Raw genomic sequence first — 72,089 nt, 5'->3', positions numbered from 1 at the left:
TAGTCATTTATACAACTATAAGGTCATTAAGTAACTATGGAGGGTAGTTTTTGAAAATTCAATCGCTATAAATAAGAGCCTCTAGCTCTCATATTTCTTGCACCATTCTCTTGATTCAAGAGTCTTTCCCTTCTTATCCCCCGAGCATTTCGGTCTCTCGTGATTCGACTTCTCTTTCTGTAGTTTTTAGTATAGTAAGGAGAGCGTTGAAGCGCTGCAAAAATCTTTCTTGGAAAGATTCCGCAATGAAGTTCTGCCCCTGCAGAGCCCGACTCCTAGCTTAGTAAGTTATGCTATCCTACTTTAAAAATAGATTATAATATCGTTATTATGAACCTATAAATAAAATTTATCAGTGATTCAAATTCGTTATACTGATTGAACTACTTACGGGAGAGGTGTCTAGAATGGATACGTTGGGTTTGGTTGTTTTCATTTCAGAAAAGCTATTTGTCGAAATGGTCCTGCCTCCCAACTGTCCTGCCTGGTTGATCCTTACTTGATAGATCATGAAGTAGAATCTGAGTTAATGATGAATCTAGACTAATAATTAGTCGCAATAAATATTAGACTAAAATCTAGTGGTAATAATACTAGATTTCGTCGAAGGATATCATATTGTTAAGAAGCGAAGCGCTGCTTGAATTTCGAGTCGTCACTTTTACAAGTGAGTGCATAGTTACTTTCATCTTACAAATAGATATGATGTATTTTATATAAATTACGTGTTATGTGTGCATATTATCTGTATACTTGCTATCTATGCTGGATGAACGATTTTATACATGTTTAAAAATGATTTAAACTGTATATACATTTTATATCTTCAAAATATGTTGGGTAAAACATGGGTAGATGAAAGATGAGGGATGAATGTTGATATAGAGGAACATTGGCAGTATGGACATAGTGCCCTATAGGTGAACATTGGCAACAATGGACCTAGTACCCTTTAGATGAGCATTGGCAACTGCGCCATAATCTGTAGATGTTTTTGATCTACTCTAAACTTCCTAGCGGTTGTGCTCTAAGGATAGTATCGGCAGCTGCGCCTAATAGAGAACATCATAAGACTGGAAGCTACGCCCAAAGGACAATATCGGCAGTTGTGCCTAATAGAGAATGTCACAATTCTAGCAAATGTGCCCAAATGATAATATCGGCAGCTGTGCTTAATAGATAACATTGACAGCTGTGTCATTGGCAACGATGGACTTCGTGCCTATTCCTTAGGAATAAATGGGTGAATGATAGAAGATTCTTAGGGCAGATCCTTAAGAAATAAAGAAGATAACGGGGATGGGTAGATCCTTATGAAATAAAGAAGATAACAGGGATGGGTAATTGGGTTTATTGTTTGATGTTTAAACATAATAATTATATTATTGTGGGTTGAAAAACCTGTGTACTCACCAGGTTTCCCAACCTGGCCCACTCAAGCTTATTTGTATCACAAGTGTTGATATGACAATACTTTACACTGAGAGATTTAAAAGAGATGTAGATCACTAGTGTAAATGAATGTAAGTTCTGTTTATGCTTATGTTTCTGTATTGATGATGACATCCCAAAGTTTTAAAAGGACTAAAATACATTTCTTCGGAAATGCTTTGATAACACATCTATCATGTTTTTCTGGGAACAAATTCCGCAACACTTTTCTTTAAAATGTACTCTGATGTTTAAACAAGCATAAACAAAATCGGTCTTTTCTGACCGTGAAAATGGGGATGTCACATTTATGTTCTCAATCTTGTGAAGCTACAATTAAGTTTCTTCGTGAACAAAATGATTTGCTAAAAAGGGAAAATGAGGACCGTAAATATGAAGGATATAGACTTAGGAAGGCCCAAAAACCTTTAAAAGCACAACTAGAGGCCAAAACCATGGATTTTTTAAAACTTCAAGAAGAATACAGTAATAAATGTGTGAATTATGATTATGTTAAAGAACAGCTTGCTAACTTGACTACCGAACTTGATGTATTGAAAGCTAAATATAAAGATGCTGAATTCAACTTTAAGAAATTTGATCTGTCAAGTGAGGTAGTTGCATCCATGATAGAAAAATAATTAACATTTAATGATAATAAAACCAAGGGTCTAGGGTATCAAAGTGTACAACCTCTCTTCAATGATAACTATAACCCACCCCTTCAGACCAATGAGGAAGAAATTCGTACTCAGTTTGGCCCACTCCCTGAACAAGCTTCAGTTAATACTGAACAATCTAGGTCAACTGAGAATATTAAGGTGAATGTTTTTAATGATTCTACTTCTTGTGTAGGTAAAGTAGCGGAAGATGAGAACAAGGAAGACACTATTGACTGTCAAACCAATGACTCCTTGAACTTTGAATCTGTTGCTTCTAATCAACTTGTTGTTGGTAAATACAGACCACCATTTCAAGCTAAACAGAGTGCCTGTTGCAAGTGTGTTTGTGGGAACAATCAGAAACGAGGCAAGGGCACGCCACCAGGGGCAAGCCGAAAAAATTCCTACGTGAAGAAAAAGACATGTTTTCACTGTGGAGCACCAGGACACATTGCAAGAAATTGTCCAAAACGCGCATACGTTCCTTACTATGCACAAGGGTGGCAGAATACATCAAGAGGGAGATTTTTCAAAAGATACCCTTCGAGGCCACGTTCAAACAATGGCGACTGGATTGCGAAAAAGGCCAAGAATCCAACTCCTAAGGTCAAGAAGGAAATGTCGGCCAAGAAACAAAATTCAAAAGATGCTCCAGTGAAACCAATACTGGTTAGGTCAAAGACATCTCGACGACCAACTTCAAGTTCAAAAGCAAGTATTGAGCCACCCACCCGATTGAACAAGAAATGAGTTAAACCCAACAACAGATGGGTACCAAAGGTTCAATCTCCCAAATCTTCTAATGATTCTAATATTTTTTTTCATCTTCTGTTTGTGATAAGCAGGATATGTCATGGGAGAGAGTACCTTGCACTGATGACAAAGATCAAGCCAGTTTCGAAATGGACTGAGTTCCAAAGACCAACCGATCCCGCTCTGTGTCGGAGCAGCTATGGAGGCATATCATCAGACTTCGATTTGTTGATAGTGGTTGTTCCTGGCACATGATAGGAGACATATCTCAACCATACTACACTCAGAACCTTATTTGAGAGTATGTGTCCTTTGTGGGAAAGGAAGAAGGGAAATGATCACACATGGGGTTTGTGCTTAACCATGTGAAGAATTTTCGGATCTGTTTTAAGATTGAAATATGGATGCAAATTCAATTGATGACTTACGATTTGAGTTTTCTTCTCGATACTCTAGAGTTTTTCTTAAAATGATTCGTTTTGAAGATAATCTTTTATTTTCTTATAGTCTTTAATTAGTAGGTATTATTTGGAAGTGATATGAAGTCTAGTGCTAAAGGGCAATATGAAATTTGTGTAATGCACTAAAGCCAAATTATCTAGACTCTGTGTTTAATGTGCTAGTAGGCACAAAGGATTCAAAAGGACTAGACATTGATTGACAAATGAAAAGACTAGACAATATGAACTTAGATAGTCTCATTTAGACTGACCATACGACGCTTGGATAGATTGAGTAGTGAGATAAACATAAGAATCTGCAGGATACACTAAAGCCATATGCATCTAGAATTGTGGCTTAACATTTCCTCGATGTATGGACTCATGTCCTTAATTCCGGTACAGATAGGACAACTAGCGGGTTCTCATAAAGTAGGTAGGTAGGAAATTATTTTCTTGCTTTCTATCTGTCAGTCATATGTTGCTTCCTTTGCGTGATTGGAACATATCCGACCTGGAATGCAACATATGAAACTCTATCTCTTTTCATATCCTTATCTATGAAATTCTTTCTATCTGTTAGTCATATGATGTCCCCTCTGCGTGATCGGAAGATCCGACCTGAGACACAACATATGCACCTTATTATCTCTCTAACCCTCTATCTATGTTAGTCATATGTTGTTCCCTCTACGTGATTGGAAAACATCCAACCTGGGATAAAACATATGCACTTCTATATCTGGATTTTTTCTTAATGAGTGAATACTCACCTAAAGAAAGGAGTTATTTGGAAGTTCTTGATTGTTGGGGTATATCAGGAAGTGGGAACACGTTCTAGTGCATCTAAAATTGAACCATTTAATAGGTTTTCTGTAGATCTTACTGCTTAATTTAAGTGGACAACAATATCCTTGGTCTTCGTCAACTAAATCGTCCATTTATGAATATATATCACAATGACTTGTCACTTATAATCTGTCAAATTTGTCAAATATCCTTTGTGTTTAAGTGGACCATAATACCGGTGATTGACCATATCAAGACACGCAGGCGTGTGTTGATAACAATATTGAATTGCCTAACAACTTTGGTCCCAAATCAGTCTTAAAGTTAGTTATCATTTTTGTTTTTGTTAAATTTTTTCATAGTTTTCCTTTATGCACAAATTTAGGGGGAGAATTAAAAATTTTAAAAATCAAACAAAAATCAGAAAATTAAAAATCCAAAAATAGTGTTATTTCTGTTTAAAAAAATCAAAAATCCAAAAATATTTTTTGATTCTGTTTTCATTTTTCCAGAAAATATGAAAAATCCAAAAAAAATATTGTGTGCTAAGTTTTTCTTTCAGTTTTGTTTTTGTCTCAAATTTTCTTTGTCTTGAAAAGTGAACTCAAATGTAGATGAGATTCATGGAGACTGTATCGAGATTTTCTGACCAAAGCTTCATCCGTGATTGTCGAAGAATTCTCATCCGAAGGAACAAGAAATGAAGATTATTCTTTCAACATTCAATCTTTCAACCCCAAAAGCAAGGTGAAGTTGTACTTGAAGATTATGTGATAGATTGCATTAAAGCCACCTCAATCAATTTGTTGCTATCTTACCTGCTGAAGTGATCCATAAGATTCATTCTTTCTGATATTCTCTCTGAATATTCTCAAGCTGAAAGCACCAATTTTTAAGAATATCTACAACAAGCCTCCATACCCAACATGCGTTCAATGTCAAATTTTGAAGAGAAGCCCAACTGCTCAAGATGAAGTCACTCACATAGAAGATTCATATGTTCATCTTGAAGTCGTGAAGTAATTGAAGATTAAAGCTGAAGCCAAGCACAAAGTGTAGACTGGAGAGAAATGCAAGCTACAAACCTAGGGGGAGTTTGTTGGGTTAAAAAGAAAAGAAAGCTATAAACCAAGGGGGATTGTTGGGTCTAAAATATGGTTTATACTTTACTTTTCTAAGCAATTGTAGTTTTCGGCCTAGGACCGAAAACAACCTTGGGTTTACGGTTGGGTGGCGTTTACGGTCCATGTGGCGTTTATGGTTGTAAACGTGTTTACAGCTATTGTTCCCTATAAATAGTGTCAGTAGATATCAGATTAAAAGGAGTTTACGGTCAAGTGTGTGTGTGTAAATCAAGGTGTTCAAGAGAGAGAAACTAGAGAGAAGAAGAGTGTGTGTGTGTGTGTGGATCTTATATGTATGGAACATCATTCATATTAGTGAATACACCATAGATTCATGAAGTTCTTCTTCTTCTTCTACTCCATTCTATCTTGTATCATCCACTTGATTGGGATTCCGCACCATCAAGTGGATCGGATTGATATGTAAAGCGGTTTTGGGGACTTACAAACTGTGATTAAAAAATGAAACAACAGGGATGAAAAAATTGAAATCGAAATACATATATATATATATATATATATATATATATATATATACATACAGCTAAAACCAAATCATTTAGAATATGATTTAAAGCAAAATTAAACAAAATTAATCGGCAATTTTCAAACTCGGATTCATGATACAGTGAATGTGAATCTCCTTTTGAGAATAGAACATAAAAAAATCGGATAAAACTAAATTTGGGAGAAATCAATCATTTGTACAGAGATATAGAGAAAGAGAACAGGGCAAAACCTCAATGGTTGACAACGACGGTGTTGATGCTGACCGAAGAGACGGTGAGGCAGTGGAAGCAAATAGTGATGAGTGAAGAAAAACGATGTATGTGTGTGACGGCAGATAAACGGAAAACCAGAACTCTTCATAAATGCTAGGATCGCGCTTCTGACCACCACCACTGGCAACTGATGCTGCGACACCACCACCACAAACAGTCGAATCTCGCTTCTTTCTATCTCCCTCTTTGATGTCGGTCTATTCCAGTCGGAGACGCTGGAGATGGCGGTGGCGGTCGAAGCGAATCTGGAGATGGTGGTGGTGGCTGCTAAAGATAGGTGAGAGCAGCGAGAGAGGTTGAGTTAAACCGGATAAATCGATTGGGTTATGAGACGGTGATCGGTGGGGTACTTTTAGGGCTTGTGGGGGAAAAGAAACAGAAACGTATAAATGGTGAATAAAAAGTAGCAGACACGTATACAAACACGTGTCCACAAAGATTACACACAATGGCATAAATTGCCCAAAACAAAAATAGCACTAATAAATCCAGAAAATGACAAACCAACATAAACAAAGGATCAAAAATGCCAAAAAAAACACCAAGTTACTATTCCTAATAATGCTCCATGTCACACCCCCGAACCAGACGGCGGAAACGTCCGGGGGTTGTTGTGACTCAATTGAATACCATCACAATGAATATACATGAAACATAACATCATTCATCACCAACATTTGAATATTACAACTGATAGTGTTTACATTCATTACATTGTCTCAAAACATTACATTCCCAAAAGTAATTGTTCGATACTAATTAAACAACAGCAGAACGTCATAGGGTACAATTCATCCTTCACTTTATCTGTTACCTGAGAATACAAGTATTTTGAAAAACGTCAACATATGAAATGTTGGTGAGTTCATAAGTAGTGTTTGAAATCCAATGTTTTGTATTGTTTGGAAAGCACCAGAAAATCCGATATTTTCTGAAAATAGTATAGTCAAAAGGTGTGAAGATCCATAAGTATGCTTGTTTGTTTTCTATAGATGTAAGCGTGCAATTTGTAAAACTTGTTATGTAGTTCATAGGGGTAATAGTTGAAAACCCTAGGAAAACCCGACGTTTTCCTAATATTTTGCTTTAAATTAGTTCACGTGTTGTTATTTCGTTACGACAGGTGTATTCGTTGAGCTCCGGAGGCATTGGGTGTACAGTGGGTTGTGAATTGTTGTAACATACGTTAATGAAAACGTCCAGTTGACAACCATACAAGCGATTAGGCGTCGCTCGCACTTATTCACATAACCCAACCCTCCCGGACCTGTGTAGTCCCACGACCGAAGGGAAAAGGAGAAGGTGCGAAACCCTCGGCATTTCCCTACGTCGTTCAAGACCATTGCGAATGCGAAGGGCCCGAAGCCCAACTCGCAATCGTGAGTTCCCGACTCTACTAGCAGTACCGAAGGACCCTAGGGGACCAGCAGCACGTTTGCCATTGAAAGTCCTTTTACACGAGGTTAAGTCGTATTGGACCCAACTACATGTAAGCAAGTATCCTTTGGGCCTAAAGATCATGTCATCGGGCTAGCTAGGCCAAACAAGCATGATTTGAAACTTTTGGGCCTAAGGAGGGTACGTCGACGTATAGAGTAGTTCCACGAGTGTATAGAGTTCCAAGAGTTCCATGTGTGTATTGAGCGTCGTAGTGTTAGTAGTTTTGGATTTTCATTGGTTCGAGACCGAACCAATTCGTTTCACAACGATTTTTGGTATTGTAGTGTATTGTATTTCGTCGATAGTCGCGGTGCCATCATTTGATAAAATTGTATGTATTGAATTAGCCTTGAAAGTTTTCTGTTTTCAGCCCCTCATTGTTTGTAAAATTTACTTTTTCACCCCTTTAAGTAAATTAATTTCCGGTTTAGTCCTTAAACCATTTTTCTTGGCATTTTAACATCAAAACTTAATGAAATTGATATTTTTCAGCACCTTTTTAATTGAAAACAGTTTTAGACCCTGAAAATACAATTTTTCTCGGTTGTAGCCCTTTATTTCGAAATTTTACACTTTTGGCCCAAATTGGAAAATTTTTGCAACTTTGGTCCTTTTTAACTATGGAAAGCATTTTTGACCTTTGAAAAGTATTTAGAACACTAATAATCCACTGTTTTGCAGAAAAATAAGGTTCAGCCCCTCAAGTTTGGGAAATTTCGCATATTGGGCCATATTGGGCCGAAAATGTCATTTTTAGCCCATTGAACTTGAAAATTATGTTTTTAATCCTCCAAAAGAGTATATATTCAGAAAATACATTATGGAAACTGTTTTGAATCATCTCACCTATCAGAATTCGAAATATTTCATTTTGGGCCCTTTAACTTTATATTTTTAACATTTTATGTCCAAAAATTGAGTTTTTAGCCCAAAGAAGATGTTATTAAGCCATTTAACTATTTTCCTTGAAACACTTTATATGTAGAAATATATTTCATGCTAGTATCATTTAACATAAAGTATATCTCGATTTTTAGGGGTTTATGGCTAGATCCAACATCATAAACACACAAATACACATATATAAGCATAGAAATCATACAAGGCATACAAAACACATATAGATCTACACTTTCACTTGTATTCCCCTCCCACAAAACTTATAAAAAAGAAAAATAGGGAGTATGAAGCTCACCTTGTTTGAAGGTTTCGGTTTTTGATGAAGATGTGAAGAGGTTTTTTGGCCCTAGCAAGCTTCTTGAGGAGCTTTACAACTTAGATGGCTCTAAGATGTATGATTCACAAAATGGAAAGGGTTAAGAGGAGATTTTGAAGAAATCAAGAAGCTAAACCATGGATATAAGTAAAAACTTACCTAGGATGATGATTTTTGGTGGAGAATCCTCTTGAAAGCACACACCAACTCGAGATTTTTGATGGAGGAGGGAAGAGGTATTTGAGAGTGTTTAAGAGAGTTTTTGAATGAAAAATGAAGGTGGTGAGAGGGTTGGACGAGAATATGGAGAGAGAAGGGAGAGAGAGAGATGGTGAGGTGACATGCTTGGAAGTATGGGGGTCCTTGCATGGATGTATGTTAGACATTATGGAGGTGGCACCTCCTAAGTCAACTCTCATTACATTTCCCTTTTTTTGTCTTATTTGATCTTGGGCCGAGATTTTGGGCTAGGAGGAAGGGGGGTGAATTAGCTTGGCTCAATCCTTTCTTTGGTTCGAAATTATGAAGCCCATAAAGAAAATTTTCGGCCCATTGGGCCTTTAGGGTAGTTCTCGGCCCAATAGGTCCATGAGAAAGGTGTGGGTCATTCTAGGCCCATTAAAGCACAAAATACTATATCTTAATGAATGTGAGTTCAAATAAGGCCCAACTTAAGACTCTTAGCTTAAAAGAATTAAGTTAAGGGTTTATTGGTCCATTAGGTCCAATGAGAGAATCATAGTCCATAATGAACTTGAGTCGGGATATCTAGCGTTTCCAACCCTTATTTAGACATATGAGATATATTTGAATGAGAGTGGAGCATGATATTCCTTTAGAGTAAAAGTTATTACACTAGGTGAATGATTGCATGAGAGTAGAATTTCCTAGCAAAAATGCTAGTTGTGACATCATCCCCCCGTTAGAGGGAATTTCGTCCCGAAATTCTTTCGAAGGGTAGGTTCATGAATGAGGGAGTAGGTACTTCCTCTGGTCTTCGCGGTTCCCTTGTGAATTTCGGTCCACGCGTAGCGTTCCACCGAACCTTCACAATGAAAATGTGGCTTTGCTTTGTATGCTCTACTTCCCTATCTCAAACACCTCGACTAGTTCTTTGACGAACATGAGATTCTTGTTTATTTAGATCCCTTATAAAGGTATGGTAAGAGTTTTGACTGATAGGCACTTTTTAGATTCAAGACACAGAACACAGGGTTCACGTTGTTGAGCTCTACAGGCAGTTACAGCCTATATGTCTTTGGACAAGTCCGAGTAAGAATCTCGAACAGTCCAGCGTATCATGGGTTTGGTTTTCTCGTTTCCTAAAGCGAATCATTCCTTTCCAAGGAGATTCCTTTAATAGCACGCGATCCCTGACCTGACATCCTAATGGCTTACGCCGCTTGTCGGAATAGCTCTACTGTCGGTCTCGCGATGCTTGAAGTCAAGCTTTGATTTGGATTATCTTCTCTGTTGTTTCGCAAATGGTTTCTGCTCTCATGAGAGTATTGGCGAGTGATATGCATTTATGACTATAAAGAGTTTCGAAACGAGCAATCTTGACGCTCGTGCGATAACTGTTATTGTAGGGGAATCCAATCACGGGCAATCAGGTATCCCATGACTTGTTGAATTCGAGCACCTAGACTTATAGCATGAATTTGAGTGGTTGAATAGTTCGTTCGCTTTGGCTAGCGGTTGAGAGTAGCAAACAATGCTCATATTTAGCTATGTTCCCATAGCCTTCTGGAATGACTGTCAAAGTCTTGATGTAATCAGGTTATCTCGGTACGAGATGGTAGTTACTGATACTTCATGAAGTCTCATGATCTGTATTGGCAAGAAATGGGCAGATTGGGTTAACCTATCGACGATCACCCGGATAGCGCCCAACTCAACTCTTATAATAATAAGCTTTGTCTTTTGACTTCGAGGGTTTTTATCCATCCCTGCAGTGTTTCATTGCGATATTCTCCAGCTTTGATGCTTTCAAGGCTGGTCGTGGATGTTGACAGTGTTTTGTCCTTGCCTCGAGAGTGGATGAGTATGTTATTGATGAAAATAATGAAAAGGACGACTAGGAATGGTTGGGAAAACTCGGTTTGTAGGGTCCATGAATACCGTGGGGGCATTCGTTAGACTGAAGGGTATCACAATGAATTTGAAATGGTCGTGATGAGTTCGGAAGGCAGTTCTTGAAATGTCGCCTTCTCGGACTCGAAGTTGATGATAACCGATTCTTAGATCTATTTTAAAGAAGTAACGAGCTCCTTGGAGCTAGCCAAATAGATCGTCAGTCCGTGGAAGTGGGTATCGATTTTTAATAGGGAGATTACTCAATTTCCCAAAATCGATGTACCTTCGGAATGATCTGTCTTCTTGAAGAACAAGACCGGAGCTCCCTAGGGTGAGAAGCTTGGTCTAATGAATCCTTTGCGCAACAATTCTACTCAGTTGACTGGATAACTTTATGAATTTTCGGCGGGAGTCAACCTTTGGGGTGAATTGGCAATTGATGTGGTTCCCGATACGAGGTTGATTCGAAATTCGACCTGTCTCTCTGGGATATTCCCGAAAGTTCCTTGGGAAAAACGTTTGGAAAAGAAGAAAAAAAAATCACATGCTACTGGAATACCTTGTATGCCTACCCCTTCTTTGGTCTTTTCCACAACATGAGTGAGGAAAACGTAGTCCTTCTGGTGCAGGCACTTCTGTGCCTTGATGCGCAAGATAAGGAGAAGATTGGCGCTAGGTTTATCACCATGGATTATTAGAGTTTTCATGATTAGGAAGGTGAAGGCAAACGGCCTTCTCACGACACATAGTATCAGCACGGTGGGGGCTTAACCCAACCATGACGATTATCACATTTAAAACTCCTAATATTTACCGGCATGAAACCTATTTGTAATGAATGGTTGTCTAGTGTTAAGGTGTACTCCACATAAGTGCCCTAGGTTAAATCGGTTTTTCCCCATTGGCCATGCCCATTGAAAAGGCTTAGCTTAGCTTTGGGGATGTTGTTTTAGTAAGTGTTTGAATTTGATACTAATCGAAACTTCGCTCGGATTTACTATTGAATAAGAGGTAAGCGAAAGAGTTGTTTAATGGGAACATACCAGTAACAACTGTCGGGTCTTGATCTGTTTTGCCTTAACCCAAGGTCAGGACCATTTCTGATCCTTCTGCTCTTCGATTGTTATCCCTGGGGCAATTGCGCCTGATGTGACCAGTTCCTCCACACCTATAGGAGGTGCGACTGGTCTCATCATTGGTGTTGTTGTTAGGGTTGTTGCGATTGTTGTCGTTTTCATTTGGCTGACGATTCTGGCATGGATAAGTTCTACAGAATTTGGCGATGTGATTCTTTCGGTTGCATTTGTTACAATGCATCTCCCTGCAGGCTCCATTATGATGGAATTTGCACTGGTTGCATTTTGGAAGGTTTCCAGCATATGGTCTCCTGGTTGCTGGTGTAATAGAGGTCATGGTCGCATGAACAGCAGCAGCATGTTGCTCCCTTGAGAACCCTTGAGTGTGTTGTCCCTTCCTCTTACCTCCAGACCTCAGCTTCCTGCTCTTAAGCTTGGGGCTTGGAGTTCCTTGACAGGTTGTCACTTGTTGGTTTCCATGTTTGTTCCTTTGGCTGGAGTTGTCAATGCTATTCCCGCCTCCATTAGGGTTGTTTGCATTGATCTGTGCCATAGCAGCGGTTACTGCTGCCATTACAGCAACTTGAAATGTAGCAGAGTCCATCTGCAGGAGTGGTGTCTCGCGGGCGCGCTTGTTATTCTTGCGGGATGGCATTTTCCTGCTGCACGTCGATAATTCAGATCGTAAGTAATGATCGTCATTGTTGGTTGTACTCTATAAATGTTGTATCTTGTTGTATAATTCTCACTGCTTCCATCTACATCCCTATGATGTATTTGCGGTAGTACATAATTACAGATTTGGCACGATGGTTACGTCTATCCTTAGAGTATATAGGTTGTTCCGGTTTTGAGATCCTTAGGTTTCTAGCGGTTTTGAGAGTTCGCTTGAGCATATAATTGAGTCTACGTAGTAATATCAAATAAATTTGATAAAAGTATCACATAATTGTTCCAGTGGTAAGTACCATCTTAGTACGCGAAAGAGAGTCATGTCGAATAGTAGGGGAAAAAGAAAAGGCTGCTCCTAATTGTGGCAAGAAGTGTCTGGTGGTGGTGCTGATGAAGTGAATGCACCTCGGAGACAAGCTACTTGTTGTTCGGTGGCTTGTAATCGTACTTCCACACTAACAGTCTCGCTCGAGAGTCTCTATTCACCTCCTATGTTTGCCTCTCATCTTTCTCAATAGCAAACCACATTTGTTTGGTTCGGTTAGGGGGGTATCCTGAGCTTGGCTATCCCTACCTCAGGTGCCCTGGACCATGACTGGGAGGGCCCGGTCAGCTGGTCCTCTGTGACCAAGATTTAAGAGAACTCAGTTCCTACTGTAGTGTGGTCGTATTCCATACTGGTGACTCTATCTCCAAATATTGTGTGTCCGAGGGGCATGGGGTCACTGGGGCCCACACAATGTGTCAGTACTCTGGCTTTTTGATGTTATGGGATTCTACATCCGAGTCATCACCATCATTGCCCTCTGGCTCTTCCTTTTCGGGGTCCACTTATTGACTTGGCGGGTTCACCTGCGAGTTCTACTTCGTGTTCCTCCTGTGGTTCTTCCTCTGGGTCTAGCCATCCTACTATTCCTTGACTAGGGAGATAGGGTAACCTGGCTAATGATACTCGTCCATAGCGTATGGCAAGTAGGGCTATGAATACTAGAAGCAAGTAGCATACCAATTACTCCTATAGTTCTACGACTTTTGCATAGATTCAGTTGAGGTTCCCTTCTTGGAGATTAAGGGGTATGATTTTAGGTTCCTAGTTATCACGATTTCTTCACGACATGTGATGGTTGTACCTTGGAGAGAATGTAGTTGATCAGGCTACATCCGCTCCTTGATACAACTAAGAACAGTCCTGAATTAACCGAGATACTAGCATTATCTTGTTTGGTTCGGTGTTAGGTTCTCGTTCCTAATGCAAGCAAGGGTGTTTTATTTACTTGTTTTGTTCAGATGTATGTTAGTCCCTCTTTTGGTTTATAGTTGCATATCAATGTGTGGCTAGACATGCTAGTTCACTATAAACAAAGCTCTGATACCAACCTGTCACACCCCCGAACCAGACGGCGGAAACGTCCGGGGGTTGTTGTGACTCACTTGAATACCATCACAATGAATATACATGAAACATAACATCATTCATCACCAACATTTGAATATTACAACTGATAGTGTTTACATTCATTACATTGTCTCAAAACATTACATTCCGAAAAGTAATTGTTCGATACTAATTAAACAACAGCAGAACGTCATAGGGTACAATTCATCCTTCACTTTATCTGTTACCTGAGAATACAAGTATTTTGAAAAACGTCAACATATGAAATGTTGGTGAGTTCATAAGTAGTGTTTGAAATCCAATGTTTTGTATTGTTTGGAAAGCACCAGAAAATCCGATATTTTCTGAAAATAGTATAGTCAAAAGGTGTGAAGATCCATAAGTATGCTTGTTTGTTTTCTATAGATGTAAGCGTGCAATTTGTAAAACTTGTTATGTAGTTCATAGGGGTAATAGTTGAAAACCCTAGGAAAACCCGACGTTTTCCTAATATTTTGCTTTAAATTAGTTCACGTGTTGTTATTTCGTTACGACAGGTGTATTCGTTGAGCTCCGGAGGCATTGGGTGTACAGTGGGTTGTGAATTGTTGTAACATACGTTAATGAAAACGTCCAGTTGACAACCATACAAGCGATTAGGCGTCGCTCCCACTTATTCACATAACCCAACCCTCCCGGACCTGTGTAGTCCCACGACCGAAGGGAAAAGGAGAAGGTGCGAAACCCTCGGCATTTCCCTACGTCGTTCAAGACCATTGCGAATGCGAAGGGCCCGAAGCCCAACTCGCAATCGTGAGTTCCCGACTCTACTAGCAGTACCGAAGGACCCTAGGGGACCAGCAGCACGTTTGCCATTGAAAGTCCTTTTACACGAGGTTAAGTCGTATTGGACCCAACTACATGTAAGCAAGTATCCTTTGGGCCTAAAGATCATGTCATCGGGCTAGCTAGGCCAAACAAGCATGATTTGAAACTTTTGGGCCTAAGGAGGGTACGTCGACGTATAGAGTAGTTCCACGAGTGTATAGAGTTCCAAGAGTTCCATGTGTGTATTGAGCGTCGTAGTGTTAGTAGTTTTGGATTTTCATTGGTTCGAGACCGAACCAATTCGTTTCACAACGATTTTTGGTATTGTAGTGTATTGTATTTCGTCGATAGTCGCGGTGCCATCATTTGATAAAATTGTATGTATTGAATTAGCCTTGAAAGTTTTCTGTTTTCAGCCCCTCATTGTTTGTAAAATTTACTTTTTCACCCCTTTAAGTAAATTAATTTCCGGTTTAGTCCTTAAACCATTTTTCTTGGCATTTTAACATCAAAACTTAATGAAATTGATATTTTTCAGCACCTTTTTAATTGAAAACAGTTTTAGACCCTGAAAATACAATTTTTCTCGGTTGTAGCCCTTTATTTCGAAATTTTACACTTTTGGCCCAAATTGGAAAATTTTTGCAACTTTGGTCCTTTTTAACTATGGAAAGCATTTTTGACCTTTGAAAAGTATTTAGAACACTAATAATCCACTGTTTTGCAGAAAAATAAGGTTCAGCCCCTCAAGTTTGGGAAATTTCGCATATTGGGCCATATTGGGCCGAAAATGTCATTTTTAGCCCATTGAACTTGAAAATTATGTTTTTAATCCTCCAAAAGAGTATATATTCAGAAAATACATTATGGAAACTGTTTTGAATCATCTCACCTATCAGAATTCGAAATATTTCATTTTGGGCCCTTTAACTTTATATTTTTAACATTTTATGTCCAAAAATTGAGTTTTTAGCCCAAAGAAGATGTTATTAAGCCATTTAACTATTTTCCTTGAAACACTTTATATGTAGAAATATATTTCATGCTAGTATCATTTAACATAAAGTATATCTCGATTTTTAGGGGTTTATGGCTAGATCCAACATCATAAACACACAAATACACATATATAAGCATAGAAATCATACAAGGCATACAAAACACATATAGATCTACACTTTCACTTGTATTCCCCTCCCACAAAACTTATAAAAAAGAAAAATAGGGAGTATGAAGCTCACCTTGTTTGAAGGTTTCGGTTTTTGATGAAGATGTGAAGAGGTTTTTTGGCCCTAGCAAGCTTCTTGAGGAGCTTTACAACTTAGATGGCTCTAAGATGTATGATTCACAAAATGGAAAGGGTTAAGAGGAGATTTTGAAGAAATCAAGAAGCTAAACCATGGATATAAGTAAAAAATTACCTAGGATGATGATTTTTGGTGGAGAATCCTCTTGAAAGCGCACACCAACTCGAGATTTTTGATGGAGGAGGGAAGAGGTATTTGAGAGTGTTTAAGAGAGTTTTTGAATGAAAAATGAAGGTGGTGAGAGGGTTGGACGAGAATATGGAGAGAGAAGGGAGAGAGAGAGATGGTGAGGTGACATGCTTGGAAGTATGGGGGTCCTTGCATGGATGTATGTTGGACATTATGGAGGTGGCACCTCCTAAGTCAACTCTCATTACATTTCCCTTTTTTTGTCTTATTTGATCTTGGGCCGAGATTTTAGGCTAGGAGGAAGGGGGGTGAATTAGCTTGGCTCAATCCTTTCTTTGGTTCGAAATTATGAAGCCCATAAAGAAAATTTTCGGCCCATTGGGCCTTTAGGGTAGTTCTCGGCCCAATAGGTCCATGAGAAAGGTGTGGGTCATTCTAGGCCCATTAAAGCACAAAATACTATATCTTAATGAATGTGAGTTCAAATAAGGCCCAACTTAAGACTCTTAGCTTAAAAGAATTAAGTTAAGGGTTTATTGGTCCATTAGGTCCAATGAGAGAATCATAGTCCATAATGAACTTGAGTCGGGATATCTAGTGTTTCCAACCCTTATTTAGACATATGAGATATATTTGAATGAGAGTGGAGCATGATATTCCTTTAGAGTAAAAGTTATTACACTAGGTGAATGATTGCATGAGAGTAGAATTTCCTAGCAAAAATGCTAGTTGTGACACTCCAACTTTATATATATATATATATATATATATATATATATATATATATATATATATATATATAAGAATTGTATTTTAAATGAACATCATTAATGAAATTAGAAAATAATTGCATAAGTAAAAGTTTAAATTATATATCAATCATAAAAATTGTTAAAAATAATACTAAATATATAATTATATTTAATTCTATTAATAAGGAAGGTGAGTTGATGTCAATGAATATTATTGTTCAAAATAGTTGAGATTTTATATATATATATATATATATATATATATATATATATATATATATATATATATATATTACTGTGAAAATATTATGTCAAAATTAATGTCAATAAGATAATTATTATAAACATATATTTTTCAGTAATCTAACAATACATTTTTAATTTGCGCCACACAACACGCAAGAATTCGTCTAGTCATACATACTTATAAAGCTAGCATTTTTCCTTGTATCTCATGTATTTGAAACCCCCTTTTTTAACTTCCTCAAGCCACATTCATTTGAAACCCCCTTTTTTAACTAATGCAACTCAAAAGTTTTCTTAATTATGATTTAACACTTAAAAGTTTTATAACTTATATTATGTTTAATTAGCATTTAGTTAAAAGTTTACTATAAAAGAACCAATCTTTTGGGAAGACATGCATACAAATTATATACAAATTTCAGAAAGAAAACAAACTTAAAGGTTTTTGTATTGGGTTGAGGTGTTATGACCACTTTTGGAGATATGCTATTATATTAGAGCTTTTAATTTGTAAGTTTGTTATACTAATTTGTTTTTATATTTTCTTTGTTTTTGGATTATTGTAATACAGTCGTTGTATATTGTGGTTTAATCATTAATATATTGATCATATGTTATATAGGGTGATGTCGAAAATATTTAATTAAATATTTTAAACATGTTTTTTTTGTTTTGTAATTGTACCGTTTCAAAAAGATAATTAATTAAAACTGATACATATGTTATACTTTCCATCCCACTCTCTCTCTCTCTCTCTCTTTCTCTCTCTCTCTATATATATATACATATATATATATATATAGGTCAAAACACTTCAACCAAAATTCATTTAAAATCTAATATTTTAAATGCTTTTTAATAATGATTGTAAAAATTCAACATATGTTACTTAATTGATTGATTAATAAAAATATTAATGTTTTGAAACTCCTAACTCTTAAACTTATCTTATTTAATTTGTTAGTTAACTAAAATATTTTTCCTACATAGAGATAACATTTTTATGTTTTGTTACTCATATTTGCTTAGTAATATCTATTTTATATTCCTATTCACCTTAATATTTTAGGTACAAATTAAAGAAAAGGATTATCGGCGCACCAACATAAAGTCAAATATACGCCTTGCAAAATATGTAATTAAAATTAAATATCATATTTACTTATTGACTTATTTTAAAACTCTTGATGACATTTATGTATAATGATATATTTTGTATGACTTGATTCTTAATTTCAATGTTTAATATTTGAAAGTTTATATATGAAACCTTGGATGTTTTGGTGTAATATAAATAGTGTAATACAAAGTTTATTAGTTCAATATTGTTTATTAATAGCTCATTCAAAACAACTTATTTCTTATTTTATCCAAAAAATATTACCGGACATAAGAAAAGTAGATTATATTAATGTTATACAAAAACTTATAATATATATTGGATATTATAAAAGTAAAAAGTAAAGTTTATAAGGTATGAACTATATTAGATAGTATCAAAATATAAGTTGATGGATTTTCATGTTATTTGATCATTCGGGTAATGCCCAAAACATGACTAGAAACGTAAATTTCAACATATTTCTATTTTTTTCCATAATTATTTTAACCACTTAAATGTATTCTTACGCAACGCGGGTGGTTACGCCTATTCATTATATCATACATACTTATAAAGCTAGCATTTTTCCTTGAATCTCATGCATTTGAAACCCCTTTTTTTTAACTTCCTTTCACCACATTCATTTGAAACTCCCATGACTTTTCAATTTCTTTACAATAATATTATAAATAAGTTAAATAATGTTCTATAAACAAGAAATGGTGTTTTATTACAATGTCTTCATCCCACATCGATGGTGAGAGTAAACAAGAGAATGTTTCATCTTCTATAAATAGGAAAGGTTGTGAAATGTTTCAAAGGGACCAAACCATGAGAACTTCCTCGTGCCTACCTTTGTAGGATTTTGAAGGTATTATTTGGTGAGATTGTCTATATTGGCAAGTGTCCAGTTAACTTTTAGAATTCTAAAAATGGTTTTGAATCGAATTTTTTCAGGTTTAAACTGTGCTTCAGTTAGAAAAAAAATTATTTAGTTGGGTATATTGAGTTGAACCTGAGCAGGATCAATTTGGACCGATAAAGGAATCATTTTCCTTTCACAACAAACATTTGAAACTCCCATGATTTTTTAAATTATTTCTAATAATACTATAAATAAGTTACATAATTTTATATAAATATAAAAAAGCATCTACCTAAACCTAAAATTATAACTATTTGAAAAATCACTTTGATTCAAAAGCATGAAATATATACAAGCCGGGTTTCACTAGAAAAAAAAATATGTAGTTTTGGTATATTTAGTTGAATCGGTCCGAGTTTGATCTATTTGGACCATAAAAGAAGCATTTTCCTTTCACTACATACATTTGAAACTCCCATGATTTTTCAAATTGTTTCCAATGATATTTTAAAAAAAGTTACATAATGTTATATAAATATAAAAAAACATCTACCTAAAAATAAAATTATAATTGTTTGAAAATCCTATTTGATCAAAAGCACGAAATATATACGCATATTATATTTTATAATTGAATTCTTTTTATAATGAACTTTTGAATCTTGAAAATACATATAAACAAGATTTCTATATTAAGTACCTAACTGAATTTATAATTTTAGAATTGAACAAAAAGTTATTCAATAAAACTTACTTTTTTGGATAGGAACTTACGAGATTATAGAAAAATGGAACTATTGAACAATAAAGAAAGGGTAAACAAGAGAAAGGGGGTTTTACTAAATAAGTTGAATAATGTTTTATTAATAAGAAATCGTGTTTTATTACAATGTCTTCATCCCACATCGATAGTGAGAGTAAACAAGAGAACGTTTCCTCTTCTATAAATAGGAAATGTTGTGAATTGTTTCAAAGGGACCAAACCATGAGAACTTCCTTATGCCTACCTTTTTAGGATGTTAAGGGTATTTTTTAGTGAGATTGTCTTTATTGGCAATTGTCCATTTAATTTTTAGAATCTCGAAAATGGTTTTGAACAAGATTTTTTTAGGTTCAAATAGAGTTTCATTTGAAAAACCGTTATGTAGTTTGGTATATTGAGTTGAATCAGTCTGAGTTTGATCAATTTGGACCGATAAATGAAGCATTTTCATTTCAGCACATACATTTGAAACTCTCATGATTTTTCAAATTGTTTCTAATAATAATATAAATAAGTTACCTAAACATAAAATTATAATTGTTTGAAAAATAAATTCGATTAAAAAACACAAAATATATACAAATCGGGTTTCAATAGAAAAAACGTTATGTAGTTTGGTATATTAAGCTGAATCGGTCCGAGTTTGATCAATTTGGACCGATAAATGAAGCATTTTCCTTTCACCACATACATGTGAAACTCCCATGATTATTCAAGTTGTTTATAATAATATTATAAGTTACATAATGTTATATAAATATAAAAACATCTACCTAAACATAAAATTATAATTGTTTGAAAAATCATTTTGATTCAAAAGCACGAAATATATACTCGATTATATTTTATAAATGAATTTATTTTATAATGACATTTTGAATCATGAAAATACATATACACAAACTTTCTATATTAAGTACCTAATTGAATTTTTGATTTTAGGATTTAACAAAAAGTTATTCAATAGAAACTTGATTTTTTATAGAAACTTATGAGATTACTGAAAAATGGAACTATTGAACAATAAATTTTCTGGATAACGTTTTATTTTTATTATTTAACAAAATGAAATTATTGGCAAATAAAGAAATGAGTTTAATTAAAATGTCTTCATCCCACATTGATTGTGAGAGTAAACAAGAGAATGTATTATCCTCTATAAATAAATAAGATTGTGAAATATTTTAAAGGGACTAAGCCATGAGATCTTCCTTGCATTTAACTTTGTAGGACGTTGAGTGTATTCTTTAGTGAGATTGTCTTTGTCGACAAGTGACCAATTAAATTTTAGAATTTCGAAAATGATTTTGGATCGTATCTTTTAGATTTGGATCGAGTTTAATAAGGATCTGAGTGTCTTCTGGCTAAGTTAGGCAAACTCCTTCCATTGGAGGCCGAGTTTAAGTGACATGTCGAGTATTTGGTTGTGTTAGCCAAGTTTTACAAACCTATATGTAATACAATTTAAAGTTTTAACCTTATAAAAGACGTCACTATTATCATATGTTCTACATAATTATGGTAATATTTATGATACAAAACATTTTTTTTACTATGATAAAAAGTTGTCTCTATTATCATATGTTGTACACAATGATAAAATTTAAGATAGATAAAAAGATGTCTCTGTTATCGTATTTTCTACATAATGATAATATTTAATATAAACGTTTTAATTTAATATGAAATTATTATTTAATAGATAACAATAACGATTTATTTATTTTTAAAAATTAATTTTTTTTCTATTTCAATCATATAACTTTGTATATGCAAAACAACTTCAAGTTTCAACATTATCTCTTATAATATAGTTCAACATAATAACAATACTAAAAATCATTTTTTATATTTTTTATGAAATTATTATTTAATTGTTAATAACAATGATTTAGTTATTTTTAATATAAAATATTTTTTATATCCCACGCAGCGCGCATGCATTCGCCTAGTATACTTATAAATGAAACATTTTTCCTTTCACCACATTTATTTGAAAATCCCATGACTTTTCAATTTCTTTCTAATAATAATTATAATTTGGTTAATTAGGTTAAATAAATATCAAACCAAAAGTGTAATCATATATAAACTAAATTTCAATATTAGAATAATATATTTAAATCTACTTATAAAATTATTTTTCTAACTTTTAACATATGATACATAGTTTTTTACTTTTAATATATTGTTGGATATAAACCATTATCATTTTAAAGATACAAATTTTGAACAATTTGTATAAAATACTTAAATTATTATTTTAAATATAACATTATAGTGTCAACTTAAATATACATTTTAATTTAACTAAAACAACGCAAAGAATATTTTGTAAATAGTTAAAAGTGATAAATTCTAGTGTCTTTTTAATAAGGATTATAAATTAGTTAGCAACGTTAAATAAATATCAAACCTAAAGTGTAATCATAAATAAACTAAATTTCAATTTTAAAATAATATCTTTACTTTTACTTATAAAGTTATGACTTTAACTTTTAACATATTATACTTAATTTATTGGATTTAATATGTTGTTATATGTAAACCATTAAAAGTTTAAAGCTACAACTTTTGAACAGTTTGGACAAAATACTTAAATTGTTAACTTAAATAAAACAGTACAATGTCAACTTAGATATAATTTTAGTTCCACTAAAAAAACCAAAGAATGTTTGTAAATAGTTAAAAGTGATAAATACAAAAACTAAATTTTAATATCAATTTAATTAAAATATTTACTAAAGATAATTTTATAATCGTTAAAAGCTTTCAAATAAGTAGCTTAAAATAACTTAAAATTAACAATAGCTAAAAATAACTCTATATAAATGACTATATTGTTACCTTTAAATCAAAAAACTAATGTTTGATTTTTCTCAATAATTATAATGATAGAAATTAAAACATTAAGCAAATAAATTTTAAAAAATTAATTAACAATAACAACAACTATAAATAACGTTAAGCCATATATTATATTTAATTTTAATCATGTGTAACTTGCGGGTAGTAGACATTCAAACGATTGAGATAATGAAGTTATAATAAATGTATGTATTATCATATAATTCAAAATAATCAATATATTATATTAATTTAGTATACAAATTATTATATCACATTTAACAACAACATTATTGTTATATTTAAAAAAAACATATATTTGTAAAGACTTCAACTATATAGGTGTTTATGTGCATTACAATGTCAACTTAAATATAAATTTCAATTCCACTTAAAAAAACAAATAATATTTTGTAAATAGTTAAAAGTGATAAATACAAAAACTAAATTGTAATCTCAATTTAACTAAAATATTTTCTAAAAATATTTTTATAATCATTAAAAGATTCAAATAAATAGCTTAAAATAACTTACAATAATAATAATTAAAAATAACTCTATATAAATGATTTTATTGTTACCTTTAAAATCAAAAAATAATCTTTAATGTTTTAAATAATTATAATGATAGAAATTAAAACAGTAAGCAAATAAATTTTAAAAAATTAATTAACAATAACAACAACTATAAATAACATTAAATCATATCTTATATTTAATTTTATTCATTTGTAACTTGCAGATAGAAGTCATTCAAACGATTGAGATTATGAAGTTACTAGGCGAACGCCCGCGCGTTGCGCTGAAACACCTATATAGTTGAAGTCTTTAAAAATATATATATATTTTTAAATATAGCAATAACATTGTTGTTAAATTTGATATAACAATTTGTATGCTAAATTGATATAATATATTGATTATTTTGAGTTATATGATAATATACACATCTATTATAACTGCATAATCTCAATCGTTTAAATGTCTTCTACCTGTGAGTTACACATGAATAAAATTAAATATAATATATGGTTTAATGTTATTTATAGTTGTCGTTATTGTTAATTAATTTTTTAAAATTTATTTGCTTAATGTTTTAATTTCTATCATTATAATTATTTAAAACATCAAACATTGTTTTTTTGATTTTAAAGGTAACAATATAATAATTTATATAGAATTATTTTTAAATATTGTTATTGTAAGTTATTTTAAGCTACTTATTTGAAAATTTTGAACGATTATAAAAATACATCTAGGAAATTTTTTAGTTAAATTGAGATTAAAATTTAGTGTTTTTCATTTATCACTTTTAACTACTTATAAAATATTCTTTCGTTTTTTAATTGGAACTAAAATTTATATTTAAGTTGACATTGTAATGTTATATTTAAATTAACAATTTAAATACTTTTTCCAAACTGTTCAAAACTTGTAGTTTTAAACTGATAATGGTTTATATACAACAACATATTAAATCTACTAAATTAAGTATATAATATGTTAAAAGTTAAAGACATAACTTTATAAGTAGAAGTAAAGATATTATTTTAAAATTAAAATTTAGTATATTTATGATTATATTTTAGGTGTGATATTTGTTTAACCTTATTAACCAACTTATAATCATTATTAGAAAGACACTACAATTAATCACTTTTAACTATTTACAAAATATTTTTGGGGTTGTTTAAGTTACACTAAAATTTATATTTAAGTTGACCCTGTAATGTTATATTCAAATTAATAATTTAAGTATTTTATACAAATTGCTCCAAAATTGTATTTTTAAAATGATAATGGTTTACATCCAACAATGTATTAAAACTAATAAATTAAGTATAATATGTTAAAAGATAAAAAACATAACTTTATAAGTAGAAGTAATATATTATTGTAATATTGAAATTTAGTTTATATATGATTACACTTTAGGTTTGATATTTATTTAACTTTATTAACCAACTTATAATTATTATTAGAAAGAAATTGAAAAGTCATGGGAGTTTCAAATGAATGTGGTGAAAGGAAAAATACATGGGAGTTTCAAATGAATATGGTGAAAGGAAAAATGCTTCATTTATAATATAGTATGATAATAGATGTATATATTATCATATAATTCAAAATAACAAATATATTATATCAATTTAGTATACGAATTATTATATCAAATTTAACAAAACATTATTGTTATACTTAAAAAACACATATATTTGTAAAGACTTAAACTATATAGGTGTTTCCGCGCAACGCGCGGGTATTCGCCTAGTATACTTATAAAGGGAACATTTTTCCTTTCACCATATTCATTTGAAACTCCCACGCATTTTTCCTTTCACCACATTCATTTGAAACTCCCATGACTTTTCAATTTCTTTCTAATAATAATTATAAGTTGGTTAATAAGGTTAAATAAATATCAAACCTAAAGTCTAATCATATATAAACTAAGTTTCAATATTAAAATAATATATTTACCTTTACTTATAAAATTATGTTTTTTAACTTTTAACATATTATACTTAATTTATTAGTTTTAATATATTGTTGGATATAAACCATTATAATTTTAAAGATACAATTTTGGAACAATTTGTATAAAACACTTAAATTATTAATTTAAATATAACATTACATGGTTAACTTAAATATAAATTTTAGTTTAACTTAAGCAACCCAAAAAATATTTTGTAAATAGTTAAAAGTGATATATTGTAGTGTCTTTCTAATAATGATTATAAGTTGGTTAATAAGGTTAAATAAATATCAAACCTAAAGTATAATCATAAATAAACTAAATTTTAATTTTAAAATAATATCTTTACTTTTATTTATAAAGTTACGTTTTTAACTTTTAACATATTATACTTAATTTATTAAATTTAAATTGTTGGTGTATGTAAACCATTATCAGTTTAAAGTTACAACTTTTGAATAGTTTAGACAAAATACTTAAATTGTTAATTTAAATATAACAATATAGTGTCAACTTAAATATAAATTTCAGTTCCACTTAAAAAACCAAAGAATATTTTATGAATAGTTAAAAGTGATAAATTTTAATGCTAAATGCAAAAAGTAAACTGTAATCTCAATTTAACTAAACTATTTCCTAAAGATATTTTTATAATCGTTAAAAGTTTTCAAATAAATAGCCTAAAATAACGTACAATAACAATAGTTAAAAATAACTCTATATAAAAGATTATATTGTTACCTTTAAAATCAAAAAAATAATCTTTGATGTTTTAAATCATTATAATGGTAGAAATTAAAAGATTAAGTAAATAAATTTTAAAAAATTAATTAACAATAACAACATTTATAAATAACATTAAACCATATATTATATTTAATTTTATTTATGTGTAATTTGCGGGTAGAAGTCATTCAAACGATTGAGATTATACAGTTATAATAGATGTATATATTATCATATACTTCAAAATAATCAATATATTATATCAAATTTAACAAGAACGTTATTGTTATATTTAAAAAAACATATATTGGTAAAGACTTCAACAATACAAGTGTTTTTGCGCAATGCGCGGGGATTCACCTAGTATATTTATAAAGGAAACATTTTTCTTTTGATCACATTCATTTGAAACTCCCATAACTTTTCAATATCTTTCTAATAATGATTATAAGTTGGTTAATAAGGTTAAATAAATATAAAACTTAAAGTGTAATCATATATAAACCAAAATTTAATATTAAAAGAATATATTTACTTCTACTTATAAAGTACTATTTTAAATTTTAAAATATTATACTTGATTTATTACTTTTAATATGTTGTTGTATGTAAACCATTATCATTTTAAAGCTACAACTTTTTAACAATTTGTATAAAATACTTAAATTGTTAATTTAAATATAACATTACAGGATTAACTTAAATATAATTTTTTGTTAAACTTAAACAACCCAAAGAATATTTTGTAGGTAGTTAAAAACGATAAATTGTAGTGTCGTTCTAATAATGATTATAAGTTAGTTAATAAGTTTAAATAAATATCAAACCTAAAATATAATCTTAAATAAATTAAATTTCAATATTAAAATAATATATTACTTCTACTTATAAAGTTATGTCTTTAACTTTAACATATTATACTTAATTTATTAGATTTAATATGTTGTTGTATGTAAACCATTGTGAGTTTAAAGCTACAACTTTTGAACAGTTTCTAAAAAATACTTAAATTGTTAATTTAAATATAACATTACAGGGTCAACTTAAATATAAATTTCAGATCCACTTAAAAAAGTCAAAGAACTATTTTTTGAATAGTTAAAAGTGATAAATTGTAGTGCTAAATGCAAAAACTAAATTGTAATCTCAATTTAACTAAAATATTTCCTAAAGATATTTTTATAATCGTTAAATATTTTCAAATAAGTAACTTAAAATAACTTGTACTAACAATAGTTAAAAATAACTCTATATACATGATTATATTGTTACCTTTCAAAACAAAAAACAATGTTTGATTTTAAAATAATTACAATGATAAAAATTAAATCGTTAAGTAAATAAATTTTAAAATAACTCTATATTAATGAATAACTCGTGGGTAAAGGTCATTCAAACGATTGAAATTATGCAATTTTAATAGATGTATATTTATCATATAATTCAAAATAATCAATATATTATATCAACTTAGTATACAAATTATTATATCAAATTTAACAACAACATTATTGTTATATTTAAAAAACATATATTTGTAAAGATTTCAATTATATAGGTGTTTTTGCGCAACGCTTGAACATTCACCTAGTATAAATATAAGCTTACGAACTTGGAGGAATAAGTTAGAATGTAATCATGCAAGTGAATTTACAAGGGATTGCACAAGCATCCACGTCGCATATATCCACAAATATCCGAGAACATTAGACTTCCCACGTGAAGTTCTCAAGCAGTGAGTATTAACGTAAAAGGATCCACGAATTCATGTTAAATTTTGTGGATTTCAACGGGACAAAATTGAACATGAAAAAGGTTATACATATTTGTGTAAGAATTTTACAGACTTGTCAATCTACATATGTTAATAAAGATCTGGCACTTTAAGCATTGAAGTCGATAAATTGGTTATGTCTTCACCAACCTACTTCAATTTTTAACTTGTAAATCAATACAAACCATGGACGTTTGTGTTTTATGTGTATAGATCAAATGTGTGCATGCATATTTAAAAACAACATACTAATGATTTGATTTGATTTTATATTATAGGTTTATTGTCACTGTAGTCCAACGAACTTATCGGTTTTGGTTTAAATGGTATTTCGTGATACCTTTTTGCAGTATAAGGGAATGAATTCATATTTTAAGGTTTTAAAATACCATTATGAAAAATGTGAAGGGGTCACCCGGTGAACCCCTTCATACTCAACATGTAATATCCCGATGTTGAGGTACTTTTCAAATTTAACCCTATGTATGAATAAATATTGCATTTTAGTCCCTGAGTATAAGAAAGAGTGCAAAATGGCCCATTGTGGCATTTTAGGGATTTTGGGCTAAGGGAAGTACGTTGGGCGTATTTTGTGTACGTTGAGCATACTAAGGTGGACCCTAGTACGATGTGTGTACACCACGTACGTAGGGTGTACGTGGAGAAAGCTCAACCCTTAATTTTTAGGGTTTGGTCCATATATAAGCATCATTATAGCCTCATTTATCATTCCCTCATCAGCCCCCATCTGAAAATTCGACCCTCTAGCAAACCCTAAGTGAGAAGAGTGCTTTGAGCTCATTTGTGTGGCTTTTTAGTGTTCTTGAAGAAGGAGAAGTTGGTGCAAGGACCTTGAAGCTTGGAAGAAAGTTAGATTTGGGATTCCCCACTTGCTGGCAACCTCTTGGACGTAAAACTATCATAACTTGATCACTCTATCTTGTAGATCTAGCCATTTATTCCTTTAGGGCACTTTTGGTCCCAAATATGGTGATTCTTGAGCATTGCGTGCTCTTGACCAAATAAATCGCCCTTTCAGACCTTATGAGAGGTTTAAAATCATGTGTTATAAGCTTGATATTTTTAACCCAAACATTCCTAATTGTTTATTTGGCCCAAAAACATTTAGATTGACCATTTTGGCCCCCTTTTTTTTTAAATAGCACTTTTAGTCCCTTTTTATGAAAATTGACATTTTTGGTACTTAAACCATTTTTCTTGACATTTTCCACCCAAACTTTATTTGAATAGTAATTTCAGTCCAAAACTATTGCATTTGTCATTTCCAGCCTTTATCTGTAAAAAGTTTACATTTTTGACCCAATTTCCGTAAGTTTTACAATTTTGATCCCAAAATCAAAAACTTTTCATTTTTAGTCCATTTTGGTAATAAAATCATTTTCAACCCCTAAAATGGTTTATTTACGTTTTAGAATCATGGTTTGTTAAGTTTTACATTTCAGCCCCTCAAAACTTCATTTTTTCGCAACCTTGGGCCCAAAAACTCGTGAGGCCCAATTTAAAGCCCAATAAGCTAAAATTTATGTTTTTGACCCTTTGAAAAGTATTGTTTCCATAAAAATCATCTTTTATACAAATAAACACCATATAAACCCCATAAAACCAATAATTTACAATTTACACCCAATCTTTGTTATTTTTGCAAAAATGACACTTGTAAGGTTCTTTGGCTTTGGTTTTCACTTTTTAAGCTTAAGGACCCTTAGATATATGATTTATGTTGTTAATTATGTTTTTGTTTATGGTTCTTTCACCCTTTTTGCTATAGATATCGAAATATCTAAAATATTTCATATTATCACAACCAAAAACTAAAGAAATCACACATAACATGCAAACACACATAGATCATCACATAATACTTGTATTCTCCCCCAAAAACAAGTAAAAACTGAAAACAAGGGGGTATGAACTCACCTTGCTTAGTTGTTTCGGTTTTGAAGAAGATGTGAAGACGATTTTTGGTCCTAGCAACACCTTGATGTGGATCTCGAGCTTATGGAGCTTCTATGGTGTGATCATAGAATAAAACTATGTAAGGAGGAGTTCTTGGTGATAAATTAAAGAAGGTGTTGGTTTTTGATAATAACTTACCAATAATAGTGATTGTGATGAAAAATCCCCTTGGAAACACTCTAAATCTCGAAATTTTAAGGAAATGAAAGTGTTGCTCTTGAAAACTTGAGAGAGTTTTGGAGGAAGTTTAAAGGCATGTATGTGTTTTCCTCTTACTCTCGGCCAAAGAAGAAAAATAGAAGGGGGGAGGGGAGAGAGAGTTGAAGTGATGGGTGTATGGATGCATGAGAAATGCATGGTTATTTGTTGTGTAATAAAGAGGTGGCAACATAAGTCAACTCTTTTAATCTCCTTTATATATATATATATATATATATATATATATATATATATATATATAGTTGGGCCAAGAGGGAGAAAGGTGAGAAGTGGATTGGGCCTTTAATGCTTGAGTCCGAAAATATGAAGCCCAAATTGTTAGTTTTCGGCTCATTGGGCCCTTAGGTGGGTTTATGGCCCAATCTTGCATAAAAAAATGGATTTGTGGCCCATTAGGATAAATTGGATTTGTTATGTCCCAACAAGGCCCATTAAGGTAAACCAATTAATTTGGGGTCCATTATGGCTCAAAATGTTAAGTTTCATAAAAGAGGTTCCAATTAGGGCCCATTTAAGGATCCTAAGCTAAAAATAGTCAGATTGTAGGCTTATTGGTCCATTAGGCCCAATAAGGAAATCCTAGTCCATAATGGAGTTAAACCGAGATTTTTAGGGTTTCCAATCTTTTGTTGACCATTTGAAGTGTTTGTATAGAGTGTTTGATCGAATTTTGTTGTCACTGAATAATCATCATGCATGCTTTCAAGTTTTAGCCACAAATGTTAGTCTTGTTAATGTTTACAAAAACCTTAGAATTCCTAGTTGTGTCAATATTTGATTTTATTCATGTATAACTCGCGAGTACAAGTCATTTAAACGATTGAGATTATGAAGTTATATAATATATATATTATCATATAATTCAAAATAATCAATATATTATATCAATTTAGTATACAAATTATTATATCAAATTTAACAACAACGTTATGTTATATATATATATATATATATATATATATATATATATATATATATATATATATATATATGTAAAGACTTCAACTATATACGTGTTTCTATGCAACGCGCGGGCATTCGCCTAATATACTCATAAAGGAAACATTTTTTCTTTCATCACATTCATTTGAAACCTCCATGACTTTCCAATTTCTTTCTAATAATGATTGTAAGTTGGTTAATACAATTAAATAAATTTCAAACCTAGAGTGTAATCATACATAAACTAAATTTAAATATTAAAATAATATATTTAATTTTACTTATAAAGTTATGTCTTTAACTTTTAACATATTATACTTAATTTATTAGTTTTAAAATGTTGTATGTAAACCATTATCATTTTACAGCTACAACTTTTGATTAGTTTGGATAAAATACTTAAATTGTTAATTTAAATATAACATTAAAAGGACAACTTAAATATAAATTTTAGTTCAACTTAAACAACCTAAAGAATATTTTGTAAATAGTTAAATATGATAAATTGTAGTGTTTTTCTAATAATGATTATAAGTTAGTTAATAAGGTTAAATAAATATCAAATCTAAAGTGTAATCATAAATAAACTAAATTTCAATTTTAAAATAATAACTTATTTCTACTTATAAAGCTATGTCTTTAACTTTTAACATATTATACTTAATTTATTAGACTTAATATGTTGTTATATGTAAACCATTATCAATTTAAAGTTACAACTTTTGAACAGTTTGGATAAAATACTTAAATTGTTAATTTAAATATAAAATTGCATGGTCAACTTAAATATAAATTTCAGTTCCACTTAAAAAACCTAAAAATATTTTGTGAATAATTAAAAGTGATAAATTGTAGTGCTAAATGAAAAAACTAAATTGTAATCTCAATTTCACTAAAATATTTCCTAAATATATTTTTATAATCATTAAAAGTTCTCAAATAAGTAGCTTAAAATAACTTACAATAACAATAGTTAAAAATAACTCTAGATAAATAATTATATTCTTACCTTTAAAAATAAAAAACGATGTTCGATGTTTAAATAATTACAATGATAGAAATTAAAGTGTTAAGCAAATAAATTTTAAAAAATTAATTAACAATAACAACAACTACAAATAACGTTAAACCATATATATATATATATATATATATATATATATATATATATATATATATATATATTTTATTTTCATTCATGAGTAGCCCGCGGGTAGAGGTCATTCAAACAACTAAGATTATACAGTTTTAATAGATGTATATATTATCATATAATTCAAAATAGTCAGTATATTATATCAACTTAGTATATAAATTATTATATCAAATTTAACAACAACGTTAATATTTAAGAAAAAATATATTTGTGAAGATTTCAACTATATAGGTTTTTCTGTGCAACTCACGGGCATTCACCTAGTATACTTTTAAAAAGAGACATTTTACTTGCACCACATACATTTGAAACCTCCATGACTTTTCAATTTCTTTCTAATAATTTTTATAAATTTGTTAATAATGGTAAATTAAATGCAAAAGCTAAGTTTTAATTATAAGTTAACTAAACTACATATTAAAATATCATATTTTACTTTTAGTTATAAAATTGTGACTTTATATTTTTCACATATTATAGTTAACTTATTAGTTTAGATTTGTTATCATATGTGAGAAATTGTCATTATAAAGTCACAAATTTTGTATAATTAATGATTTTATGAAAAATAGTTAAATTAATAATTTCAATATAGTTTTTAACAATTAATTTAAATCAAAGTTTCAGTTAAACTTGAAAAAAATCTAGAGACCATTTTATAAATAGTTAAAACTATAAATTATAGTGTTAAACCTAAATTAACCAAAAAAACTATCAAAGTATTTTTGATAATTAATATGAATTTTCACATAAATAATTTAAAAATAAATTATAATAAGAATAGTTACAAGTAATATTATATAAAAAATTATAATGATATCTTTAAAAACAAAAACAATGTTTGTTGTTTTAAATAATTACAATAAAAAAAGTAACAATATTCATCAAATAAATTTTAAAAACGTTATATTTCTGGAACCAAATTAAAATAATTAAGTGTTTCCAAATACATTATTTTAAATAACTTACAATAACAATAGTTAAAAGTAAAATTATATACAAAAAATATATTGTTACCTTTAAAAACGAAAAACAATGTTTGATGTTTTAAATAATTATAATTATAGAAATTAAACCTTAAGCAAATAATATTTTTAAAATCAATTAATCATATAAACAACTATAAATATCAATAAACCATATATGATAGTTAATTTTATTCATGAGTAACCCATAGGTAGAAACCATTGAGACAATTGAGATTATAGAATTTTAATATATATATATATATATATATATATATATATATATATATATATATAATCATATAATTGAAAACAAACAATGTTTATACCAAACTAATATATGATTTATTATATAAAAGCTAACAACAACGTCATTGATATATTTAAAAAAACACACATTTATTCAAATATATTGTTGTATTTTGTGCAACACACGAGTAGTCGCCTAGTATCTAAATAAAAGTGAAATTATATACAAAAAATATATACAAATAATATTGTTAAAAGTAAAATTATATACAAAAAATATATTGTTACCTTTAAAAACGAAAAACAATGTTTGATGTTTTCAATAATTATAATTATAGAAATTAAACCTTAAGCAAATAATATTTTTAAAATCAATTAATCATATAAACAACTATAAATATCAATAAACCATATATGATAGTTAATTTTATTCATGAGTAACCCATAGGTAGAAACCATTGAGACAATTGAGATTATAGAATTTTAATATATATATATATATATATATATATATATATATATATATATATATATATATATATATATATATAATCATATAATTGAAAACAAACAATGTTTATACCAAACTAATATATGATTTATTATATAAAAGCTAACAACAACGCCATTGATATATTTAAAAAAACACACATTTATTCAAATATATTGTTGTATTTTGTGCAACACACGAGTAGTCGCCTAGTATCTAAATAAAAGCGAAATTATATTACGTGATTGTCTGGCATGGCTAACATTTCAATAATTATATAAAAAAAAAAGAGAAATTAAATATCCTCATATATTTTGTTTCAACTTATCTTCCTACTCATATTAAATGGTGACAAATATATTAAAATATTATTAATTTTATTAAATATGATACATGTTAACATTTAACATAAGTTATAAACGTAAACAAATATAAAAGGATATTTAATTTCTCATTAAAAAACATAAAATTAAATTTAGTATCTAAAATCAAAATAACACAAAAAGCTTATATTCGAGAAGAAAATAAAGAGGACCAATTAAGGTTAATAAACTATACCTAAGTTTCCAAATCTCCTCGTCTATTCCATATTGAAATTAATATATATAAATATATATATATATATATATATATATATATATATATATATATATATATATATATATATATATATATATATATATATATATATATATATATATAACAAAAGTTGAAGATCTTCAATGAAACTTATTAAAATATCGATAATGAAGTGTCTAATGAAAGATGAAGATGTAATTTTAGAGGTGGATTGATAAAAATACATAATCAAAGTAACGATTTGACTTTGCACACGAACACACTTTGGAATATTTTAAGAGATGTCATGTATTTCTATTCTTTTGTCATTTGTAATATTTAATAAATATTATGGAAATAATAATTGTCATCCGTTATTTCAAATCCAAATCCAAATCCAGACATAATCAATTGTGATTAAAAATATGTTATTTGATTACATAAGAATTAATATGACCATCATTGAGTTTAGTATTTCTGAGTCAGAAGGAGGCAGAAAAGGATGCACATATGTCATTTGGTATGCAATTCGATACACATGAGACCTCCAATAAAGTTGAATCATATGGTAAAAGCATGTGTAGGTTAAATAACATGTTACCGCCACAGCATGATCATACACTATAATGCAATTGTGCTATTTCCCAGGTGTAAACATCTGAAGTTGCAGATCTACAACATAAGTTTTCCTAAAATCTGTTACTTGAAAATTTTCAGACGACATATTTCTCGCTCGCCATCGAACCGACTTGTTCATCCTGCACTGAAGCATCATCTCTACATAGAGGTAAGTACACCAGTTAACCCCCCCTCCCCCACCCCCATTCTCCAAAAAAACATCATGATTTTGGTCATTTTACAGTTAGATAATATTTCGTTATTTATATAGTATTTTTACCTCCCAAGTTACTATGTCGAAGGAAAATATGTTGAGTGTACTCATAGACAACCTCAACGATCGTTTTTATCGGTAAATTGCATTCATGAACCAATAACATTTGGATGGCAACTAGCATATCCATGTTGAGTAAATTTCAACGGATGTTAGGAAAATATGATCTTTCCCATTTCGCATGATTGATATTGGCAAGCCATATACATACTACATGACAATTGACGAAAGTTTTATTATAATCAGAAATTATATAAGATTTGCAAGTCTGCCAGAACAAATGATTAAATATGGTGTTTCAACCAGCTCTACAACGCACAACATTATCCACACTCTTACAACAATACTCATGATAAATATCAAGGAATACATGACCTAGGAAAATTATCACATCGTCCATATTGATTATGAATGATATTTTCTTAACGTCCTAAAGATCTTCCTCCAACCTCACTAGGAACCAAGTACAAGAGTCGACATTATTTTTCACACCTAGACAAAACTCTATACGTAGGGTTTGGTTGTTTTTTTCCATAGCAATCGCTGTGAAAATTATATGTGTGTAGTCCTCTCTTAAAGGGACACGGCATATAAAGACGATAGATATCATACAAGCTATGAATGTATAAAGGTATATTTTTTTGGAAAATTAAAACAATTACTTGTATACATTAGAGAATTTAAATAAACAAATAAAATTTGGAACACAATTATCTTACCACACACCCAAGAGCCACAAAACAAAATTGAAAACTATGTATAACATCTGTTCTGATGTTGATGTAATTACAACGGTTTGTTTTCCAAAGGTTATACAACTAAGCATGTAAGTTGACGAAACTTTTTAAAGGTTATACAACTAAGCATGTAAGTTGACGAAACTTTTTTCATGTTTGCTATATGAGAAACACATTTTAAAAAAGTTATAAAACACAATTAAGATTATTTGATTGTAAGTGAAAGAAAAATAGATGGAATACACATATTATGTAAGGGAGAAAAATCTATTTTTTGGTGTCCATAATATACAATAACATTCTGTAATACGGATATTCAGTCCGAAATGTCAATCCAACATGTACGATTTTGACTACGTTGTCCAAAATTAACTACGCCAGTCCGAAATATACGTCTAAATATTTTGTATTCAAAAGTCTACCTACCACCATCTACTCTAGAATGAATATTACTACTCTAGAATGGCCTAAATCCGAAGTAGGTGGTTATATTTTCAAATTTGAAAAAAATGGTTATCTTTGCTCAATTACTCATGTTGAGTGGTTAGTGTACTCAATTTCACTTATATTATTCTAATAAATGTTTATCTTAGAATATTCTTTAAAATAATTATAATATAATAATTATAATATGTATCAACTTACTATTATTTCAAAATTAATGCTAACAACATAATTTTATTCAATAATATGTATACGCCAAAACATTAACCACATAATTCAACTATGCCTAATGCGAGGACATTCGGTTAGTATTTTTATAAATTGGGTATTAGAATTTGTGGAGGATCCATCGCCAACCTATCTTTGTTTAGTGAAGGGTTCGGCCCGTGGTTGTTTGCCATAAGGAATCCATACATATCGGAACTAAAACTATGACACTTAGGTAACTCTACAAAGATGCCATCTCACCCTCGTGGTTTCTTTCTTTTTCTTGAAGTTAAGGGTAGAGTACCTTCTTCTCATCCCCATTAGTGGTCAAAGTACCCAAAAGTCATGGAAAGCCAGATGCACTATTAATAACCTTTTGTACTTTGAAGCAGAGTTTGGATACACAAAATTGAAGTATGGTAGTTGAGTATGTTTGAGGCTCCCCAACATTTTAAACATCCAATAGATACATATAGTTGTTTTTCTATCAAATACATAGTTGTTTTTCTCTTATTGTTCATTTTTAAAGCTATTTTATGGTGATTCATTTGATAAAAAAAGACTAAAACTCTAAAAGACTTAAACTTTGATCCTGAGGGGTGTGATAATTTAGGGTGAAATGAGAGTAGGGGTCAAGTGATGGAGGCATAATGGCCCTGGTATGGTAAAAAAGAACCAAAGAGGTTCAATAATTGAAAAGTGGTGTAATGAGATGACTCTTTTAAAGCAGACAAATGAACTAGAAAAAAAAGTAAAAAAAAAAAAAAGGATTCTTTCTCACCCTCTCTTAAATTCTTCAAAGATAATACTGATCAAATAATGATACTTGATTCTATCTGAACGAGAAGCAGATTATACTGCAAAAAAATATATCTCTCTTAACTATGGATCTTAACTATTTTAGGGAAAATTACAAAATGGGTTCTGTTTTATGGTTGGATTGATTTACTCCCATCATTACAACAATCAAAAAAATAGAATTTAAGGGTGGGGTGAGGGTGGTCGGGTGGATATTTCATATTTCTTTCTCTTACCCCTTCCCCCACCACCCTTCACAGTACAAAATTTCCTTTTTCTTTTTTCCCATCACCACACACACACACACACTCTCTCTTACCTTTTCCAAAAACACCTAATTATTCCTACTGGAAAATCTGTCTCCATGAATATATAAATATATGACTTTGTCATGCAAGAATTTCATGCAACCCTAATCTTGTTTATTTTTCCCATTTTTGCTAGCTAGTATAAATCTTATTATATAATAAAAACAAACATATAGATATATACCCACATGAAAAAAGAATGATAAAAATCCTTTCTTGATATAATAATATATTCATTAAACGATATATGAGATATGAGATGTAGTACTAGGGTCATGGGCTACACTACTGTGTTGATTTGTCAGTCAAAACTTATATATATCGTTGTTTAACCAGAGTCCAAAAGGATGGAGCAATTACTTTACCCTGTTCAGTATGTTGTTTTCTGCCATCACTGAAACGGCGTCGTTTAGCTCATTGTCAAGGCACTTCTCATCAGACAAGCTAGCTATGATATGAATATGAACCCACCCTATTGGCACATACTATATATCCATAGCTTAGCTATAGCAAAAGAAGCCTAGCGAAATGCATAAGTAGTCAGCATCAGAGAGGAGTATTACTCCACTAGTGTATGTGTCTAGACCCATGTAGACATTGACAATTGTAGAACCTCCAAAACCGATAAATATCAAACTTATTTACGTATTTAAGGGTTACTGTTGTCACCCTATGAGAAGCTTACAACTGGGCTTTTTTTTTTTTTTTTTTTTTTTTTTTTTTTTTTGTCTTTTTGCTTCTTGTGAAAAGAAAATCTATCTTAGCTTCTTTCTCTCTCTCTCTTGCAGTTCACTGAGCATCAACAGACCTTCTTTCATAACTTTGATTGTCATGTCTTTGGATATCTTTTACTTTTCTTGTCTTTGAATCTTTTGGAAGGATTCAACTTAGTCACTTGACATCTTGTTCTTCCGATATTGAAATATAATTAACCAATTAAAGATTGGATAAAAGGAGTGATTTAAGGGATCAAAATCTATAACCTGTTTAGTGAAAAAGAAATGGGTAAGAGTGCAAGTTTCATCTTTTGAATATCCAAGTCAAATCTTGAACGATGCTATATTCTTGTATATAACAAGAAGTATAAATAACATGTGGTTTAATATATTTGTGTGACAAGTATATACTTAATTATTATGTGACTATTAGACAAAGTATATTAATTCTTAATTCTTTTTTTGTTAATGGACTACTTTAATTTTATTTTTTTAGATAAGTGGAATCCGTAATCAAATTTGTGTGACCACAGAATAAGATCTTGACCTTTTTTATGATCCTTTTAGTACATACGGATTATGTTAACAAGGCTAGGGTTGAGAGATATAAAGAGGTTAAAGAATATACCATAAATTGCATATAAATGCACATTATACACATTACATATCACATCTATATATCCATGTATCACACATAAAGTAAAAGAAAAAAAAAAGAATAGAGAGAGAGAGAGAGAGGAAAAGCAAAAGAGGTGGTCTTTCTCAAGCACGGATCCCAATGATATGCAGGAAGGATGCCAGCATTGTTTGCTGTAAACTCATTCTTTTTGTATAAGTTTAAAGGAAGTTGCTTTGTTCTCCTTTAGAAATCTTTTCAGAGTGAAGGGCAGATAAAGAACATCTCGGATAAATTTTTATTTAACAAATTTATCTAGTGATCAGTTTGTGCTTTTGTTAGTTGCTACCTTTTGATTTGATTTATTATAAATATATACTCCTTGTGTGTATATATCTATATAGATTCTGTTTCTATAGAAACCACAACTAGGAAATTATAAAAACAAAAAAGAAAAGAAAAGAAAACACTCTACACCTTTCTTACTTCATTCCACCTTCTTGTTATTAGTTTTCAAAAATGGAGGGAACGCAAAGTATGATTAGTTTTCAATCTCCCCAATGATTCAGTAAGCTTTAGCGATCCCTTTTTCTTTATTCCAAGTGTGAAAGTGAGTTCGATACTTAGAAAAAAAATGAAGTCCATGATCAACAACAACGAACACAATGACGACAACAAAAACAATAACAACAACTGGTTGGGTTTCTCTCTTTCACCCCATATGAACACAACCACTACAACATCAACAATGGAAGGTGCACCACCTTCCGAAGCTTCGCATCACCCTTCTTCTTCTTCTTCTTCAAACCCCACATCTTATTTCAACCTCCCTTCGCATTTCAACTACCCGAACATTTATTGTCATGGAGTCGAAGGTGAAAATGGAAGTGGGCTTTACTCTGGTTTCCCTATTATGCCCCTCAAGTCCGATGGTTCCCTTTGCTTAATGGAAGCCATCACCAGATCACAATCACAAGGTTCGTTTTTCGTTTTTTGTTTTTTAGTTTTTTGTTTGTGTTATCGCTCATTATCTTTCCTTTTATGATTAAAAAGATTTCAAACAATGTATTGTCTTTTAGGAATGGTTAGTTCGACTCCACCAAAACTTGAGAATTTTTTCGGTGGTGTAACAATGGGGACCCCTGACTTCGACAGAGGAGGAGCTACAATGGCTCTTGGTTTAGATAGTAGTACAATGTACTACAACCAAAATCCTCATCATCATGAGACTCTACAACACAACCATAGACATCACCAACACCAGATTCAAACCCAACACTACCCAGATTACTCCGGTTTCAGAGCTTTGTACCAAACAGTACAACAAGAGGAAGTCAAAGACGACCAGAATATCGTTTCAGATACTTGTAACCTTCATCTACCGAGCATCGGAGAAGATGACGACATCACTGGTATGAAAAACTGGATTTCAAGAAACTATCATTCCGGCGATCATGGTGGTGGTGGTGGTGCCGGTGGTTATGGAGATTTACAGTCGCTTAGTTTGTCAATGAGCTTCGGAAATTGTTCGCAGTCAACCCCATGTGTTACTGGATCGCATTCACAGCAAGAAATCATACCTCCTGCTAATGTCACTGATTGTGTCGTTTTGGATACGAAGAAACGAGGTTCTGAGAAAGTCGATCAACAGAAGCAGATTGTTCATCGAAAGTCGTTGGATACATTCGGTCAAAGAACCTCGCAGTATCGAGGTGTTACAAGGTTCATTATAACTTAATTCTCGCTATTTCTTCAACTACTTTATCTTTCTATACTTTTCATAATATAAATGACTCTGAATCTGAATCTTTATCAGGCATAGATGGACTGGAAGATATGAAGCACATTTGTGGGACAATAGTTGCAAGAAAGAGGGCCAAAGTAGGAAGGGAAGACAAGGTTAGAAATGAAAACACCATAATTAAACGATGTTGACTTTTATACTTTGTCATATGGTTTTATGTTTGACTAATAATTACTACTACACATTCTTACGAATTTTTATGTTTCTTGTTTGCTGGATTGAAACGTGTGCAATCAGTTTATCTGGGTAAGCCTCGGTTTCTTGTTTTCGTATAATTTGTTTATGGTTTCTACAAAAAGATAGAAAATTAAATGAGTTCGATAGCTATGTTAATGTTTATATTAATGATTTATTTATAGGTGGTTATGATATGGAAGAGAAAGCTGCTAGAGCTTATGATTTAGCAGCACTTAAATATTGGGGTCCTGCAACTCACATAAATTTTCCGGTATATTTTCACTGTTCCTTAAACATGTTAACTAAATAATTTAATGATCACATAGATATTATTTAAATTTAAAAATCTAGCATGTTATTAATTATTATGTTTTTAATTAATTTCTCAGTTGGAAAACTATGAACACGAAGTTGTGGAAATGAAGAACATGTCGAGACAGGAATATGTAGCTCACTTAAGAAGGCAACTAGATCTTCGAACTCGAATTTTCTATAATGTTTTAATTATTATATTACTAGCCGAAATTATTTAATGTGTTTAAAAAACCAATAATTTAATTTTGGTTTTAATGTTTTCAGGAGAAGCAGTGGTTTCTCTAGGGGAGCCTCAGTCTATAGAGGAGTGACAAGGTCCAGAAATGTTAAACTTATACATCATAATTGCTATATATATCTTTTAAAAAAATACAATATATTTAAAATGTTTTTTTTTTGAAAATAAATTTCAGACACCATCAACATGGTCGATGGCAAGCTAGGATCGGGCGTGTGGCAGGGAACAAAGATCTTTACCTTGGCACATTCAGTAAGTAAAAATTTAAATTCTTATGAATATAAATTTTTGATTTTTTTTAAACGTTAATAACCAATAACTTTAAACTAAGTTAACTTTTTTTTTTTTATATAATTGAAGCTGTCTTTTCATTAAAGAATAAGCAAGACACTGATATATATGAATGCTTTTAAAACACCCACCCTAATGCCAGACCCTAAAATCTCTGAAAATCTTGACTTTTAAGAAGATGATCAAAGCTGTTTTTGTCAACAAAGAAGGCTGATTTATCAAGAGCATCTTCTGATCACTCTCTTCCATCCAATAGCCAATGCATGTTTTTATGTCATTTATGTCTTTCCTGTATTTTCAGTTTTTGGTACAAGTCACAAAAGCCATGTTGTGTGGGACCAAACTTACTTCTATATTATTCTTTTCCCTTTTCATTTTTTCATTCCATATATAACTTTAATTTGCACTTATCTTCAACACTAGTGTAATTACTAATTACTAATTACATTTACGTGCATCTTAAAAAAACGATCTTTTCTTATATCTTCTACACTGGTGTAATTACTAATTACTAATTACATTTACATACATCTTGAAAAAAAACGATCTTTTCTTTTATCTTTTACACTAGTGTAATTAGTAATTAAAACGATCTTTTCTTTTATCTTCTACACTAGTGTAATTACTAATTACTAATTACATTTATGTACATCTTTAAAAAAACGATCTTTTCTTTTATCTTCTACACTAGTGTAATTACTAATTACATTTACGTACATCTTTAAAAAAACGATCTTTTCTTTTATCTTTTACACTAGTGTAATTACTAATTACATTTACGTACATCTTAAAAAAAACAATCTTTTCTTTTATCTTCTACATTAGTGTAATTACTAATTACTAACTACATTTACATACGTCTTTAAAAGACCATCTTTTCTTTTATCTTCTACACTGGTGTAATTACTAATTTATTAATTACTAATTACATTTAGGTACATCTTTAAAAAAACGATCTTTTCTTTTATAACAGGCACCCAAGAGGAGGCAGCAGAGGCTTACGATGTAGCTGCTATAAAATTTCGTGGGGTGAATGCAGTTACGAATTTTGATATTTCAAGGTATAACGTTGAAAAGATAATAGCGAGTAACACCCTTTTAGCAGGAGAGTTAGCTAGGCGAACCAAAGTAGACCCCACAAACGAGCTCTTGTGTGAACAACCACACATTAATGGCGAACCTAAAACCATGTCAAGTGAGCCCACCATAAACAGGAACATGTTGGATTGGAAAATGACACTTTATGATCAAAATGGAAGTAGTAATGGAGTTGGAATCGAGGGAGATGAATCCTCCTCTAAACTTGGAACGCATTTGTCGAATGCTTCTTCATTGGTGACAAGTTTGAGTAGCTCAAGAGAAGATAGCCCTGAAAGAAACAATAATAATAATATTAATAATAATAATATTAATAATAGTAATCTTCCGATGGTTCTTGAAACGCCACCTTCGGCTTCCAACTTTCTTGGTGGTTCATCGGGTGGTGGAGTCGATGCATGGATTCCGACAGCAGCGACTCAGATGAGGCCACATATTCCTGTTTTTGCTGCATGGACAGATGCATGAGAATGGAAACCCTAGAAAAAAGGAAAAGATGTAGTGGGGTCTTTTTTTTTCTTGGATTTTATTTTTTTTAATATGTATGGATTAATTTGAATTGGGAAGGGGTAAATTCAGTTCTAATTAAATTAAATGAATCTTGCAAATTCATGTTAAGTAACAAAGATCGCGGGTTCTCTTTTTTTTTTTTTTATTGTCTGAATAAATGCATGAAATGTTGTTGTGTTTTATATATAAACTTGAATTGAAGGAAAATGATGAAAGATGTTATTTCATGAGTCATGACAGAATGATTCCATTACCATAAGTTGAAGTTTTATGATTAGATTTGGCTTTCTTTTTGCTAATGGTCCAATATGAAGTACAAGAATTGAACCCAGCTCAGTCTTTCCAATAATGCAAAAGATTGTGTTTGTTTCTTTTGACCTATTAATGTTTTGTAATATTTGAATTGCATGTCACCATGCAATATCTATCATTTTATATTAATGAAAAGCTTAATTTCATCATTACTTCCGTTTACTTTTTTTTTAGAATTCTTTTAGTCCAATCAATATGAAGAAAAAGAATTACACCCCATTACAAAATCATTAGTCATACTCTTTAGCAACTAACTTTTCTTTCTTTATCATATTTACAAATATATTTGTTTTTTTTTCCCTTTTTTATATACCGACAGTAGCAATAGTTTTTGTTTTGCGATATGTTCATACAAGCACAATTTCTATATTTATTGGTGAAGAAAAGGGAGAAATGTAGATGGAGTGGGTGTGAAAAAGTGGACTTTAGGTGGTGGTTTTGCTTTACGATTTTGATGTAAAAATTTTGGCCTAAATTTGGTGGAAACTAATGATGATTTTGAACATTAAAGGAGTTAACGTGGGCTTTTTTCGTAACAACATCATTACATATTCATATAATCATTCGCTTAAAGTAAACTTGCTTCAATCAACATTCCTCGTGTGGGTCTCAACTTTCAACCTTTGACCATCATCTCATTTGACACCTACATCTATAATTCTGTTCATGTTTCGTTCTTATCGGAATACTATTTATATATAATTTACTGTTATAGTATTATTTACATAAGATGTATCGAACTTTCTTTTACTACAAATTTAATAGATTTTGATGAAATAACAAAACAAAGTGCCAGTGTCAACATTGTTTCATTAGACGATTAAAAAATTTAAGGGTGAAGATTTATGGTATTCACAAATATATCATTTTATATACATCGTGGTATCATTGATTTTGTTACAAATGTATAAGTTGTTTATTTCCTCGCATTATTTACAAAAAAAACTACGAATAAATATCTTGTTTTGTTATTTGAGTATTATACAACATTTATGTCCTTTCAGGCAGCAACATTTTCAAACTTTTTCCAAGTTATGTCCCCGAAATTGCATGAAAAACAGGAAAAAATGATTGTTATTTCATGCAAAAGCAGATCTGTACGTAAAGCTGGAAATTTTTTAACTTTGGACCAAGTAAAAATGGTTCTACCGTATATTTAAAAAATGAAAACTTATTAAAATATATAATAACAGTTTTTTTATATAATATTAACAACCATAATTAAAATACAACACTATATTATTTCCCAAATGGATGGTACATAAGTACATTAATATCAAATTACATAAACACGTTCTGGTCCTCCTACATCATCACAAATAATGATTGAAATTGTTTAACCGGAGTTCAATCGGAATTATCACATTTCCCGACAACTGCTTATTAGGGTTAGAATGTTTTTTCCATAAACATATTCCTTTCATTCCACACAACATATACGTACACATTGTTACAATACAAATGGGCTGAAAATACAAATGGGCTAAACTAAATGGACTACCTATACAACATACAATATACATATATAACATACACTAATATGCCCCCACAGTATGAGCAGGAGATCGAGATCAGACTCTCAAATTGGATCTGAACTCCGTGAAAAGCGATGATGGAAATCCCTTAGTAAATAAGCCCGCGTACTAAAGGCCGGAAGGGACATGAAGGACGCGGACTTGCCAAGTAGCGACTTTATCCTGAACATAGTGTATATCTATCTCAATGTGCTTGGTTCGTTGGTGTTGCACGAGATTAGTCGATAAATACACTGCGTTGACTAGGGGTGAGCAAAAACCGAACCGCAAACCGAAAAACCCGAAAAAACCGCATAAATCGAAACCGAAAAACCGAAGCCGAAATGAAAACCGACGGTGCGGTTTTTAGTTTTGCAAAAACCAAAAATGTTCGGTGTGGTGCGGTTTCTAGTCTTGCAAAAACCGCAAAAACCGAACCGCACCATATATATATATATATATATATATATATATATATATATATATATATATATATATATATATATATATATATATATATATTAAGTATTGATAAAGGAAGAACTCATGACAATTAAAATTTCTATAAATATAATTTTTTATCTTATTAGAGGATGATTGTATATTTTTAAGCATACATATAGTGATATTTACAAAAACAAATAATGTTTATTATATTTTTAACATTTAAATATGAAAAGTACTATTGATGATAGTATCATTTTTATGAATACATTAATTGATATTATCGTGTGTACCTGTGAAACAAATATTATATTTAATTCATATTATATTCAAGTATTAAAAACATGTTGGATTAGTGGTTATGTCATTTGATTTCAAACCAAGATGTGGTGGTATCAATTCATCTTTAAGATATCATTTGGGCTTAAATTTTTTCAGCATTACAAGAGTATCCTCGATCGTCTTTGAGATAAAACATTCATCATTCTCACATTTTATATAAGAGAATCAATTTGGCGCTCCTCATCTTTATATAAGAATGGAAGCTTCTAGATTCAATGGAAACGGCTTAACGCATTAAATTGTTTGATTCCTGGACAACTCGGTGAGTTTAGTAGGAGAACTCGACGAGTTGATGCAAATTTTCGTGATCTGTGCATTTAATTGGGGAACTCGATGAGTTGAAGGACAACTCGGCGAGTTGGGTCAACTCGGACCGCTGACTTTGACTTTTGACTTATAATTAAGGGAACTAGGGGCTTAATATTGTAACACCCAAAAATTCAAGCCAATTTAAACTTTTTTTAAAAACATTTTAACCCATTAAGTCATTACATAGTTTGTTTTCAAAATACAGTTATCAGAGTATCCCAGTATCAAATCATAAAAGTCATAACAGCGAGAGGAGTGGTACGATCATGCCTTCGCCTTCCCGCGATCACCAGAGGTAACTGAAACAACAACTGAACCTGTAAGCCCGAAAGCTTAGTGAGCTATCCCCTAAAATACCAACCACATAACCATGCCATATAAATATATATACAAACAGCAAGCATAATGAGCCTTCATCCTGACCGGTCCGCCTCGCAGGCGTTTAGTCTATCTGGACCGCTCTCCGAGCCTTCTGTACGTCTGGAACGCCTCGCGGGGCCTCCAGCTTATCCGGACCGCTCGCCGGGCCTTCGGTCTGACTAGCATACCCTCTTGGGTTTTGTAATCTCTCTAGACCGCCCTGGGTATGTTGGCCTTCAGCACAAAGCAGTACCGCCTCAACCCAACACCCAAGTCAAACAACATGTGCACATACATTCATAGGCTATCATAATAACAGACAAACCGATCTAACATATCAATAGCATAACAACGTCCTAAACCAGGACACCGACCTACCCAGGTCATATCATAGCAAAATCTTATAACCAGAATATCGACCGAACCCGATCACTAAGCATAAGCATAACACCATCCTAACTAACAGGATGCGAAACAATGCACATATTACATAATAATCAAGATACAAATCCATAAGGTCGGGCCTTGGTGCCTTAGACCTTATTGGTATAGTGAGGATAACTCATCTTGTAACTGACGTCTGCAACTAGAAAGCTCAACTCCTGGATCACCAACACGAACTCCACAACCTATAGCTACCATAAAACCCCTTTTTCATAAATCTCCGAATTACCAGAATACCCTTAGAAGTCAACTGGTCAACCCTTGGTCCAAGTCAAAGTCCACAATCAAAGTCAACAGTCCATGTTGACTTGACTCGTCAAGTGCAGATCATAGACTCGTCGGGTCCTTCCTGAACTCGAGAAGTCGTGAAATCCTTGATTAGCTCGTCGAGTTCCCCTTTAACTCGCTGAGTTCATACGTGTCCAGGAATTGGGAGAAACCCTAGCCGACTCGCCGAGTCTTCGAACGACTCGCTGAGTTCAAGGCAATCTTCAACGGACTCGCCGAGTTGCTCATCAACTCATCGAATTCATGACCATCTTCAACGGGCTCGCCGAGTGGTTCATTCAACTCGCTGAGTCCTTGCAGACCATTAACCATGCAGACGCTTTTTAAGCCATGGCAAGGTTCCAGATTACAGATCCAAGCTTCTAAGGCACGTTTGTCACGTAAAGTTGCAAACTTTACGCACATGCAACGCTCTAAAGTCGCTAAATGACCGATCTAGGCTTCCAATGGAGCTTTACACCTTGGGAGAGTCTCATCCTTGCATAAGCTGGAAACTTTATGGACTAAGAAGCCCAAGGGAGCTCAATTCTGAAGTTATAACTTCAAATCTTAGCTTGCACACAAGAAAAGCTTTCAATCATACCATGAAAACCCTAGGATTTGTCCAAAGAGGGGATCTAGAATGAAATAAGATCATGGTAACAATTTATACCTTCCAGAAGGTGCCCAATGAGGTAGATTTCAGATCCCACAAGCTCCTTGCTTCTTAATACTTGCTCTCCGAGCTCCTTTCTCCACAAAATCCTCTTCCAAGCTCAAAAATACACCAATGGAACACACACACTCGATTAAGGTTTGAGAAGGACAAGAAGCAGTAAAGGGGAGGCTGGGGGAGGCCAATGATCCTTTAAATAGGGTGCAAAACCCCGAGATTTAGGGTTTCATCTGCCAGCTGCTACTCGTCGAGTCCCTTATTGGACTCGGCGAGTAGGTCATTAAAATACGTGGACCAACCCGCTGCTACTCGACGAGTAGGGCAATCAACTCGTCGAGTAGCCCTTGAAATCAATAAACTCACACATTAAATCAATACTTGAGAAACGGGGTGTTAGAATTCTCCCCCACTTGAACTAGACTTCGCCCTCGAAGTCTGCTGCAACGAATAACTCCGGGTAATTCTCCCGCATTTCAGCCTTTGTCTCCCATGTCCACTCAGACCCCCTCCGATGCTCCCACTGTACCTTCACCAAAGGTATCTCCTTATTTCTCAGAATCTTCATATTTTTCTCCAGTATGGCCACAGGCCTCTCTACGTAATTCTGACGTTCATCAACCTGAATATCATCCAGCGACACCACCTCCTCTTGATCCATAATGCACTTTTGCAGCTGCAAAACGTGGAAAGTGCTGTGTATCCGACTAAGCTCCTCCGGCAACTCTAGCCTGTAAGCTACCTTGCCAACCCTGGCAATGATCCTGAACGGCCCAATATAATGGGGACCCAATTTTCCCTTCTTCCTGAAGCGGATCACACCCTTCCAGGGCGAGACCTTCAGGAGTACCATGTCATCGACCTGAAACTCTAACTCGGAGCAGCGCCTGTCGGCGTAACTCTTCTGCCGACTCTGAGCGGTCTGCAGCCGATGCCTGATTTGCTGAATCTTCTCGGTAGTCTACAAGACCACCTTCGTCCGACCCATCACCGTGTGACCAACCTCACCCAACAAACCGGGGTGCGACACCTCCGCCCGTACAACAGCTTGAATGGCGGGGCACCAAGGCTTGAATGATAGCTGTTGTTGTAGGCGAACTCCGCAAGTGGTAGGTGAGAATCCCAAATCCCACCGAAATCAATGACACACGCCCTCAACATGTCCTCGAGGGTCTGAATAGTCCGCTCTCTCTGGCCGTCTGTCTGCGAGTGGAATGTTGTGCTGAAGTGCAACCATGTGCCCAGCTCGTCGTGAAACTTTTGCCAGAAACGGGAGGTAAACCTGACATCCCGATCAGAGACAATGGAAACGGGAACCCCATGGCGAGACACGATCTCGCGAACGTACAATTCGGCCAATTTCTCGGCTGAAGAGCTCTCCCATATGGCAAAGAAATGAGCACTCTTGGTCAATCGATCCACGATTACCCATATAGCATCAAACCCCTTCGCCGTCCTCGGCAACTTGGTAATAAAATCCATCGTGATCTGTTCCCATTTCCACATGGGAATCTCTAGAGGCTGCAGCTTTCCATGCGGCCTCTGATGTTCGGCCTTGACCATCCTACAGGTCAAGCACCTCTCGACGTACCAAGCGATCTCTCGCTTCATGCACGACCACCAATAGCTCAAACTCAAATCCCGGTACATCTTGGTGGCCCCCGAGTGAATCGAGAAATGAGACTTATGAGCCTCCTCCATAACCGTCTGCCTAACCCCACCAGACATCGGAACCCAAACCCGGCCACATCGGGTCAATAGTCCCCGACTATCCTGCACGAACCAGGTATTCTCACCCTTGATCCTCTCTAGCTTCCAATTCTCCAGTCGCATGCCCACTACCTGGGCATCTCTGATCAAACTCACCAGCGGAGAATCCACCGCTATCCTCATACATACCGCGGGGGTGGAAGACCCAACTGACTTGCGGCTCAAGGCATCCGCAACCACGTTCGCTTTACCAATATGGTAAAGGATCTCGCAATCGTAGTCCTTGACTACATCCAGTCACCAGCGCTGCCTCATGTTCAGGTTCGGCTGATCTATGATATGTCTCAAGCTCTTGTGATCCGTGTAAATGGTACAGCGGACCCCATAAAGGTAATACCTCCATATCTTGAGGGCGAAAACCACCGCCCCCAGCTCCAAGTCGTGCGTAGGTTTTCTCGTCTCATGCGGCTTCAGCTGCCGCGATGCGTAGGCTATCACTCGTCCTCTCTGCATGAGGACTGCTGTCACACCCCGAAACCGACGGCGGAAACGTTCCGAGGTGGAGGACGTCATGCATAGTATCACAACCAATGTACATAGCAAGCATAGTAAACACAACCATTACATTACATAAGAAAATTTTCATTTGTTTGAAAGTAAGGAAATACATGTTTTATATATATACATCAGCTTGAACAAAAGTAAAGACGAGACTTCTATACACTCCGTCTTCTCCAAAAGAACGCGTGACACCTGTCTAACGAGAACCTAAGAATACAAGCAGTTTTAAAATATCAGCATAAAGCTGGTGAGTTCATAAGCGGTTTGTTTCTGGTAAAAGAATAAGTTCCCTTTGGTTTTATGAAAAGTTATTTCCCAAGAAAATCTCATATTTTCTTATAAAAGTAGTTTGGTTATTCATTTGTTAAACAGCCTATTCATGAAAAGTAAAGTTATCTCAGGAAAAACCCTTATTTTCCTTAAAAGTTGGTGGTTGGTTATCGATCCGGAATGAAGTGTACAAGTATCTACCATACTTGTATTGTTAAGTGAAGTTTCCCTAAAAGCTTGGTTATCCTTGAAAAGTACATTAGTTTTAACACATATATAAAACTAATAAGTAGGTAGTGAACTAATTCCTAAGGGTATCACTGACACCCTCTAGTAATCAAAACAACTATTACTTTGAGGTTAGCTCACTAGGTTCATTATTACTTAAAAATAAATCTCCATTATCTAAGTTGCGAGTTCCATAACCATACAATAAACTAGATATGGCACGTAACGGGGCCAATATCATTTTATGACTTTGTCACCCGTATACCTGTCGGTCCCACTGTATCTAGCAGCAAGGTGCGGGATAGTCAGTCCCGTATAGATTTATACACAGAAGTCACGTTCTCCCTCCAGGAGATTCTGGTTACAGGGGTAGTCCTACACTCTCGTACCCGTGGAGTGTTACCAAGGACGTGTCTCCAATCTTAAGAATAACGAGTTTACAAGTAATAATATGGAAATTCTTGTTTTTTGAATGGTATGAATCCTTGGTAAAATATAAAATATAACATTTTATGATAAGATTCATAAGTTCCTTTGTTTTAGTCTTGAAAACTAACTCAACAGTTAATTTCATAGTTGGTTGGTAAAACGGTTTTCTGTGTTAAAAGCATGATGAACATGTAAACATTTCATAAGAAATATTAAGTTTTGAGTACAAATTCCGTTGTACTTTTGCTTGTATTCCCCCCCTGAAAACATGAAAAAAACACGGAAAAATGTGTAGGGGTATGAACTCACCTGACGTGTGTGTGTCGGGTAAGACGTTAGGTGTCAATTTAGGACTTGAACACGCGCGAGGATCCTATGTAATATGAAGTGATACACAATTGTATCTAATTAGACATTGAACCACTAATTAAGTAAGATAATACACTCAGATGCGCGAAAACACTTTATCTTAAGTGTTGGAAGTGATACGGGTTGCATCTAAGGAGTGTAGGGTCTTGATAAGGAGTTTACTCCTCAAGTGTAAACCCTTAGGGGTGTTTACTGTCCAAAGACCATATCCCCCATGAGTTTACGGCCGTAAACTCATGGGTGGGGTGTTTTTGGGTGCTAAAAGGTCTTATGCTTCACAAAGCAGGGTCCTAGGGTTGATTCAAGGGCTATAGAAGTGTTTGGAGCTTGGAAAGACCCTTGGATAGAGTTTACGGTTTATGAATGTGTTCTTGGTGAGTTTACTACCATAAACACATGAGTTTACGGCCGTAAACTCATGCTTGGCCCCCTTCTTGCATGATTTTGGGTTTCAAATGAAAGGGTACAAGGTTCTAGGCACTTATGCAAGCTTTTGGAGGTGTTTAAGGGCATTTTAACACCTTAAAAAGGTGTTTACGGTTCATGAATGTTCATGGACCGTAAACTCATGTTTACTCCCAAAAAAACATGATTTTGGGGATCTAAGTTCATGCATGCAAGTTTCTAATTCATAGATAAGCATTAGAAGGGTTTTGGAGGGGTTTTGGGGCTTCAAAACCCCCTTATGGGAGTTTACGGTTTTGGGAGGTGTTCCCCAACCCTAAACACAAGTTTTTGAGGTATTTGGATAATTCAACCCCGAATTTGCATGGATACAAAGCTAAACAACAAGCTAGGAAGGATTACTTACGATTTTGGAGCTTGAATGAGGTGTTTCTTGACCAAAATCCAACTTGCATCACAGAACACCACAAAATCTTCAACTCCCTCCGGGAGTGTCTAGACTGGTGCCTCACACAAACGCTGACGAAGGGTCTCAAACGCCCTCTGCTGCTCGGGGCCCCACCGGAAATCCACTCCCTTCCTTGTCAGACGAGTGAGGGGTACTGCAATCTTGGAGAAATCCTGTATGAACCGTAGTACCCTGCCAATCCCAGAAAACTCATAATATCCGAGGGAGTTTTCGTAATCTCCCACTGCATAACCGCCTCGATTTTGGTTGGATCGACCAAAATCCCCTCCTGGTTAACGAGATGTCCGAGGAATTGGACCTCTCGTAACCAAAACTCACACTTCAAGAACTTGGCGTACAATCGTTCTCGTCTCAGAACTCCCAATAGCTCTCGCAAATGCTCCTCATGTTGCTCCTGGGTCTTGTAATACACCAAGATATCATTTATAAACACTATGACCGAGCAATCAAGCATCGGTCTGCAGACTCGATTCATCAGGTCCATGAACACTGTTGGCGCGTTGGTGAGCCCAAACGGCATCACCACGAACTTGTAATGTCCATAACGAGTTCGGAACACGGTCTTCTCCACGTCCTCCTCTCTGACCCTGACCTGATGATACCCAGACCTCAAGTCTATCTTGGAAAACCAAGATGCGCCCTGCAACTGATCGAAGAGATCGTCTATCCTCGGGAGTGGGTAACGGTTCTTCACCTTTAACTTATTCAACTCCCAGTAATCAATACACATCTGGTGCGAATCGTCCTTCTTCCGGACGAAAAGAATCGGCGCTCCCCATGGAGAACTGCTAGGTCGAATGAACTGCTTGCCCAACAGTTCCTGAAGCTGCGACGAAAGGTCCTGCATCTCTGGTGGTGCCAATCGGTACGACGCCTTAGCGATAGGGGTCGCACCTAGAACCAGGTCGATCCTGAACTCGACTTGCCTCTCCGGAGGTATCCCTGGCAACTCCTCTGGAAACACATCTGCAAACTCGCTGACCACCGATACATCGGAAACCGAAATCTGATCCCTGACTCGCGTATCTACCATATACGCTAGATAACCCGTACACCCACGCTGAATGTACTGTCGAGCCCTGGCAGTTGAATAAAACCCTGATCCCACTCTAGTTCCCTCGCCATACACAAGCAGTTCTCCCCCACTTGGGGTTCGAACTACCACTCGCTGGCCCTCGCAATCAATCATAGCACCGAACTGATTGTCCAATCCATGCCCACAATCACGCACACCTCCCCTATGGGGATCAGAATCAAATCTATCGGAAAGGACACCCCGAAAATCTCCAAGTCACACCCTCGATAAACAGAAGAAGCAGAAACCCCGTGTTCATTGGCGATAGACACTCGTAATGGACACTCTAACTCGCCCACTGGCGCACTGAACCCCCTGCTAAAAGACTGAGATACGAAGGACCGACTCGCCCCCGAGTCAAATAAGACCAAAGCAGGAAAAGAGTTCACTAAATACGTACCTAATCACAGGTACAACAGATAAGCATACAACTGATATGGTAAATGAGGTAAAGAACAGAAACATACCAGCAACCACGTCCAGAGGTACCTTGGCCTCCTCGGTCGTAAGCTGAAAAGTGCGTCCCTGAGCCTTCAGGGGCTCTGCCCTACCCTGCCTCCCATCGGTAATCCTCAGTGTAGCTGGCGTTGGAGCCCGAACAGACTTGGCCGCCAGCTGTGGACAGTTGGTCTTCACGTGACCAACCTGATGACAATGATAGCATATCCTCATATCCGAGGCAGGGGCAGACTGACGGTAGTCCCTAGCAAAATTCCCCTCCTTGCCACACCTGTGGCACCCGCTACTAGATCGACAAGCTCCAGTATGACCCTTGCCGCACTTTCCACAAGTGCGACCCTGCTGAACCTCGGTCCTAGCATCAACGGTCTTAGACCGCTTCGGAACCGACTGTGACTGCACCGGGGCCGGTTGCTGCTCCCTTAACTGCAGCTCGATCTCCAACTCACGCCACCTAGCGGCCTCCTGTAACTCCAATAGAGTATCACATCGCTGTGTGGCAACAAACTGGAGAATATCAGTCTTGAGCATGCTCAGATAACATGTCATCTGGGCCTGCTCAGATGCGAACTCAGGGCAGAACATCGCCCTCTCAGTGAACATGCGGGTGATCTCCGTCACTGTCTCTCTATCCTATCTCAGACTAAAAAATTCTTGTGCCAAACGTTCTCGTTCGACCCGTGGAATGTAACGGGCGCGGAACATGTCCCGGAACTGCTCCCAAGTAACCGCAGCTCTCTGCTCATCCGTGTATGACCCTGTCGTCAGTCACCACTAGTCCTTGGCCTCGGACCTAAGCAGGTTCAGAGCACACCTGAACTTTTGGTCAGCAGGACACAAGCAGGTGAAGAAACACCCCTCCACATCTGAAACCCATCTCATAGCCTTGATGGGATCATGAGTCCCGTCAAAAGTAGGGGGCTTCCTGTTATCGAAGTCCTTGTACTGAAAACCCATACCAACTCCTCCCCTGCCTTAGATACAGCTGATTCAGCTATTGCGGCGACTGTCTCTATAAGGGATGTGTAGCACTCATGAAAATACTCCACCATGGCGGTCTTAATCTGTGACATCCCCAAAATCACGGCTAGAAAAGACCGGTTTGTTTATGCTTTGTTTAAAAATCAGAGTAACATTTTAAATAAAAGTGTTGCGGAATTTGTCCCAAAACAAAATATGATAAAGATTTATCAAATGCATTTCCATAGAAATGTATTTCATTAAAAGACTTGGGATGTCATGTTCGTACAGATCAAAAGCATAAACAGTACAATATAAGCCTTACTACATTATTTCATATCTACAGGCCTATATCCGTAATCCCTCGTCCAAACATCATATCTATGCTCAAGCGCCACTACCTGTAATACATAAAATTGAGTGGGTCAGGCTTGGGAGCCTGGTGAGCACATAGGGTTTTCAACCCACAATAAATAAGTTTATTAGCTTCATTAAATTAAACAAACCCGATTACCCATTCCCGTTATCCTCACATTACGTCCCTAAGCATCTATCATAAGGGACCTATCCTAAGGATTATCATCGGGACGGACACTACTGCTAAGGGGATTCCTCAGCAATAAATGTCCTTAAGGCAACCATGTGGGGGATGGAGTACATCTGGTGAGCACACAGTTCAAATAAACACACAGTTCGAATAAACACCTACAGGTTGCGAGCCTGCTAGTGTTCCACTGGACTGTCTAGAATAGTCCGTGGTCGTCATCTATACTCCGCTAGATGACTAGATCATCAATAACATCTATAACGAGGCCTCTCATTATTTTATTTTGTCACACAACAACTATTACATCTACCCATGTTTTACCCAACACATTTTGTAGATATAAAATACATATACAGTTTAAATCATTGAAAACATGTATAAAACGTCCATCCAGCATAGATAGCAAGTATTCAGATAATATGCACACATAGCACGTAATTTATATAAAATACTTCATATCTATGTGTAAGTTGAAAGTAACTATGCACTCACCTGAAAGGTGGTGACTCAGCACTCAGACAGCGCTTCCATACTCTCAAAACGATATTCCTTCGATAAAACCTAGTACCGATACCACTAGGGTTTAGTCTAACAATAACCGCGACAAATTAATTAGTCTGACTATTATTATTATTATTATATAAGCGTTATAACACTCAATATAACTCATAATAATAGCCTAAATAATTATTTTAAGGACCTAATAACATTCCTATAATTATTTGAAAGCTATATTAAAAATTGGGTAAGCGTAGCACACTTACAACGAATTTTATCGAAAACCAGAACTTAATTGGAGCAGCGTTTCGAAACCGAAAGACTCATTTTTCTCGGGACTCCGGGAGCCTCGGGGCTTCCTTAGGGTGCTAGGGGGTTTTTTTTCTAGGGCTTAAGGAGGGTTTGGAACTCTAGAGAGAGAAATTAGTGAGAGAAAGAAGGGATTTTGGAATGAAGAATTATGGCAGCCTTGGCCTTCTATTTATAGCCCAGACTTCGGACCTTACGCTGGGCGTACCGAAGCCTTACGCTGGGCGTAAGTTCGGATAAGGGTGCCAGCTTCGCACCAGCTGGCTCGCAACATCGGAAGAGGTAAGGCGAGGGTATGCGGGGCGTACTGACCTCAGACGCGGGGCGTAGGCGAGGACGACGTGTCGGCCATCCGAAGCGAGCCGTGATCAGCAAGCGATGGTCAGGATTAAGCCACGTCATCGGATTTGCAACAGACTTCGCAGTTTCATGCTTCAACTTTAAAAATTCGTAACTTTCGCATACGAGCTCCGTTTTCGACGTTCTTTATATCCACGTGAAGGCGGGAACGTACTCTATAACTTTCGTTTAGACTCCGTCTGCTAATTTTGAACCGATTTTAAATTTTATATTATTAACGGGCTGGGACAGGATTGGTCCGTTAAATCCTCATAGCTTCTTCATCCGACATCCGTTTTCGCCCATCTTTTTCTCGTTACGCTACTTTTAACGAGATCTTCGATTCTCGTTTAGGTCATGTCGGCTAAAAACCACTCGATCTAATATTCAAATTTCGGGTTGTACACTACTAACTCAAAAGTTCGAAAAATCATAACTTCTTCATACGAAGTCAGATTTGGGCGTTCTTTTTATCGATGTTCTTAGTTTTACATATTCTACGACTTTCGTTTAGATTGCTAAGGCTAAATCTCGCTCTATCGTAAATTCACTATTTACGCTTTCTGGTATCGTGCCGGTTCTGTCGCGAAACTTCGACGGGTCATAACTTCTTCGTTATAACTCGGATTTCGGCATTCCTTATATCCCCGGAATCCTTGTTTCGACCACTACAACTTTATATAAAGATATAGGGCTTATTAAATAGTAAACACATAAACACACATAATTCACATAGTACTCAAATATTTCATCTTTATTACTTCAAAAAGAGTTACAAGAGTTGACCTAGACTATTACATTGACAAAAATGCTTAGCCCTGAAACCTGGGCGTTACATAATCGACCCGAACATCTCCGGCAACTCGGCCTGGAACAACGCAGCAACCACATCATGCAGGATCGCTCGGATCATGTCATCCATCTCATCTGGCCTCATATGGCCGATAGTCTCGGGTGCTGTCAGCTCCCCCTGTCCGCCCTCTCCTGATCCTGATCCCAAACCGGATCCGGTCACAAAGCTTCTGGTCATCACCATTCTGAAACCCAACACAAAGTATCAGATAACTCATACAAATAATTGGGGACCAACCCCCAACAAAACCCTAGGGGTTGTGACTTCCTTGTTACGCGTATGGGTCCTGTGCTTTCAGTAGTACGGGCCCATACTACCTTCCACACCTACCCATATTTGTCCCAAGTATCATCACAAGGCCCTAACAATACACATAATCATATCGAGCACTCAAACCTCACTCCTAAAGGAAGGCTAAATGCCTCGAAGTCGGCAGACTCCTCCCAAACAACCTATCCACCCACGAAACTTCCACCAACCCTGCAGCACTGGTGCACGCTAGCCATACATAACGCTGGACCCTATATACTTCTGAATATTCAATCCTACCCTAAGCTCCCAATCAAACAAGAACAGAACATAAGGCTAAATCAAACATTCTCAGGCTATAAGATCTTAATTATGTACAACCGTGATGCCTATACTAGATAACTGCAATAATGATGTCAATTTCATATAAGGAAAACCTTAGGCTAGCAGGCATCATGTATCAGGCAATTCTATCATGCAATTCCTGAAGATCCCTAGCCTAGTACTAGCATGTGGTTCTGACATATCACATAATCAAATAACTATATGGTATCTTGGGGTTTGCTAACCGGCTCCAGCTGATAGTACACCCTGCATCCTCCCTTATTTATTTTGAAAATCAATTTCTTAAAACACATTTTTTTAAAGCCTTTCCTTGATTTGAGACTGGATTCACATGAATGTTCCTCCAATTCACTCAAACCAAGGCTCCGATACCAACTTGTAACACCCAAAAATTCAAGCCAATTTAAACTTTTTTTAAAAACATTTTAACCCATTAAGTCATTACATAGTTTGTTTTCAGAATACAGTTATCAGAGTATCCTAGTATCAAATCATAAAATTCATAACAGCGAGAGGAGCGGTACGATCATGCATTCGCCTTCCTGCGATCACCAGAGGTACCTGAAACAACAACTGAAACTGTAAGCCTGAAAGCTTAGTGAGCTATCCCCCAAAATACCAACCACATAACCATGCCATATAAATATATATCCAAACAGCAAGCATAATGAGCCTTCATCCTACTTGGTCCGCCTCGCAGGCCTTCAATCTATCTGGACCGCTCTCCGAGCCTTCGGTACATCTGGAACGCCTCGCGGGGCCTCCAGCTTATCCGGACCGCTCGTCGGGCCTTCGGTCTGACTAACATACCCTCTTGGGTTTTTTAAATCTCTCCGGACAGCCTTGAGTATGTTGGCCTTCAGCACAAAGCAGTACCGCCTCAACCCAACACCCAAGTCAAAAAACATGTGCACATACATTCATAGGCTATCATAATAACAGACAAACCGATCTAACATATCAATAGCATAACAACGTCCTAAACCAGGACACCGACCTACCCAGGTCATATCATAGCATAATCTTTTAACCAGAATATCGACCGAACCCGATCACTAAGCATAAGAATAACACCATCCTAACTAACAGGATGTGAAACAATGCACATATTACATAATAATCAAGATAAAAATCCATAAGGGTCGGCCTTGGTGCGTTAGACCCTGTTGGTATAATGAGGATAACTCACCTTGTAACTGACGTCTGCAACTAGAAAGCTCAACTCCTGGATCACCAACACAAACTCCACCACCTATAGCTACCATAAAACCCCTTTTTCATAAATCTCTGAATTACAAGAATACCCTTAGAAGTCAACCGGTCAACCCTTGGTCCAAGTCAAAGTCCACAATCAAAGTCAACAGTCCATGTTGACTTGACTCGTCGAGTGCATATCACCGACTCGTCGGGTCCTTCCTGAACTCGAGAAGTCATGAAATCCTTGATTAGCTCGTCGAGTACCCCTTTAACTCGTCGAGTTCATACGTGTCCAGGAATTGTGAGAGACCCTAGCCGACTCGTCGAGTCTTCGAACGACTCGCCGAGTTCAAGGCAATCTTCAACGGACTCGGCGAGTTGTTCATCAACTCGTCGAGTTCATGACCATCTTCAACGGGCTCGCCGAGTCCTTGCAGACCATTAACCATGCAGACGCTTTTTAAGCCATGGCAAGGTTCCAAATTACAGATCCAAGCTTCTAAGGCACGTTTGTCACGTAAAGTTGCAAACTTTACGCACATGCAAGGCTCTAAAAGCCCTAAATGACCGATCTAGGCTTCCAATGGAGCTTTAAACCTTGGGAGAGTTTCAATCTTATACAAGCTGGAAATTTTATGGACTAAGAAGCCCAAGGGAGCTCAGTTCTGAAGTTACAACTTCAGATCTTAGCTTGCACACAAGCAGTACCGCCTCAACCCAACACCCAAGTCAAAAAACATGTGCACATACATTCATAGGCTATCATAATAACAGACAAACCGATCTAACATATCAATAGCATAACAACGTCCTAAACCAGGACACCGACCTACCCAGGTCATATCATAGCATAATCTTTTAACCAGAATATCGACCGAACCCGATCACTAAGCATAAGAATAACACCATCCTAACTAACAGGATGTGAAACAATGCACATATTACATAATAATCAAGATAAAAATCCATAAGGGTCGGCCTTGGTGCGTTAGACCCTGTTGGTATAATGAGGATAACTCACCTTGTAACTGACGTCTGCAACTAGAAAGCTCAACTCCTGGATCACCAACACAAACTCCACCACCTATAGCTACCATAAAACCCCTTTTTCATAAATCTCTGAATTACAAGAATACCCTTAGAAGTCAACCGGTCAACCCTTGGTCCAAGTCAAAGTCCACAATCAAAGTCAACAGTCCATGTTGACTTGACTCGTCGAGTGCATATCACCGACTCGTCGGGTCCTTCCTGAACTCGAGAAGTCATGAAATCCTTGATTAGCTCGTCGAGTACCCCTTTAACTCGTCGAGTTCATACGTGTCCAGGAATTGTGAGAGACCCTAGCCGACTCGTCGAGTCTTCGAACGACTCGCCGAGTTCAAGGCAATCTTCAACGGACTCGGCGAGTTGTTCATCAACTCGTCGAGTTCATGACCATCTTCAACGGGCTCGCCGAGTCCTTGCAGACCATTAACCATGCAGACGCTTTTTAAGCCATGGCAAGGTTCCAAATTACAGATCCAAGCTTCTAAGGCACGTTTGTCACGTAAAGTTGCAAACTTTACGCACATGCAAGGCTCTAAAAGCCCTAAATGACCGATCTAGGCTTCCAATGGAGCTTTAAACCTTGGGAGAGTTTCAATCTTATACAAGCTGGAAATTTTATGGACTAAGAAGCCCAAGGGAGCTCAGTTCTGAAGTTACAACTTCAGATCTTAGCTTGCACACAAGCAGTACCGCCTCAACCCAACACCCAAGTCAAAAAACATGTGCACATACATTCATAGGCTATCATAATAACAGACAAACCGATCTAACATATCAATAGCATAACAACGTCCTAAACCAGGACACCGACCTACCCAGGTCATATCATAGCATAATCTTTTAACCAGAATATCGACCGAACCCGATCACTAAGCATAAGAATAACACCATCCTAACTAACAGGATGTGAAACAATGCACATATTACATAATAATCAAGATAAAAATCCATAAGGGTCGGCCTTGGTGCGTTAGACCCTGTTGGTATAATGAGGATAACTCACCTTGTAACTGACGTCTGCAACTAGAAAGCTCAACTCCTGGATCACCAACACAAACTCCACCACCTATAGCTACCATAAAACCCCTTTTTCATAAATCTCTGAATTACAAGAATACCCTTAGAAGTCAACCGGTCAACCCTTGGTCCAAGTCAAAGTCCACAATCAAAGTCAACAGTCCATGTTGACTTGACTCGTCGAGTGCATATCACCGACTCGTCGGGTCCTTCCTGAACTCGAGAAGTCATGAAATCCTTGATTAGCTCGTCGAGTACCCCTTTAACTCGTCGAGTTCATACGTGTCCAGGAATTGTGAGAGACCCTAGCCGACTCGTCGAGTCTTCGAACGACTCGCCGAGTTCAAGGCAATCTTCAACGGACTCGGCGAGTTGTTCATCAACTCGTCGAGTTCATGACCATCTTCAACGGGCTCGCCGAGTCCTTGCAGACCATTAACCATGCAGACGCTTTTTAAGCCATGGCAAGGTTCCAAATTACAGATCCAAGCTTCTAAGGCACGTTTGTCACGTAAAGTTGCAAACTTTACGCACATGCAAGGCTCTAAAAGCCCTAAATGACCGATCTAGGCTTCCAATGGAGCTTTAAACCTTGGGAGAGTTTCAATCTTATACAAGCTGGAAATTTTATGGACTAAGAAGCCCAAGGGAGCTCAGTTCTGAAGTTACAACTTCAGATCTTAGCTTGCACACAAGCAGTACCGCCTCAACCCAACACCCAAGTCAAAAAACATGTGCACATACATTCATAGGCTATCATAATAACAGACAAACCGATCTAACATATCAATAGCATAACAACGTCCTAAACCAGGACACCGACCTACCCAGGTCATATCATAGCATAATCTTTTAACCAGAATATCGACCGAACCCGATCACTAAGCATAAGAATAACACCATCCTAACTAACAGGATGTGAAACAATGCACATATTACATAATAATCAAGATAAAAATCCATAAGGGTCGGCCTTGGTGCGTTAGACCCTGTTGGTATAATGAGGATAACTCACCTTGTAACTGACGTCTGCAACTAGAAAGCTCAACTCCTGGATCACCAACACAAACTCCACCACCTATAGCTACCATAAAACCCCTTTTTCATAAATCTCTGAATTACAAGAATACCCTTAGAAGTCAACCGGTCAACCCTTGGTCCAAGTCAAAGTCCACAATCAAAGTCAACAGTCCATGTTGACTTGACTCGTCGAGTGCATATCACCGACTCGTCGGGTCCTTCCTGAACTCGAGAAGTCATGAAATCCTTGATTAGCTCGTCGAGTACCCCTTTAACTCGTCGAGTTCATACGTGTCCAGGAATTGTGAGAGACCCTAGCCGACTCGTCGAGTCTTCGAACGACTCGCCGAGTTCAAGGCAATCTTCAACGGACTCGGCGAGTTGTTCATCAACTCGTCGAGTTCATGACCATCTTCAACGGGCTCGCCGAGTCCTTGCAGACCATTAACCATGCAGACGCTTTTTAAGCCATGGCAAGGTTCCAAATTACAGATCCAAGCTTCTAAGGCACGTTTGTCACGTAAAGTTGCAAACTTTACGCACATGCAAGGCTCTAAAAGCCCTAAATGACCGATCTAGGCTTCCAATGGAGCTTTAAACCTTGGGAGAGTTTCAATCTTATACAAGCTGGAAATTTTATGGACTAAGAAGCCCAAGGGAGCTCAGTTCTGAAGTTACAACTTCAGATCTTAGCTTGCACACAAGCAGTACCGCCTCAACCCAACACCCAAGTCAAAAAACATGTGCACATACATTCATAGGCTATCATAATAACAGACAAACCGATCTAACATATCAATAGCATAACAACGTCCTAAACCAGGACACCGACCTACCCAGGTCATATCATAGCATAATCTTTTAACCAGAATATCGACCGAACCCGATCACTAAGCATAAGAATAACACCATCCTAACTAACAGGATGTGAAACAATGCACATATTACATAATAATCAAGATAAAAATCCATAAGGGTCGGCCTTGGTGCGTTAGACCCTGTTGGTATAATGAGGATAACTCACCTTGTAACTGACGTCTGCAACTAGAAAGCTCAACTCCTGGATCACCAACACAAACTCCACCACCTATAGCTACCATAAAACCCCTTTTTCATAAATCTCTGAATTACAAGAATACCCTTAGAAGTCAACCGGTCAACCCTTGGTCCAAGTCAAAGTCCACAATCAAAGTCAACAGTCCATGTTGACTTGACTCGTCGAGTGCATATCACCGACTCGTCGGGTCCTTCCTGAACTCGAGAAGTCATGAAATCCTTGATTAGCTCGTCGAGTACCCCTTTAACTCGTCGAGTTCATACGTGTCCAGGAATTGTGAGAGACCCTAGCCGACTCGTCGAGTCTTCGAACGACTCGCCGAGTTCAAGGCAATCTTCAACGGACTCGGCGAGTTGTTCATCAACTCGTCGAGTTCATGACCATCTTCAACGGGCTCGCCGAGTCCTTGCAGACCATTAACCATGCAGACGCTTTTTAAGCCATGGCAAGGTTCCAAATTACAGATCCAAGCTTCTAAGGCACGTTTGTCACGTAAAGTTGCAAACTTTACGCACATGCAAGGCTCTAAAAGCCCTAAATGACCGATCTAGGCTTCCAATGGAGCTTTAAACCTTGGGAGAGTTTCAATCTTATACAAGCTGGAAATTTTATGGACTAAGAAGCCCAAGGGAGCTCAGTTCTGAAGTTACAACTTCAGATCTTAGCTTGCACACAAGCAGTACCGCCTCAACCCAACACCCAAGTCAAAAAACATGTGCACATACATTCATAGGCTATCATAATAACAGACAAACCGATCTAACATATCAATAGCATAACAACGTCCTAAACCAGGACACCGACCTACCCAGGTCATATCATAGCATAATCTTTTAACCAGAATATCGACCGAACCCGATCACTAAGCATAAGAATAACACCATCCTAACTAACAGGATGTGAAACAATGCACATATTACATAATAATCAAGATAAAAATCCATAAGGGTCGGCCTTGGTGCGTTAGACCCTGTTGGTATAATGAGGATAACTCACCTTGTAACTGACGTCTGCAACTAGAAAGCTCAACTCCTGGATCACCAACACAAACTCCACCACCTATAGCTACCATAAAACCCCTTTTTCATAAATCTCTGAATTACAAGAATACCCTTAGAAGTCAACCGGTCAACCCTTGGTCCAAGTCAAAGTCCACAATCAAAGTCAACAGTCCATGTTGACTTGACTCGTCGAGTGCATATCACCGACTCGTCGGGTCCTTCCTGAACTCGAGAAGTCATGAAATCCTTGATTAGCTCGTCGAGTACCCCTTTAACTCGTCGAGTTCATACGTGTCCAGGAATTGTGAGAGACCCTAGCCGACTCGTCGAGTCTTCGAACGACTCGCCGAGTTCAAGGCAATCTTCAACGGACTCGGCGAGTTGTTCATCAACTCGTCGAGTTCATGACCATCTTCAACGGGCTCGCCGAGTCCTTGCAGACCATTAACCATGCAGACGCTTTTTAAGCCATGGCAAGGTTCCAAATTACAGATCCAAGCTTCTAAGGCACGTTTGTCACGTAAAGTTGCAAACTTTACGCACATGCAAGGCTCTAAAAGCCCTAAATGACCGATCTAGGCTTCCAATGGAGCTTTAAACCTTGGGAGAGTTTCAATCTTATACAAGCTGGAAATTTTATGGACTAAGAAGCCCAAGGGAGCTCAGTTCTGAAGTTACAACTTCAGATCTTAGCTTGCACACAAGCAGTACCGCCTCAACCCAACACCCAAGTCAAAAAACATGTGCACATACATTCATAGGCTATCATAATAACAGACAAACCGATCTAACATATCAATAGCATAACAACGTCCTAAACCAGGACACCGACCTACCCAGGTCATATCATAGCATAATCTTTTAACCAGAATATCGACCGAACCCGATCACTAAGCATAAGAATAACACCATCCTAACTAACAGGATGTGAAACAATGCACATATTACATAATAATCAAGATAAAAATCCATAAGGGTCGGCCTTGGTGCGTTAGACCTTGTTGGTATAATGAGGATAACTCACCTTGTAACTGACGTCTGCAACTAGAAAGCTCAACTCCTGGATCACCAACACAAACTCCACCACCTATAGCTACCATAAAACCCCTTTTTCATAAATCTCTGAATTACAAGAATACCCTTAGAAGTCAACCGGTCAACCCTTGGTCCAAGTCAAAGTCCACAATCAAAGTCAACAGTCCATGTTGACTTGACTCGTCGAGTGCATATCACCGACTCGTCGGGTCCTTCCTGAACTCGAGAAGTCATGAAATCCTTGATTAGCTCGTCGAGTACCCCTTTAACTCGTCGAGTTCATACGTGTCCAGGAATTGTGAGAGACCCTAGCCGACTCGTCGAGTCTTCGAACGACTCGCCGAGTTCAAGGCAATCTTCAACGGACTCGGCGAGTTGTTCATCAACTCGTCGAGTTCATGACCATCTTCAACGGGCTCGCCGAGTCCTTGCAGACCATTAACCATGCAGACGCTTTTTAAGCCATGGCAAGGTTCCAAATTACAGATCCAAGCTTCTAAGGCACGTTTGTCACGTAAAGTTGCAAACTTTACGCACATGCAAGGCTCTAAAAGCCCTAAATGACCAATCTAGGCTTCCAATGGAGCTTTAAACCTTGGGAGAGTTTCAATCTTATACAAGCTGGAAATTTTATGGACTAATAAGCCCAAGGGAGCTCAGTTCTGAAGTTACAACTTCAGATCTTAGCTTGCACACAAGAAAAGCTTTCAATCATACCATGAAAACCCTAGGATTTGTCCAAAGAGGGGATCTAGAATGAAATAAGATCATGGTAACAATTTATACCTTCCAGAAGGTGCCCAATGAGGTAGATTTCAGATCCCACAAGCTCCTTGCTTCTTAATTCTTTCTCTCCAAGCTCCTTTCTCCACAAAATACTCTTCCAAGCTGAAAAATACACCAATGGAACACACACACTCGATTAGGGTTTGAGAAGGACAAGAAGCAGTAAGGGGAGGCCAATGATCCTTTAAATATGGTGCAAACCTCGAGATTTAGGGTTTCATCTGCCAGCTGCTATTAGTTGAGTCCCTTATTGGACTTGGTGAGTAGGTCATTAAAATACGTGGACCAACCTGCTGCTACTCGACGATTAGGGCAATCAACTCGTCGAGTAGCCCCTGAAATCATTAAACTCACACATTAAATCAATACCTGAGAAACAGGGCGTTACAAATATAAGGTCCGTATGGGGTTGGACCCAATTTGGAAATTTGGTTCATTATTGGGCTTTGATGGATCTAGTAGTTTCGGGTATTTTGGGCCATTAGGATACAAAGTGTTTGGAGTAGAAAGAATGGTTGGGCCTGAAGGCAGGACTATGTAAGGAGTTTCGGGCCTTTCAAATTGTAGTTTGGTTCATGGGCTTGGTCACGACTAGGTTGGGGGTAAAATGGTCATTTTACCCCAGATATGGAGTTGTGGTTACGGATTGGAGCCCAATTGCTAATTTGATGTATTATTGTAATGAAATAAAAATTTAAAACAATTTTTCATTTGTCAAACATAACATATCTCATATAATCATCTTAAAACTCAAGTGTTTCAAATGTTATCATGTTAAAACATATCCTAGAATCTCATATACAAAGTCCTCTGTCAGTGTGTACAAATCATGTCGGCACCTTCCCGCGATCCTCGCTAGTACCTGAAACACATATCACATAACACGGTAAACATAAATGCTTAGTGAGCTCCCCAACATACCACATACATCACATAAGCCACTCGAGGCTATAGCTCTACGAGACCTTCCGGTCAATGTATCTCAGGGGCCTTCCGGTCCGACAATCTGAGTAGACCTTCCGGTCCTACTCTGTCGACCTTCCGGTCCATACCATATTGACCTTCCGATCCATACACTGTTGACCTTCCGGTCCATACCCTGTTGACCTTCCGGTCCATACCATGATACTCATAACATACATAACATATACATATCACATAGAAACATATGTCACCTACTCGTCATAACACATAAGACCTTCCGGTCAGACATAATTACCATTCTAGGTAAGGTATAGTGCGAAGACTCACCTCGTATGATGTCTAGTAACTCACGTGCTCGATATCCCCGAACTCGAAATAATGACCTAGCCCCCGCCTAATCACATAAAGTAATTATCTCAAATCAATAACGGCTCTCAAGGCTAGACTAATCCCTTCCCATGTTCTCTCAGAAGGCTAAAAGACCATTTTACCCCTTTAATGGTCCAAAAGTCCACATGTTGACCAAACCTCAAAAGTCAATGAAAGTCAACTGTAGGGAGGTACGCCGCGCGTACTAGCTTTGTACACGGGGCGTATTCCGTGGTCATCCAGAATCGGGGAACTCGACCCCCTACGCAGCGCGTACTGGGATTACGCCTAACGTAAGTCCCAGTTTCATACTTTCATGATTTTTGGTATGAATAGATTAAGACATAAGCTCATATCTCAGATCCAGGCACTCTACTGACTCTTAATCCATAAAGTTGAAACCTTTAAGCCTTTGCATGGCTGTAAAGGTCACCAATCACTTCAAACACATATCCTATCTCCCCATTAAGCCCTAATCTCATGCATGACTTAATCTTAACGTCCAAGATTGGATTTTTATGGATCTACAACACAAAATACATTGAAATGGGGGTAGATCAAGGTCCATGGAGTTCCTTTTCTCAAAAAGTCTCCACCTTTGGGACTTAAACCCTAAAAATGCTCCTATATGATGTTCATAATACAAGAGTGGTAAAGTTTGAAGCTTTTTACCTTTGTAAGAAGCTCCCCACTCAGTTTAGCTCAAATCTAGTAGCTTGGACTCCAATCTTTCCTCTTCAAGGTCTTATCTTCTTCTTCACAAGCACACAATGACACTTTCAAGCTCAAATACACACACGCAATTTTAGAACGAAGGTTTAGCTCTTTTAGGGTTTCACTCTTTGGAAATGGTGGTTGGGATGGAGGCCATAACATTCCTTTTATAGTGCTCATTTCTCATTTAGGGTTTTGAGTTTGGGCCCATTACGCCCAGCGAAACTATGGTACGCCCAGCGTACCTGGGTAGAGTTCGCGTCAAAGGCACGCCCATGGGTACGCGCAGCGTACGCCCAACGTACCCGCTCATCACCATTTTCTATTTTGGGCTAATTTTGACAACTTTGGAAAAGAAGACGGATTAAAGAGATATACTTAAATTTCATGATGTTACAATTATTGATTTTGCTAGTTCAGGAAGCCGCTAGGGTAGCAGCTAGGGATTCTTTCAGTGAGCTGTTGCAGTGCGAGGTGAGTCTCCTCACTATATCCATGGGTCAAAGCAGCCCATTATGTGTTATGTGGTATGATAGTTGTTCTGTGATATGCGGTATGCAAGTTGTCTCTGTGATACTCGCATGGAAGACCTCAGGGGATACCCGAGGTAGTTGGATATTATACCTTGTGGGGTGCCCATGGCATTCCAAGAAAAGACCATGGGGGAGCCGATGGCATTCCGGATAAAGACCATGCGGGGGAGCCTATGGCAATTATATGTATGTTGCATGATATTCTATGGTTGTATGTTTATGGTATTTTTGGGAACTCACTAAGCTTTGTGCTTACGGTTTTCAGTTTATGTTTCAGGTACTCCAATTCTCAAAAGAAAGAGCTCGGGACGATTGCAGGGCACCCATCACATGTTTTCTGCATTCTGTGAATTACTCTGATTTGATGATGTTTTTGCTAACTCTTGGTTACCTTGGTTTCATGAGAAAGAAATGTATTAAAGATTTATTAATCAAAAAGAAAAAAATTTATGTCATGAATTTTTTTGGCATTACAAGTTGGTATCAGAGCCTTGGTTTGAGGGATTCAGACATACTCTCGAGTGCGTCTGAACTCAAACTGAGGATTTGGTAAAGTTTTCAAAAGAAAAGTATTTTTAAGAAAAGAGTTTTCTAAAATAAGAGAAAGGTGTGGTGCATGCAATCAGCCGAGCTCAAGTAAGTTTTCCCAAAATATCCATACATGTTATCTGTTATGATTTGATTTATGAATCGGTGAATCACATGCTAGTTAGGGCCAAGGATCTGCTCAGTTGTTGCATGATCGAATGTTAGGATAAAGGCCTTTGTATGTGTATTGTATGAGCTAGTAGACTTGCATGCTAGAGGTGATTAGTCAGCGATAGATTGGATTGATATGTGTGATGCTTAGTAGTCTTGAGAGTATTGAATGTTATGTTGTAATGGTAATATCTATTGGTATTATTATCTGCTAAGTGTATGCTTTCAAAATTGTATAAGATTAGGATCTTATAGCCCTAGAATAATTGATTTGGCCTTATTTCCCCTTCCTTGTCTGGTTGTGGTTCTGGGGTAGAGTCTATTATTCAACAGTATATTTGATCTTGTTCTGTGTATAATTTGCATGAATAAGGCAGCTGGTAGTAAGGGTGGAATTTCTTGCATCACTGGTAGTGTGTAGGGTGAATGAGCTATGATAGTTCTATAGATTGGAGTGTTACTGCTCGAATGCTACTTGCTTTGTGCTTTGTGGAACTCTTAGATGATGAGAGTCAGCTACTAAGTGAATATGTTGGTATTCATGAGGTGGATGACTGGCATTATGAGGAGTTCTTCAACAACTGATGGCAGAGTGAGGTTGAGAACCTAGGGGAAGCCTAGGAAGTGCTTCGGCAGGTGTTGTGTTGTTGTTTAGCGAATATTAGTACATCAGTAGAGTAGGTGACTTAGAGGATTCAGGATGATCCTTGAGGAAAGTATGGGTAGGCGTGGAAGGTAGTATTGGGCTCGTACTACTGAAAGCATAGGATCCATAATCGAATCGGGGAAAGTATTCGAGAATCTAAGAAGCTTGGGAAAGAGGATTCTTAAGTATGTTATGATCTTCTACATGATTGCATTTTAGTTTGGTGATGAGCTTCCAGAAAGGAGGTTTAAGTTTCGATTCCTGCTCAGGTATGGGTGTTGAGCCGATTAGTGAGCAGATGCGTGAATTTATTTTGTCAGGAGATTAGTCGTGGTGCTTGGAGAAGACTCTTGTAAGCTTCGGTTCGGTTAAGGGGAGGGGTTGGAGATCTTGAATGAGCGCTTAGGAGCATTCCATGCTGAGTTATGACGATCATTGGAGATCGCATCCTTTCTTTCCGAGGTTTTCATGCTCGTGGAGCTCCTGCATTCGATGGAGTTTGTCACTTCAGGAGTATAGGTTGCCACAAGCGTAGCAGGTTTGACCATGTCAGCAGGTGATATTACGGGTATGTATCTTTTGTTTTCCTTTGGTTTCTATCAGTATTTATGTTTCTTGGAGTGTTTTATGGGTTGGGGTAAGCGATATATCGGGCCTAATTCTCTGATGTTGAGGGTTTTATCTTTGATAATTGTTGTATGTCTTTTGCATGTCGGGATTCATTAGTGGGACGATTAAAGGGTCATAGCTCATATAGCAGAATTCGAGTGTTCGGTGGTATTTTGAGTAGAAGTCGAGATCGATTCAGGGGAATTGTGTGGAAAGTTTATGGTCATGATTCAGCAGGTTCATTCTCCAGTATCGTCAGGATTCAGTGGTTTTCCAGTCAGATTTTATTAACCATTTGGGACGACTAGGGAAGTGCTCCATTGATGAGGTTTTGGTCTGCATATCAGTTTTGAGGGTTGCAAGCATTGGATATTGTATCATATCAGTTCTGAGGGTTGCAAGCATTGGATATTGTATCATTTTAGGTGTTTGGGATCATTATTATTGTCAGGATTCCGGAAACGTTCAACGGATCTTCTGGGATTGTGCAGTCTTTTGGGATGGTTAGTGATGGAACATGTAACGCCCGTGTTTCTGGGCTTGCCATTTTTAGCAATGTAATAGTCTAGGTTAACCTTTGTAACCCCAATTTGAAATAATAAAATGTATTATTTGTGAATTATGTGAATTATGTGTGTTTTCTTAATTATTACAATTTAACGAATTAAGAATAAAATGAGCGTCAAAATTTAAGTGTAAAATAAACTTGATATCATTGGATAACGTTGTAGTAGTTGAAACAAGGTTTCCGAATATATACAGAACGCCCAAATCTGACTTCGTATGAGGAAGTTATGATTTTCTGAAGTTTCGACTGGGTTGTATGCAGCCCGAATACTTAATTTGAAATCGAGCAGTTTTTAGTCGAAACAATCTAAACGAGAATCGAAGATCTCGTTGTTAGTAGCGAAACGATGAAAAGTTAGGCGAGAACGGACGTCAGACGAAGAAGTTATGAATTTATAACGAAGTTTTTCTGTCCCGGCCTCCTAAAAATAAATAATAAAAATAAACTTCAAAATTAGCCGACGGAGTCTGAACAAAAGTTGTAGAGCGTAGTCTCACCTACGCGTGGATATAAAGAACATCGAAAACGGAGTTCGTATGAAGGAGATACGAATTTTCAAAGTTTATTAAATATTTAATATTTAAATTTTAATTCAAATTTTCGATATAATCCGAAGAGGAGTCAGCAGACTCATCCGAAGTACGCCCATCATACTGGTGTACGCGCAGCGTACCACTCGAGTGCTCCGGAGTCGTAAGCGATGACGTAGAGGGCCCGGTGACGCAAGGGATGATGGCAACCGAGGCATTACGCCCCACGTAACCCC

The 72,089-nt window shown here is 35.6% G+C and overlaps 1 protein-coding gene across 1 annotated transcript; it reads left to right on the top strand.

Annotated features, from left to right (window-relative positions):
- Positions 1 to 39,260: 39,260 nt before the first annotated feature.
- On the top strand, positions 39,261 to 43,477 carry LOC145093154 (AP2-like ethylene-responsive transcription factor ANT). The gene is made up of 9 exons (XM_079031224.1): positions 39,261 to 39,905; positions 40,008 to 40,650; positions 40,745 to 40,827; positions 40,970 to 40,978; positions 41,092 to 41,180; positions 41,299 to 41,372; positions 41,489 to 41,539; positions 41,638 to 41,714; positions 42,727 to 43,477. The coding sequence occupies exons 1-9, from the start codon at positions 39,563 to 39,565 to the stop codon at positions 43,317 to 43,319; spliced, it is 1,962 nt and encodes a 653-aa protein (XP_078887350.1). The 5' UTR covers positions 39,261 to 39,562; the 3' UTR covers positions 43,320 to 43,477.
- The last annotated feature ends 28,612 nt before the right edge of the window (positions 43,478 to 72,089 follow it).

This window comes from Lactuca serriola, chromosome 3 (assembly GCF_051521515.1).
Source record: "Lactuca serriola cultivar US96UC23 chromosome 3, Lser_US96UC23_V15, whole genome shotgun sequence".
NCBI lineage: Eukaryota > Viridiplantae > Streptophyta > Magnoliopsida > Asterales > Asteraceae > Lactuca > Lactuca serriola.
This window is presented reverse-complemented; position numbering and strand designations above follow the sequence as displayed.

Coding starts and splice junctions, on each gene's coding strand:
- LOC145093154 (XM_079031224.1), top strand. CDS start 39,563: ATGAAGTCCATGATCAACAACAACGAACACAATGACGACAACAAAAAC. Junction 40,651..40,744: donor CAGTATCGAGGTGTTACAAG/GTTCATTATAAC, acceptor AATCTTTATCAG/GCATAGATGGACTGGAAGAT. Junction 41,715..42,726: donor TCTTTACCTTGGCACATTCA/GTAAGTAAAAAT, acceptor CTTTTATAACAG/GCACCCAAGAGGAGGCAGCA.